At 41.6% G+C, this 70,521-nt stretch overlaps 4 protein-coding genes across 7 annotated transcripts in view; 2 read left to right on the top strand and 2 right to left on the bottom strand.

The window, feature by feature from the left end:
• Positions 1–10,093, top strand: part of C20H16orf46 (chromosome 20 C16orf46 homolog) — a 13,854-nt gene extending 3,761 nt beyond the window's left edge. Inside the window, exons 2-4 of one of the 2 annotated variants that reach the window (XM_065899513.1) lie at positions 1,390–1,536; positions 1,576–2,358; positions 10,070–10,093. In XM_065899513.1, coding sequence (XP_065755585.1) covers positions 1,390–1,536; positions 1,576–2,358; positions 10,070–10,093 — 954 coding nt within the window. Of the gene's footprint in view, positions 1–1,389; positions 1,537–1,575; positions 2,404–10,069 lie in introns of those variants that run through there. The other variant, XM_065899512.1, reaches the window with a different exon arrangement.
• A 2,318-nt stretch (positions 10,094–12,411) lies between these two features.
• ATMIN (ATM interactor) lies at positions 12,412–28,041 on the bottom strand. Its single transcript, XM_065899269.1, has 4 exons — positions 27,718–28,041; positions 17,656–17,781; positions 16,875–17,074; positions 12,412–16,182 (listed from the first exon to the last, which is right to left on the bottom strand). The coding sequence occupies exons 1-4, from the start codon at positions 27,745–27,747 to the stop codon at positions 14,364–14,366; spliced, it is 2,175 nt and encodes a 724-aa protein (XP_065755341.1). The 5' UTR covers positions 27,748–28,041; the 3' UTR covers positions 12,412–14,363.
• Positions 28,042–31,099: 3,058 nt separating this feature from the next.
• On the bottom strand, positions 31,100–51,792 carry CENPN (centromere protein N). Of its 3 annotated transcripts, XM_065898860.1 has the most exons (11): positions 51,634–51,792; positions 49,028–49,208; positions 47,696–47,741; positions 45,783–45,842; positions 45,406–45,482; positions 39,246–39,422; positions 37,119–37,220; positions 35,779–35,842; positions 34,141–34,253; positions 31,991–32,117; positions 31,100–31,726 (listed from the first exon to the last, which is right to left on the bottom strand). In XM_065898860.1, exons 2-11 carry the CDS (start codon positions 49,196–49,198, stop codon positions 31,644–31,646), a joined length of 1,020 nt encoding a protein of 339 aa, XP_065754932.1. In that variant the 5' UTR covers positions 49,199–49,208; positions 51,634–51,792; the 3' UTR covers positions 31,100–31,643. The 3 variants fall into 3 exon arrangements, with proteins under 3 accessions (XP_065754932.1, XP_065754934.1, XP_065754933.1); XM_065898862.1 differs by lacking the exons at positions 37,119–37,220; positions 51,634–51,792 and having other exon boundaries at positions 31,644–31,726; positions 49,028–49,198; XM_065898861.1 differs by lacking the exons at positions 45,783–45,842; positions 51,634–51,792 and having other exon boundaries at positions 31,644–31,726; positions 49,028–49,198.
• Positions 51,793–52,137: 345 nt separating this feature from the next.
• On the top strand, positions 52,138–66,561 carry CMC2 (C-X9-C motif containing 2). The gene is made up of 4 exons (XM_065899501.1): positions 52,138–52,267; positions 58,390–58,505; positions 62,566–62,637; positions 66,178–66,561. The coding sequence occupies exons 2-4, from the start codon at positions 58,425–58,427 to the stop codon at positions 66,262–66,264; spliced, it is 240 nt and encodes a 79-aa protein (XP_065755573.1). The 5' UTR covers positions 52,138–52,267; positions 58,390–58,424; the 3' UTR covers positions 66,265–66,561.
• The last annotated feature ends 3,960 nt before the right edge of the window (positions 66,562–70,521 follow it).

The raw sequence follows: 70,521 nt of genomic DNA, 5'->3' as shown, positions 1-70,521 counted from the left end.
GGTGGCCCAGTGGTTAAGAATCCGCCTGCCAATGCAGGGGACACAGGTTCGAGCCCTGATCCGGGAAGATCCTGCCTGCCACGGAGCAACTAAGACTGTGCGCCACAACTACTGAGCCTGCGCTCTAGACCCTATGAGCCACAACTACTGAGCCCTCGTGCCACAACTACTTAAGCCTGCGTGCCTAGAGCCCGTGCTCCGCAACAAGAGAATCCATTGCAATGAGAAACCCACCCACCGCAAGGAAGTGTAGCCCCTGCTCGCTGCAACTAAAGAAAGCTCACGCAGCAAAGAAGACCCAACGCAGCCATAAATAAAAAGTTCCCTTTAAAAAATAAAAAAAATATAAAAAGGGGTTTTTCTTGACACTTATGAATTTCTAACAGGAATTTGGGGAGCTGAACACGTGAGGTGAGAGGGTGTGGAGGGTGAAAAGGGGATGATGGGAAAGGGATGATTTTGTGCAGGAGGACCAGAGGCTGGCCCCATCTTCAGGCCCAGGAGACAATGCTGCTCCTCACAGGCTCTCCTTGTCCTCTGCTTGGGGACGCACAGACCTCCTGAATGTGCCAGCACTTGTTGGCTGTAAGGATATTTTGAGCCTCAGTTTCCTCCTCTGTAACCTGGATATCAGAATACCTAAACTGTAGCACTCCTGTGAGGATTAAATGAACGAATGCCAAGAGATCCTCAGCTCAGTGCCTGGAACATAGTAAAATCGTGGGAGCTATTTTTGCTTTTTTTTTTTTTTTTTTAACATATAAGGTTGCCAGATTTAGCAAATGAAAACACAAGGCACCCAGTTGAACTTGGCTTTCGGTAAACCTAATTAGTGTAAGTATATCCCGAATGTGGTCTTGTGTTTTTATCTAACAGCTCTGTTTACCTGTGACCTCTGTGGCAGGGTCAGCCAGGGGACTCCGGGTGTGGCCGCGGGCATCGGTGTGCCTGGGCCCTGCTGACCCTGCGTCTGCCTCTGCTCCTCTGCCTTTTCTTCAGCCTCTCCGAGCAGCAGTCTCCCGGGTGTGGTAAACAGACCCTGCAGTACAAGAAAGGCTGGCAGAGAGGACAAGAACAAACAGTTTTGATTTTATTTTAATAATTCTGAATCGACTTTAACGCGCATCTAAAAAAATGTAGAGTCAGCACATCAATGTGGCCATTTATAGATACTATCGCTTAGTATTTTCGTCTTTAAAAATACTGTTACAAATACTATTGCTTAGTATGAGGCTAAACTAGGCATGAAAAGTTAAAACTAAAACATTTAAGTCAATTTTTAGAGAAATATTGATTTAAATAGGACAGCCAAACTGGGAATGGGGCCAAAGTAGGGGCAACTGGAGTCTAGGCAGCTCAGCTGAGAGTAACACGCTGTTTTATTTGCAGGTCCGAGGCTGGGGAAGGATTTCTCCAACTGCCTGCATCTGGCCCAGGAAGAAGCTTAAAAAGGCGAAGATGGGAGAAAGTGCCAGCAGCTGCTTACTCTGTGTCAGCCTCTCCCAAGGGAGCCTGGAGGCCAGGCTTCAGTCGGAGGCCGGGAAGTTGGAGTCGGGGACTTCAGCTCTGGCTAAGGCAGGGCCGGAGAAGGATGGAGGCAGCCTCTCCCAGACTCCCGGCCCCCTGCCAGGCCCCAACACTGCCTACCGGAAAGTTAACAGGATCTGCTTTCCCACTTACAGTCAGGGAGAGAAAAAAAGCCTGCAAATGAAAGAGTTTATTTGGTGCCTGAAAGACTGGGCCACTCCCGAGTTTGTGAGGGGCAACGACCCCGGAAGCCCCAGCGGAGGCGCTGACGGAAGTGCCTCCATGGCAGACTCCTTGACTTCCAAGGCCCTTTTAGTTCTACCTGCCCTGAAGTCTTCACCCCCAAATGGCTTGGATGTGCCAGGTAAGAAGAGTCAGAACTTTTTCTTACAGCAGGAAGAGAAGGGGCCGAGCGTGGCGAAGGATGAGCAAGTGGCTTGTGCATATGGGGTGAAAACAGTTGACGGGACAGGTGAGAAGAGGCCCATTGAGCTGGCCAAGCACCACAAGGTGAAGGAAACGCAGCCTTTCCCCACCCCGGTGGCCCGGACATCCCTGCTGGCCGGTCCCGAGCCCTGCTGCCTGCCCTGGTCCCTCCTGCCTGGAAAACACCTGGTGTGCCCTCCCCACCACAACAGTGTTCGCTATCTCGCCACCCTGCAGCTTGTGCAGAAACAAGGAGCGCAGACCTACAAAGCCAAATTCAAAGCCAGGGAGCCAAGACCTCCCGTGAAAACCCCACAGTGCGTTCTCACAGCGGCCAAGCCGGAAAACAGGCCGCAAACGCTGGAGACCAAAGTGTTCCCAAGACCTCTCTTGCCGTCCCTCACGGTGAGCAGAGTTGTTATGGCCGTTCCCACTCACAGACTCCTCTGAGTTGCCATGATGTAATTCCCTGGGAATAAGCACCGTCTGAAAGTTGTTCATCTTCTCTTCCCTCTCTCCCTCCTGCCCCAACCCCAGTCTCTTCCTACTCCTCCTCGTCTTCTCGTACACATTTCTCTCCCCCTCTCCCCTGGTGCTTTTTTGTAGTATAATCAGGGGAAATTGAACCTCATTGTATGGGTTTTGATGTGCTCTCAAAGCCCCGATATTTATGTGTTACCTGCTACTATTGCTTAGCCGTTTACAAAACGCAAACTGGTAATGCCAGTCTCAGCCTCTGCCTGACTTATCTCTGCACTGGAAGACAAGTGGATGGTGGGGAATCTGAAGGGCCTCCCTCAGGGATGCCCCCATGCCAGCCCTGAGCCAACCTGCAGGGGCTCCTGCCCCCTCAACCCCAGTGCCTTAAGCCAAGCGTACTGGGCGTGTGTAGACCATATCGTTTCTTGATCTTTTGAACCCGGCAGATGTCTGTTGCCGCATTTTCTCTTGCAACAAAGATCTGCTTTAATAGAAACAATGTTATAAGAGAAAAATTCCAGCCTGTGTCCAAATGAATATCCTCTATCCAAGGTGGTGTATCCTTATCTTATATCCATGGATGTGCGGTATCCCTTTGTTTCCTATGTGCCCCAGATTTCATATAGCCTCATGCTTGTCGCACATTTCATATATTTCATATATTATAGCCTCATGCTCGTCTCTGTGTCTGGGAAGTTTTTCTTACCATTCTACAAAATTCATCTTGGGAGGCAGGTTAAGAATAATTTTTTTTTTTAAATGTCGCTGTGATTATTGTCAGCACACATGCTTTCTCCAGTCTTACCTTATAACTACTATTTGGCAACTCGACAACCCCAAACAGACAAGTATGGAATGGGGCTGTGACTTTCTTCCTTCTTCCATCTTTCCTCTCCCCTCATTTTACCCGAGTGCGTATCTCCTGAAGTTGTATATAAATTAAACTTTTGTAAATGAGTTCTATTTTAAATGTGAAGTGACAATGCTATGTAGAGAAATGCTCTGAAGAACCATTTTGTAATACGCATAACCATTTAGCCGCTCTGTAATTACATAGTTGGCATGTGCTTAAGGTAGGTTGTACTTGAACTCTAGGCTTTCCGTCTCCTAAATGATGGGCAGACAGAATATATGACTGTATTTGTAAACATCTGCTTTCCATAACTGTTTTTTGTGATGTCTTGTCTGTTTGAGTTTAGGTTTTTTGGTTTTGTTTTGTTGGTTTGTCTTTACAGGAGTAACTATAGTACAACCGTCACTGAAAGGCGTATTTTGCCTTTTGAGGTCATACACTTTATAGTCCAGAAGCAGTTAACAGGTTCTACTCATTCTTTCTTCTCTGAATGAAGAAACCATCTGGATTCATCCCCAAGAAGAGGCCCTGATTTCTCACTGTGTCTGGACAGTGGGGGTCTTGGACCCAGTACTGTTTGAGGACCCTCCAGCTCTGGCAGCCTGCCCACCTAAGTCAGTTGTTTTTCAAGCCCCTCTTTATAAGTTGCAGAATAATGAATAAGCTCACTATGTAAAGCAGTCATAAGTGTTTGATTGGGAGGGAAAAAGTATCCACCAGTATGAGGGACAAAGCCCACCTGCTCAGCCCAGATGTACTTACCTGTTGAGATCTTGAGGCAGTCTGAACTGATCCAAGTTACAACATAATGTTTTTTTTCTTAAGAAAAACTCATTTGTTGAGGTAAGGATTATAAATTCTATAGCTTTAGGGGTAAACATATAATAATTTAGAATTGAGGAGAGCCAGTTTGAACAAAGGAAGGGCCAAATTTAAAGGTTTGTAGTATCTTTTTTGAGCAAATAATTTGGTCAACAAAATGTTGACTAGAAGATCCCTCTGTGACTAGATAAGAATGCTTTGCATTTGGCATCTTTTTCTTTAGGTAATTATTCAAGTACCTGTTAAAGGCCCTCTGATATCTTATCTGTGTTAGCCGTGGTTTAAATTGTTTCTCTGTGGATAGTCACTCTAGGCCTTGTCCCAATTTCTATTCAGATTAAATCAGGACATCCGAACTGGTCTTTGATGTCCAAGTTTAGATAAAGGCTAAATGTTTACTAGAATGCAGCCCCCCTTAGGGTTCTAGGTCACTAACAAAAATCCTGCCATTTTAAGGAGTTAAGCATGTTATAATTCAGTGCCAGTGGCCCTCTTCCTACCTCCAGGTGATGATCTCAGTTAGATTTTGGTTCCTCTAGTCCTCCCCAAACCAAGCATGGAGGGCTCTGTGTTTCACCCCTCATTCTGTTATGTTTGGCTGTCTCATTAGTAAAGCTTTCCAAACCCCTATTCTTTTTTGAAATTAAAAAAATCACCGAGTGGAACTGTGGCAGCACCTGACAGAGGGCTCCTGCAGGGCTTGAGGTCAACTACTGGGTGAGGCCAGGCTGAGGTGTGGGGATGCTCCTGGGCAAGGGCAGGGCCGTAGGGGCTGGAAACCTCGGAAAGATAGAGTATAGATCTGACAGAGAGACGAGGGACAAGGCCAAAGGGAAGACTAAGACCCGGCGACATTTGGACAAGTATGTAGGGCTTTGGCTACTCAGGGAGACTTTCCCTAATTTTTAGCTATGTTCTTTTTATTCTGGACTTTGCCCCCTATTGTGAAATTTACCTGTACTTCCAGGACCATGCTATAAAATGACTTGAACCCAGAATCAAATTTGCTTTCAACCTCTCCCGAAGCACCGGAGCCCCAGCCTGTCTCCCTGCGGGCTCCCCCAGTTGGCCAAGCGGGCCGAGCTACACAGTTGGAGTTCCGCATCTGGGACTTTTTGGGTGTCTGGGCTCGGGTCCAGTGCAGCCTTAGTGCTGCAGTTTGGGGGCTACGGAAAAGTCAGATGGGGAAGAAACGGGCTCCTGTGGTTGTGACTGAGGGCAGACGAGGGTGGTCCCTGGTACCACGGGCAACACTCTCCCACTGTCTGCCAGGCTAACTGGGGCACTGGAGCCAGGAGAGATTCAGTGCTGTGCGCTTGATGCCCAGGCTAAACTCTGACCCGAGCTCTACTAGCCGGTCACATGATACAATAATTCCACTTGAATTGGCAAGGCACTGTTCTAAGAGTTCAAAGCCTCTTCTGGGTATTATCTCTTTTTATCCTGAGCAAATTCATGAGGGTCAGGGATCATTTTCTCCTGTGACCCAAGGAGAATCCAATCAACAGAGAGCTTGTGTTTAGTCAGGGCTGGTGTGCACCTTGGGCATCTGAAGGTGCCAACTTATCTCCAAGGTGAGGGAACAGCTGGAGCACTGGGTGGAAAGTATCACATAAGGCAGGAAGGAAGGCTTCAGAATGTCATTCCTTCCTGTAAGATGGGAACAATTTGACATAGGATGTGGTGAAGACGAGGAGGTAATGTATGTAAAACAAATCAAATAGAGGTTTGATCTGTGGTTTTCCTGAATGTGGTGATCAGATCAAATACAAATAGCTGGATCATTTCCCTTTAATGAATAGCTTTTCAAAATCACCTAGAAATCCTGTGGGCATGGCCAGTTGTCATTTGGAGTTTGATGGGTCTTCACTCTTTAGAAGTCCTCAGAGGGCTTCCCTGGTGGAGCAGTGGTTGAGAGTCCGCCTGCTGATGCAGGGGACGCGGGTTCGTGCCCCGGTCCGGGGAGATCCCACATGCTGCGGAGCGGCTGGGCCCGTGAGCCATGGCCGCTGAGCCTGCGTGTCCGGAGCCTGAGCTCTGCAACGGGAGAGGCCACAGCAGTGAGAGGGCCGCGTACGGCAAAAAAAAAAAAAAAAAAAAAGTCCTCAGAACTCAGCTTTCTAACTTGTTGACTCAGGGTCCTTGCTTGGGACTCCTGTTAATCCATGGGCCATCTTCATTCCCTGGCCCTTTTCCTCATCCTGTTTTGCTTGAATTTCCACTGCACCAGTCTAAACACCATTGCTCTGCAGATTTATACCATGCCTCTCATACTGATTTTGTGTCACCTTGAGGTGTTGTAGCAAAAAATTTACTTTTCAAGTTTAATCTCCCAGATCAAAACTATTGTATGTCTTCCTGAACACAGCCTCAGGGTAACTCCAGTGCAACAAGTAAAACTAGCACCATCACCCTTTTTCCCAAGAGCTGAGACTAGACTTTTTTTTTTTAATAGCCCAGCTTTCCCCCTGGACATTGTTGACTCTGCCCTATAAAATGAGGGGATTTTAATACCTAGGGTCCCTCCTAATTCTGTCATTTTAGTGCAGTTAACTTGACTGTAAACATTACCAGACACTCAAAATGTGAACAGTTCTTTTTGTTGCAGATTTGCGATCAGACTTCCTCTGGATGCTGGCTTTTGTAGTGTGAAATTTAAAAAAAAATCTAAATGAATTTCAATTTGTACATTTCAAAAGTTGCTTATAGTAAAAATCCTAAAGAGATTAAGAAAAAAAATTTTTTACATAAGACTATGAGAATTCAACTTTACTAACACATTCTTTATAAACAACGCATGTACTTTTTTTTTAAGACAATGTTTTAGAGCAGTTTAAAGTTCATAGCAAAATTGAGAGGAAGGTACAGAGATTACCCATATGCCCCCTCTCCCCCCCCACAGATGCACAGCCTCTCCCAGGATCAGCATCCCGAGAGTGTGGACATTTGTTACAAATGATGAATCTACGCCGACATGTCATAATCACTTAAAGTGTTTACATCAGCGTCATTCTGGGTATTGTACGTTCTGAACACACATACTTTTTTTTTGAATTTTATTTTTTATATAGCAGGTTATTAGTTATCTATTTTATACTTATTAGTTATCTATTATATATATTTTTTATTAGTGTATATATGTCAATCCCAATCTCCTAATTCATCCCACCACCACCCCCTGCCGCTTTGCCCCCTTGGTGTCCATACGTTTGTTCTCTACATCTGTGTCTCTATTTCTGCCCTGCAAACCGGTTCATCTGTACCATTTTTCTAGGTTCCACATATATGCGTTTATATACGATATTTGTTTTTCTCTTTCTGACTTACTTCACTCTGTATGACAGTCTCTACAAATGACCCAATTTCGTTCCTTTTTATGGCTGAGTAATATTCTATTGTATATGTGTACCACATCTTCTTTATCCATTCATCTGTTGATGGGCATTTAGGTTGCTTCCACGACCTGCCTATTGTAAATAGTGCTGCAATGAACACTGAGGTGCATGGTGTCTTTTTAAATTATGGTTTTCTCTGGGTATATGCCCAGTAGTGGGGATTGCTGGGTCATATGGTAATTCTATTTTTAGTTTTTTGAGGAACCTCCATACTGTTCTCCATAGTGGCTGTATCAATTTACATTCCCACCAACAGTGCAAGAGGGTTCCCTTTTCTCCACACCGCCTCCAGCACTTGTCGTTTGTAGATTTTCTGATGATGCCCATTCTAACTGATGTGAGGTGATACCTCATTGTAGTTTTGATTTGCATTTCTCTAATATTAGTGATGCTGAGCAGCTTTTCATGTGCTTCTTGGCCATCTGTAGATCCTCTTTGGAGAAATGTCTGTTTAGGTCTTCTGCCCATTTTTAGATTGGGTTGTTTTTTTAATATTGAGCTGCAAGCTGTTTATATATTTTGGAGATTAATCCTTTGTCCTTCGATTCATTTGCAAATATTTTCTCCCATTCTGAGGGTTGTCTTTTCATCTTGTTTATGGTTTCCTTTGCTTTGCAAAAGCTTTTAAGTTTCATTAGGTCCCATTTGTTTATTTTTGTTTTTATTTCCATTCCTCTAGGAGGTGGATCACAAAAGATCTTGCTGTGATTTATGTCAAAGAGTGTTCTTCCTATGTTTTCCTCTAAGAGTTTTATAGTGTCCGGTCTTACATTTAGGTCTCTAATCCATTATGAGTTTATTTTTGTGAACACACATACTTCTTTAATGTTCCAATGCTCAGCTGATATTGCATCCATAGCAGTGCTTACAATTCCACTCCACCAACTGGCCCTATGCCTCGGGCAGGATTTTTCAACCTTCACTGTTGGCATTTAGGAGCTGGATAATTCTTTGTGGTGGGGCTGTTTTGTGCACAGAGGGATACTGAGCAGCATCTCTGTCCTCTACCCGCTAGATGCCAATAGTCCCTGCCCAGTTGTGACAATCAAGAATGCCTTCAGACACTGCCAAGTGCCACAAGGGCAAAACCGGCCCAGGTGAGGACCAGTGCTTTAGGGAATTAGTTACCTAGAATCCTAGAATTAGTTATCTAGAATCCTAGAATTAGTTATCTAGAATGCCTCTGTTTGCTGCTTCCCTGACAACTTTACTTACAGAGCAAGCAGAAGCCCTGGCACAGAGGCAAAGGAAATGTGGGAGATGTCCTGCCTGCTTCATCCTGGAAAGCACAGGTGCTCTCAGTTTTGTCCTAGTCCTTCAGGGCCTTCTGGGGGCACCTGCCCGGTTTCCCTCCTGAAGGAAGCGACTCCGGGCCTGCTTTTCTCTGAGACAGTCTCTCTCAGAGTAACAGTAGGGCTCATTTAGCCAGCGCCAGGAAGAGCTGTTGGCATTCTCTTATCCTTGTTTTAGGAGAATGTACATTATTGTTTTGGCAAGGTTTTCAAGAAAATTCTAAGATGTTAAGTTGATTTATTTACATTTAATGGCATCATTCAGAATTCTCTACTTTTTTAACCAGTACTCTCCTCAACTTCACTGCTTGTGCTAAATCACTGTGAATATTGAGAGGCAGCCAACACTACGTATGACCCTCCTCAGTAACCGCTGGAAAATCTATACTTCATGTATGTGTGTGTGTGTGTGTGTGTATGTGTATATATACACACACACATATGAAAATGGCTTTCTTCTCCCATTTAGCTCAAACTACAAGCCTTTCTTCCCTTTGTATCTTTTAAAATGAAACAATTTCTCGCTTATTAAAACTTGAAGACTGCTAACTTGAAAACATAGCATAAAACTAGTCTTATTTCCAGCACCACAGGAGGGTTAGGACTATTCACTAAGTCTGTAAATGTGAAAGAACTCTCAGCAATTTCATTCGCTTTAAGCTCTGTATGTGAAGAAAAGTAGAAATCTAACTAATCTGAGATAAAAAACACTGGTCCTGATACTGTTCATGACTCTGTGAAGGTTTAGTTTCATGGCTATTCACCCAAATCCTCATGACTGACTTTTCTAATGTAATTCCAGGAAAATGGGCTGTCAGGGACATACCATATGGCAGCTAATGAGAGAACTTGAAATCTGAAGGCTTACTCCTTAGACACACATCTCATTAGAGAAATGGGATTTAAATGGTTTTAAAATACACCACATCTTACCAAAAGAAAAAGAAAAAAAAACTGATACCAGCTTACAATTCATTAACAAGTACTAGACTCTCAAATATAGCTAAACAAAAACTATTACCACGAACTGAACTAAGATAATATAAACAGTTCCTAAAGCATAGTTTGCCAAAGTTTGGATGGTTTCTCAAAAAGCATACTATAAAAATCTTAATTTTTGAAGGCTCACTTTTTAAATAGGGAAAAGTCTTTGAAGAGCATTTTAAGGTTAGATATCCTTTTGTGATTAAGTTAATTCAGATGCATTGACTCCTGCCAAATTTTTATTGCAGCACGAGCTACAATTTCTGAAGTCACTAAATTTCTCGTTACAGCACAGGAAAAGGAAGATAAAGTAGGAGAGGGATCAGTTTCAAATTCAGTCCTAAGCAGCAACAATGTTTGAGATGCAATCATAAAACCAAATATTTCACCTAGGACATGGAAAAAGCACTAGATCACCAGAAAGCAAAGAGTAAAAAGCTGCAAGCAAAAGCAATAAGAAGATGCCAAACTTGGAACAAGGTCTTATTGACACATAATATGCTAATCAGCTCACTCCTTTAGGCCAAAAAAAAAAAAAAAGTTTTTGTTCACATAGGTAACAGATATATTTTTGAGAATAACAAAGTCACCATGGAGATATATTTTTTTAAACAATTTTTTATTTTCTGAAATATTTGACTATTTCACTGATAAACTAAAAAAGGATATTATTAATTTTGTTGTTTCTTTTTTGTAGCCTTTATGACCTGTAATACTAACTTGCTTGATGGTAAAGAACCAAGAGTTAATGGAAGGGCCTTGACCACAAGTTTCTCCTATGACAACCTTCACTATTCCTGATTTTGTGGATTTAGAACAAAGTTACAAATGTGTTTATTTTGTTATTTATTAGTAAGGCAATATATAAATTTAGATTTTTTCTGAAGTTGAAAGAACTGAATACTAGCCCTCTTTCAGTTTCAGTATTATAGACAATGCTCTTATTCATTCACGTACTTTGACCCGTGCTCCTTTCAAACATGCATACTTTCAAATTACAGTGCCCAAATGTGTTAATTTGAGGACACCAACAACCTGAGAGGCCTTTCCATTTGCTCTTTAGCCTGCTTCTCTCGATATGTAAACTAGTGTATCAGTGTGTCTGTTAATAAATACATTTCACACAACTGAGAGAACCCTTTGGATTTAAGCATTGCAAAACAATGGTATTTAGTCGACTATCTTCTTGACTATAAGAACATTAGACTAGCTGACATCTTGCTGAAAAAACTAGATTAAATTCATGCCATTTAAGCCAACAGACTGACGTGTCCTCTCCTAGTGTCGAATCTAATCTGTGGCACTTTAACACACTTCAGGTGAGGACACACACATATATTGAGATATAAGGAAAATAAAACTGCATAATACTTGAGACTTCAAAGGCTTCATTCCTAAATGCCCCAAAGTTACATGTTCCTCCTACTCTTTATTAAAGAGCCTTCCGAAAACAAGTCTGAGAAGCATTTCTTTAAGTATACATGATAGAAAGTACTCTTCAGAGTCAATATTAATTAGATAATAAGTTTGGACTGGGAATAAGATAAGCATTCTAAAATTGAGACTATAAAGGATTACATGAAAATATCATCCTGTCATTAAACAACTCAACTTCACAACTACCCTGACACTGATACATTTTCTTCCAATCAAAAGTAGCTGCAAACTGGGACTTCCCTGGTGGCGCAGTGGTTAAGAATCCTCCTGCCAATGCAGGGGACACGGGTTCCAGCCCTGATCTGGGAAGATCCCACGTGCCGTGGAGCAGCTAAGCCCGTGCGCCACAACTATTGAGCCTGCGCTCTAGAGCCCGCAAACCACAACTAATGAAGCCCACGTGCCCAGAGCCCGTGCTCCACAACAAGAGAAGCCACCGCAATGAGAAGCCCCCGCTCTCCGCAGCTAGAGAAAGTCTGCTAGCAACAACGAAGACCCAACGCACCCAAAAAAAAAAAGTAGCTGCAAACCTTACTCTGCATCTTTCAGGTAAGTCTATAAAAATTTTCTACTTTTATTTCCCTTTATCTAAAGGGAATCAAACACACTGATTGGGCTTTCCTGCAATTAGTGACTGAGTATGAGCAAAGAACTAGTCATAGTCCTACCCTCTTATTTTTGCTCTTAAGCCAGAACCATATTACTTACAAAGATAAAAGACACCCCATTATGAAATGGTGACATTTGGATGAAAAATGAATCAGAGTAATTTCCTTTGAAATTATTTTTTCAAATTTCCTTTGAAAAAATTTTCCCAAAACTTAAATCATAGGGCAGTTTTTATCAAAATAAAAACTTTACATCAAAACAGCAGCTTTGGGAATTCCCTGGCAGTCCAGTGGTTAGGACTCTGTGCTCTCACTGCTGAGGGCCCAGGTTCAATCCCTGGTCAGGGAAGTAAGATCCCACAAGCTGCATGGCACGGCCCAAAAAAACCAGAAGTTTTGGTAATGGAATGTCTTTTCATTTTCTACTAGGAAAATTGTTAGCATATTTTCATGAACAAAGGTAAGACAGTAATGGAAATAACTAGGCACAGTCATTTCATCGTGTGACTTTCAGACGATGATGAGTTTGTGAAAAGTTAAGGCAACGAAGTCACATTATGAGTATGCTGAAGAATTCACACAAAAGGTAGAATTCTCACTTCTCTTTAATCACTGAGTTTCAGATTTTACAAATAATCTTAGAACAATTCAGGTAACTAAGGTTTTGGGGGGAAACAGTTCTTACTTGTACATGAAGAACTATTACATGCTCCATTTTTCTGCAAATAACTCTACTGGCTGGATTAACAAACACTGTCACAGAAACACAGAATTTTTTTAAAGCCATAGATCACTGCATATATATTTACAAAAAGCCATAAACAAACATGCATTTCTCCTTATTAGGAGAACTTAAATAGATGTTTGAACATTAAGGCAGTGATGATTCTAAAACATAATGAAATTCTAAGTTAAGGCTTTATGTTTGTTTTGAAACCCATATTCATAGGCAACTGTGACCAAAGCAAACTTTTATCTATCAGACTGAGTTCATCTACTCAGGATATGTTATTTATCCACTACCAATAATTCTTCTACAGGATGGGAATTAGTAGCAACACCACTGAGTTACTTTAATGAATTCTTAGTCCCCTCTTAGGTTTTATTTTGAGGATTTAGCCTTCAGCAGCATAAGCATGTGCCACAGAAAGAACAGAGCATTTTTCTGGGTAAACTCCGAAAAATTTACAGACTGCACTGATTTTTCCTTGCCTGAAAGTTGGCCAACAATCAAGAACTCAGAATCTCCTAAATACAGAAAACTCCAAAAGCATACTTAACCACACACCCATCTCAAAACACAGATGTTCTTGATTATTGAAGCACTTGGTCTTCACCTCATTTTCTTTGAAGACTGTTTGGTATTACCCTCTCTAAACAAACAAAGCAACAAAATGCAGAACACCATACTTTAGATGGATCTGTTCTATAATTGCTATCCTCAAGGCACAAATACTATCCTTGCTAGACCAATGTGTTTCCTCATTTAAGGAAAAAATGAGAGGTGGATGAAAACAAGATTCACTTTAGAATAGCTGCTGATTGCACTCTTGCCCTATCAAGCTTATGCAAACTATTGAAATTTAGGGGGGAATGTCCTTTTCTCCTTATGTTATTTTTCTTTAAACATTTAGAGAGAAAAACTCAGACTCAGCTGGTGGGTGAGCTTTGAGGAGCAGCTCTGGAGCACCGTCCTGGCCTTCTGTAGAGAGTAGGAGAGATGCTCGTAGGACACACTCCAGTCTGGGCTAACAGGCATGATTTCACAGCCCAGCGTTTCCATAGTTGGGGTGACTTACTGTCACTTAGACTGAAAGGATCACTATTTACACTAAGTGCTTGCCGCTACTTCTTTAAGCAATAATTTTACAGCAACACGTCTTGTGAGGAAAGTACTATACACTTAACGTTGGTATCAGTAAGAGTTCACGTAGAGAAGGGATGGCATTGACTATATGAAAATTGTCTCAAAAGCTAAAGACAAGTGTAGTTTCCTTTGTGTCTTCAAATCAGGGGAGAGTAAGATGTCAAAGCAGATGAAGCTGTTGGTGTTTAAATCTGATGGTACAGCGTCAGACTTCTTTAGACATTATTGGGACACAGGAATTTCTAACAAGCACTGGCAAAAGTATTTTAGGTGCAATTTAAGTAAGTCATACTTTGACTAAAGTGTTTTGAAGGTTTAAAAAGTCTGTACCCTAGTCCTGCTGAGCTTGGCTTCAGGTGAATGGCTAGATGGGTTTTAAAGATGTGAAATACATTTTTTTTTTTTTTAAGAAGGGAAGACTACACTGAAAGGGCAAATGTAGGCAACACAAAAACAATTCTTGTTAGATCAACATCTTATACTTTATAATACACTCACACATTTTTACACAAATTTCATGTTTACAGTACAAAGGGCAAAGAACCTCAGATAATCGAAGTAACTGTATCATCAAGTACATTCAATAGAGTTAACACTGTTGTCCCCGTTCTCCATCTTCTAAATCCAGAAGGGAACCAACTGTAAATGCCATCCCCCATGTGGATTCCACTTTCAGAAGTTGGAGACTGGGTGCAGTTCTGCACATGTCTGGGTTTCAACAGAGCTGAATTGAGATTCCATCGTGTTCCAGGCCAAATCGGCCAGAAGAAAGTCATCCATTGCTGTTTGAGTTTCATTGCTGGTGAAGAATAAGCTCCCCAAAGTTTCAAAGCCAGAATTCATGGTCTGTGTTTCTGCACTGTTCAACTGAACTTTGCTTTCTAGAGCAGGTAGGTTTTTAGCAGTGGAGATTCCTTCAGTTTGGGTCTCTGTGTCAGATGAATCAGTACTCATGGAAAAGCTGGAGTGTTTCAGAATACTTCCCAGAGGCAGATGAGGGCTACTGTCTAAAAAGAAGTTCAAGTCCGTCTGTGTCTGCGTGTCAAACATTTCAAGGGCTAAGAAGTTAGAATTTCCCCTACAACTGTAGGACTGGGCACAGGCATCTGAAAGTAAGAAGTCAGTTTGGGTCTCTATGTCCAGGGATTCCAAGACTGGCTCCGTGGTCATGGTGCTAAGCTCACTCTCTTCGGTTTGAGTCTGGATATTTGAGGCCGAAAAGAACTCTTCAATATCAAAATCAATTGCAGGATTCTGGGTTGGGCCAGATGGGAGCTGGGTATCAGGTCCAGTATTTGTGTCAGACAAAAGACTACGATTGTCCAGTGTCTGACCAGGCAGATTACTTGACAAGATGTTTTCTATATCACTTAATAAATCTATGGTTTGGGTCTGATTATCTGTCATATTCTGTGAAGAAAGTATACTATTATTCTGTGCACTGAAGTTTATAATTGGTGCAGATTTCTCAATATCTTGATTTAAAGTTTTAGGGTGGTTCTGAGGTCCCAACAAACCATGAGTCACAGTCTCTGCTACTAAGCTGCTGCTTATAATACTGTCTGTAGAAACACCATATGACGAATGGACACTCTCAAAAATGTCTCCACACATTACAGCTTGGTCCATCTGTACTCGATCATCGGTTGGACTTTGCATTCCACTGGTCTGAGTTTCTCTGGAGATCCCACCTGACTGGAAACTGGCATCTATAAACACATCAGTCTGAGCCGCTATAGATGAGGTTACCTTAGAACTGGGCAAAAAAGTTTGAGTATGAACACTAATGGGAAGGGAAACTTGAGAACCAAATGTCAAATCAGTTTGAGAACAAGATGACACAGAGGAATCAGGGCTAGCCCACTCTACAGACGGTATAAAGTGTGGTGTGGTATAAGACAGTTCTGTCTGTACATTGATTGAAGAAATGCTGTTCTTCTGACATGTGTTCCCTAGTTCTTGTAAAGGGTTAGATGGACTTTTACCCAAGTTCACTTGAACACCCGTGCTAACTGGCTCAACAGCAACAGGATTTAGAATTTTTGAAAGAGGGAGGCTCTCCTTGAGAGAGCAAGCCTCCGAATCTAGGCCGAGGATCAGGGTTCCGACGGACAAGGGCAGTAAGTGCACAGCACCGTGGGTAGAGCCCTGATGATCGACACCCAACACCACAGGCTGGGCTGAGGAGTCGGCTGTAGGCACAAAGACAGGCACAGGAGAAAGCTGCATAACGGGGAGTTTAACCAAAGCCACTTTGGGCTTTGGTAAAAGCAACTTCTGAGGATACCTTGGAGGTGTTGGAAGAGTCTGCTTTCTGGCATTAGAGCTGCAAGAATCTTCAAACGAAGCCACTAGCTTTATTTCTGAAGTTTCTAGTTCTTGAGCATCTGGTCTTGGGGTTGCTTGGTTGCTCAGTGATTCAACAGTCTTACTGGACAGCTTCTGGTTGTGCAGGCAGTTTTCCATTTTCCTTTTCTTACTAGGTGGATCCCTGAAAACAATGACAGTAAAAAGAGAAAAACAATTTTAAACTGCAGTTTTCTTCATCAACCCTGGCACTGTATCTTCACTTACAAATTCTATTTCCCACATCTACAGCAGAGGTCAGATTCAACCCAGCGAAGAGAAATCCCTTCTTTTGTAACTCGGCCTATTATCAATATATGGTAGGTAGAAGTTCAGAAACATGCAAACAGGGAAGCACACCTTTTTTTGAGTAAAGTGCTAAGTACCAGAACTCAACTTAGATCCGTAAGCATCAGGAAGCTAACAGATTATATAACGCAACTATTATCATTTCTAAAGTAGAAAGCTCTTAGTCCAATTATAAATATGACCTTTCAAATGAAGCACAGTTTCATGATAAAAAACTCTTCAATAATCTAGTATCCCTCTAACAGAAAACGCTGGAAGTTTTTGAAGAATTGAAAACCCAATAGATTTTCAGTTGGGAATAATTAAGCGATTCTCAAAAGGAGCTGGTGAAAGAATAAGTAACAGTTGGGTCAAGTAGATGTGGATCATTTGCTAGTACTGCTGCCATTTCCAAAAGTTCCCTTCTTCATGTCACATCTTTTCTCCACCATTCCTCCTTTCTCCCCACACTAATGGCTCTACAGGAAATTTCATTTGAAAATCTTCCCATAGCTATTGGCTTTTGGGCCACCATTTTTTCCCCTTTACCTGTGTTCTGCAGGGATCTCATGGCCAGTTCGGTAGATGTGGGACTGTAACGCAGTCCTGCTGGCATAGGGACAGCCACATGTGCACTGGAAGGTCTTACCACAATCCTCTGCATGTCTTTTCAAGTCCCACTCAGTGCCATACGAATTGCTGCACTTACTACATTTATGCTTCTTTTCAGCATGCATTTTCATAAAGTGCTAGGAAGAACACAAAAGGACTAAAATGAAAAACTTCAACTGCTCAAAACATTTCAAAAACCATCAACATACCCAAATTAACAATGATTTTACATGATACAATATAGCAGTGCAAATCAAAAGAATGTACAAGCAGGCAACTCTTCCAGTCCAGAATCATCTCTTTCCACACTGGCTGCGTCCCTCCCTCCTCTTTAAGATAGCTGCTTCTGAAATTATTCTTTTCCCTGCAGTTTCTTAATCCCTTGGGAGAACATTTCCTTTGTGCTTTTGCTCCTCTGACCTTGAAAGCATGCAGATTCACACAAGAGATCTGGAGGTATAGTTTATCATACTTTGCTGACTTGGTCTTCTTTTCTTTCCAAATCCACTTCTGGACAACTTCCCCTCCAGAACAAGCCATGTCTCCTTCACTTACACCCTACTCATTTTTTCCCCAAGTAGGAGACTTGGGTGGCTGTCCTTACAAGCAGCTTTCTGCTCAATTCTCTAGTTATGATTGGTAAGTAATTAGAATACATGAGGTTTATGACATCTGCATTTCCTCCTCAGAGAAGTATACTTAAAGACAAGTAAAATACCTGTTTTACGAGAGAAAATTGAGAAAATGGTCTGTCAGGGCCTCTAGGGCATCCTTCAATTGGACAACAGTAGAATTTTGGTACAGTTTTCAAATCTTTTCTTATTGTTGGATTCACTATGCCATCCTGCAAAAGAAAAATTACTTTAAATAATTATCTTAAAAAAACCAACAGATGGGCTTCCCTGGTGGCGCAGTGGTTGAGAGTCCGCCTGCCGATGCAGGGGACACGGGTTCGTGCCCCGGTCCGGGAAGATCCCACATGCCGCAGACTGGCTGGGCCCGTGAGCTATGGACGCTGAGCCTGCGCATCCAGAGCCTGTGCTCCGCAACGGGAGAGGCCACAACAGTGAGAGGCCCGCGTACCGCAAAAAACAAAAAACAACAACAAAAAAACCCCAACAGAACGAGCTGGGAGTGATAACAAGGAATAAGTAAAGATGTGCACAAGGGATCTTTTTAGGGTGATGAAAATGTTCTAAAATTTGGGATTGTAGTCATGGTTGCACAACTGTAAATCTACTAAAAAGTAACTGAATTATGAACTTAAAATGCGTAAATTATATCATGTGCAAACTATAGCTCAATGAATCTGTTAAAATTTTTCAAAACAAAATAAACAAAAACCAACTATATTGTTTAAAAATCTTCTATCCATTCCTTTAGCACTCCTTCTAGACTTAAAAATCTCTGCCCTTCAAGCCAGCTTCTCTAATCGTTAAGTGGTATATTTATAGTTTCTCAGGCTCAAGACCTGGTATCATCCTTAAGTCTTCCTTTCTTTTTTATCCCAACCCCACTGAATTAGTGTGAGTCTCTGAAAAAAACCTGACTATGATCTAGTCTTCCTGATAAAGAGAACTGTGACTTTCTCTGATCACCACAATGCCCCCTAAAGTAGCTAAAGCTAGTTAACACAAATTTTATACAGTAGCGTGAATATGGGCACCATGCTCTGTTTGAAATTCAGTAATCATTATAACGGCCAGTGCTAACATAGCTTTTACTACCGTGGCAGTCACTGTTCGAAGCACTTTATATATATTAACTCATCCTAGTAATCCTTTCTTATTAAGTATGTGATTGACTTTTTGGCTGGGAATTTTAAAATAATTGGTGAGTTAATTTAGCTTAAACTGCTGTCTTGTTGCCCTTGATGAGCCCACATACCTCAGGAGTGAGAAATCTATGACCTCCAGTATAATTCTTATCTGGCAACCCCCAGCTGGCCCCAGAAGAAGGTGTGTGGATGGGGGGTTGGGATGGGGAAGGACCTCCCCACTACAGATGGAAACAACTGGACACGTGCTCAGGCCTCAGCTACCGCTGTAGCACCTAGACGTTTTAGTCCTTAGGTGCTGTGATGGGAAAGGATTCACTACTTTTGGAACACGCCCACCTCCTCCGCTTCCATCAGTGTGCATCTAGAGAAGAAACAAATAACCGTGCGGCTAGGACTCCCTGTTTGCTTTCCTACTGGATCTCAAGAGGAACATGCTGATCTTGTTGAGTCTGTGTCCACTCATGTAGAGGGGAAAAGAAGCTATTCTTGTTTCATTTTTAAACAACGTAATTTATCTCTCAATGATATCAAATGTAGTCAGTTATTCCTCCATGTCTTCTACCTTGGTCCATCTTTTTATAATCCTATTGCACTATACTGTCTAGATATTCATATTCATTTGGATTATTTAAATGGTTTCCTAAATAATTTTCCTTCCTCTTCTAATGTCAGAACAAATTTGACATTCCAAAAAATTATTTGTATATATCACCAAATACTATTTTTTTAAAAAAGGCATATAAAATAAAATCCCGGGACTTCCCTAGTGGTGCAGTGGTTAGGAGTCTACCTGCCAATGCAGGGGACGTGGGCTACTGAGCCTGCATGCCACAACTACTGAAGCCTGCGTGCCTAAAGCCTGTGCTCCGCAACGAGAGAAGCCACCGCAATGAGAAGCCCGTGCACCACAATGTAGGGTGGCCCCTGCTCCCTGCAGCTAGAGAAAGCCTGCGCGCAGCAACAAAAGATCCAACGCAGCCAAAAAGAAAGAAAGAAAGAAAATTTATAAATAAATAAATAAATAAATAAATAAAATAAAATCCCATCTCCTCATTATGCCTCCAATCTACCATTATGACCATATCTTTTTCTGTTCCCTTTTCATACACTCCCCTGCTCAGCCTAAACACTCTTCCCACTTCCATTTCCACCTTCTATAGCCACTCTCGGATGACTGTCTCCGTGCAGGCAGAATGCAACGGTGGGAAGAGGGCACGGCATGGACAGGCCTGTGAGCCATTTCCACCACTGATTAGGCACATGACTTTAGACAGGTTATTTAATCTCTGAGCCAGTTTGCTCATTTCAAAAACAGAGAGAATAGTTAACTCTCAGGATTATCTAGTACTGGATTGCCATGGAGCCCGCTCACATTCTCAATAAATAGCACTTTCTTGTTCTGCTCACCACCCAGCTCTATTCCTTGTCTGAATTCCAAGGTAGCAGCTAACAACTTGTAAACTATCGTTTCCTTCTACAATTCCTGCCTCCTTAACTAAATTTTTTAAGGGCAGAAACTAATTTATACACCTCTTGGTACTGTTTTCATGCTTTAGACTGCATACTAAAGGCAGAGCACTTTTAGAAAGGCAGTCAGTCCAGTGTAGGGCAGCAGCTCTCAAATCTAGCGGCCTGTGAAAAATCACTTGAGGCGTTAAAAAAAAAAAAACCTGTGCCTGGTCCCAGTCCCAGGTAATGATATAATTAGTTTGGGGTGGGTTTGGTATTTGGTTTGGTATTTGGTTTAAAAATCTCCCCTGATGATCCCAGTGTGTAGCCTAGCTTAAGAACCATGGTGCAGTGGTTAAACCCATGGGTTCTGGAATATGGAATTCTCTACGTTGCTCCTTTCCTGTGACCTTGAAAAACTTAACTGTCTTGGTTTCCTTATTTGTGAAGTAGGCATGATAGTACGATCTACCTCAGGGTTGTTGTGAGGATTTAGTGAATAATTTAAGAGACTTAGAACAGTGCTTATCATATAATCACTCAATTAATTATTACAGCTATTAGTTATCGGCTGTGGAGATTTTTGTTGCTTCTTTTGCTTTCTGCCAACCAACTTAAGGCCAATAAGCTAATCTAAACTAGTACTTTACATTAAATACTGTCCTTGTGGCAACAGAAATAAAAGCAAAAATAAACAAATGGGACCTAATCAACCTTACAAGCTTTTGCACAGCAAAGGAAACCATAAACAAAACAAAAAGACAACCAATGGAATGGGAGAAAATATTTGCAAATGATGCAACTGACAAGGGCTTAATCTCCAAAACATACAAACAGCTCATTCAACTCAACAACAACAAAAACAATCCAATCGAAAAATGGGCAGAAGAACTAAACAGACATTTCTCCAAAGAAGACAGATGGCCAACAGGCACATGAAAATATGCTCAACATTGCTAATTATTACAGAAATACAAATCAAAACTACAATGAGGTACCACCTCACACCAGTCAGAACAGCCATCACCAAAAAGTCTACAAATAACAAATGCTGGAGAGGGTGTGGAGAAAAGGGAACCCTCCTACACTGTTGGTGGGAATGTAAGTTGGTGCAGCCACAGTGAAAAACAGTATGGAGGTTCCTCAAAAAGCTAAAAATAGCGTTGCCATATGATCCAGCAATCCCACTCATGGGCATATATCCAGACAAAACTATACTTCCAAAAGATACACGCACCCCTGTGTTCACAGCAGCACTGTTCACAATAGCCAAGACATGGAAACAATCTAAATGTCCATTGACAGATGAATGGATAAAGATGTGGGGTGTGTGTGTGTGTGTACACACACACACAGTGGACTACTACTCAGCCATAAAAAAGAACAAAATAAGGCCATTTGCAGCAACATGGATGGAACTACAGGTTATCATACTAAGTGAAGTGAGAAAGAGAAAGACAAATACCACATGATATCACTTATATGTAGAATCTAAAATATGACACAAATGAATTTATCTATGAAATAGACATGGACTCACAGACACAGAGAACAGACTTGTGGTTGCCAAGGGGAGGGTGGGTAGGGGAGGGACGAATTAGGAGTTTGGGGTTAGCAGATGCAAACTATTATATAGAGAATGGAGTGACAACAATGTCCTACTGTATAGCACAGGGAACTATATTTAATATCCTGTGATAAACCATAATGGAAAATAATATATATATAAAAAGTATATATAACTGAATCACTCTGCTGTACAGCAGAAATTAACACAACATTGTAAATCAACTATACTTCAATTAAAAAAAGAAAGAAAAATCCATGGATTCATCTCAAAAAAAAAAAAAAATACTGTCCTTGTGAAAGTCTGATTGAAATGCCGCTTTTATTGAAACACTGGCCTCTGCTAGCTTTAATGACAACCAACACTGTCTCTCAATCACCAAACTCATCCCATTTACCAGTTCATCTTTTTTTAAATGAAATACTTTTAAACTCATATTATTTTCCTTCTAGTGTTATCTGCAAGAAAAAATCAAATACGGAGAGAATATTAAGAAAGCTTTAAAATTCTTTTTTTTTTAAGGCTAGGGCAATTAAAAATTTTTTTAAATTTATTTTGGCTGCACCGGGTCTCAGTCGCGGCATGCATGTGGGATCGAACCCCGGGCCCCCTGCATTGGGAACATGGAGTCTTACCCACTGGACCACCAGGGAAGTCTCCATGCTTACTTCTAATACATCTTCAATTTGCTTAGCAATCCTTTTATTATCCCTTTTCAAACTCCCTATCATGTTCTCAATATACCTGTTCACTTCACTTTTTAAAATATTAATAAACTTTATTTTTTAAGAGAAATTTTATTAGATTCACAGCAAAATTGAGCGCAAAGTACAGAGAGTTCCCATACACTGTAGCGCCCCCGCCCCCCCCCCACCCCAATACAGCCTGTTCCACTATTAACATTCCTCACCAGAGTGGTACATTTGTTACAATTGATGAAACTACACTGACACGTCATTATCACCCAAGTCCATAGATTTTATTAGAGTTCACTATTCGTGCCGCACATTCTATGGGTTTTGCCAAATGTATAATGACAGCTATCCATCATTATAATATCATACAGAGTATATTCACTTTCCTAAAAATCCTCCGTGCTCCACCTATTCATGACACCTTTCCCCTTAAGCCCTGGTAACCACTAATCTTTTTACTGTCTCTGTAGTTTTGCTTTTTCCAGAATATCATTTAGTTGGAATCATACAGTATGTAGCCTTTTCAGATTGGCTTCTTTCACTTGGTAATATGCATGTAAGGGTCCTCCATGTCTTTTCATGGCTTGATAGCTCATTTCTTTTTAGTGCTGACTAATATTCCCCTGTCTGGATGTGCCATCGTTCATTTATCCATTCACCTGCTGAAGGACATCTTGGGTGCTTCGAAGTTTTGGCAGTTATGCTTTAAAAATGTCTCCTACCACCTCCTCGTGTTTCCTTTCTCACTGCTACCATCATTAGTTCAAGTATTCCTGACTCTCTGTTTGGACTTTGTCACTAACCTCTTAACTAATTTCTAGACCTTCAATTTCTTTTTCATTCACACTTTGCCACATTCACCTTTCTAAAATATACCTCTGATCATGACATTACCTCACTCAAACATTTTCAATGGCACCCCAACACTCCCCAAGTCCAAATTCCTCTAGCCACTGGGACGTCCAAAGTCCTGTACTATATAGCTTCAAACTATGCTTCTTTTCCGTCATTTCTCTGTTATATCTAATGGAATTACTTAAAATTCCCCAAACCTTTTCAAAAGGAGGAATATATTTATAACTTTGTTGCACTTGGGAATGTTTTAAAAAGAGTAAATGTTCAGTAAAAACTTGGGGCATTATACTGAATATGTTTAAGTGGCCATCTAAGTCAAAACTGTATCACACACCAGGATGAGACACTAAAGGCAGTCATACTGGACATCAACAACATCTCCTTGTTGCTGTCATTACAGGTGTGGAAACAACCCGACGCTGTTCGCTTTCCTGCTTTCTGAGGGCCAACTCCTCAATCCTCCCCATCACCACCTCTCTTCCCCAGTTCCTGACCTTCTTCCCATTCTTGTCCTTAGAAAATAAGCTCTGAGATGAGAATGGGGTAATAAGAAATGGTAATGGCACAATAAGACATGAACTGAAGTAAGAAAGTGATGTTTTTGTTCTGAAGTGCTATATACATTCTAGAATAAAACTTAGCAGACATATTTTTTAACTGTGCCTTTCGTGTGCATAACTGAAAAAAATACTTCATGCTTTCTGTACCTTTTGGGTACCTGTTTATAAAACATTTTAAGTAAAAGAATTTGAAAAAGAACCTATGAGAGGACATAACTGAAAAACAAGATGGACAAAAGTAAACAAAGAGAAGAAAAGCAAAGCAAGAGGAAGGACCCCGATGAAGCGAGGATAAAAGGAAAGGAGTGTAAGAACTGTGGCACAAATTGGGAAAAAAAAAAAAAAGAAGAAAAAAAGGCATTATAGCTACTCTAGCATCTCTCTGCCTTTGCAGAAAAACATCCAAGAAGAAAAGTAGTTTGCTTTGTTGTTGTCTTATTGTAAATTTAAAATCAGAAGTCTTTGTACACTATGATCTATAGAGCAACTTGGAACATTGTCTTTCCTTAAAAAAAAAAAAAAAATTCCTGGCAAATCATTAAAAGCAAACCCCTGGACTGAACATAACACAAAATCCACTAAGCCATGTTTTAAAACTATGTGTTGCTGGATAAGAGGTTCTTTAAGGGGGCCCCTGTCCCCTTCACTATTTTCAAACGTGAAGGATAAAAGAATCAAGAAATGCCCATTTACTCCTACTCTTCCCTGAATCACCAGCTTTCACTTCTCCATGGATCCCCTTGTAGGCAAGGCTGGAGTAGGATATTTCCAGATTTACTTACAGGATATGGAATATAGACATATAGCTGAAGAACCCACATAAAACCCAAAAGGTATCATGTACCTTACACCTTACAACTCTATCTCCACTTTTATTCATCATCCTTCAGAAGGATTTGTTAATCATTAAGAAGGGAGTATTTGATTGAGGGCAGGGTATCTTCTGAAGACTAGAAATAAATAAGAACCTTACAACAAATAATGGGGACGGGAATAAAATATTATCATAGGGTCTTCCCTGGTGGTGCAGTGGTTAAGAATCCGCCTGCCAATGCAGGGGACATGGGTTCGAGCCCTGGTCCAGGAAGATCCCATATGCTGTGGAGCAACTAAGCTGTGCGCCACAACTACTGAGCCTGTGCTCTAGGGCTCACGAGCCACGATTACTGAGCCCACGAGCCACAACTACTGAAGCCTGCGCGCCTAGAGCCCGTGCTCAGCAATAAGAGAAGCCACCGCAGTGATAAGCCCGCGCACTGCAATGAAGAGTAGCCCCCGCTCGCCGCAACTAGAGAAAGCCTGTGCGCAGCAACGAAGACCCAAAGCAGCCAAAAATAAATAAATAAAATAAATTAAAAAAAATATATATATTATCATAATCTAGGAGAAAAAAAAACACAACAACTAGGACAGAAACTAGAATTATGTAAGTAGCAGTAACCAAGAGAACAAAGGGAAAAATTGCCATTGAATACGACGCAGATCTGCCAAGCAGATACACTCACGCTTCAGGGCCCGCAGGAGCACACTGGACTGCTAGTGGAGCCTCTGGTCCAAACGCAGCCCATCTTCAAAGCCACAGGGAGCTCTCAGTCAGCTCTTTTCCTTATTAGGCCTCCTTCTTTCCCCTCCCTCCTCCCAATACTTTGAGAACATCAAGGGTCAAGCGTGATGTTTGAACTCAAGAGCCTACTACTTGGCTCCCAAATGTGCGGACAGATTCACTACACTGGGGCAACACTATACAGATATGGCTATTTTGTCACATAGGCTACCTTCATTAAAAAAAAAAGAACCCCCTTTCCACCAAGACAGCAGATGTTCAGGGGCTGCATGGTTAGAAAGACGGAACAAGGCAGGAAAGTGAGCCTGTTTGACATGGAAGAAACAACGATGGTTCAGAGTGAGGTTTCTTTAATTCCTGCTGAAACAGGTCTCTCTAGTGACTCAGGAAGGAAACTCAGGAGAGTCCATTTTTCGGTTGTTCAAGATTTGCCGTTCAGAAAGCAATCTTGAGCGCACTGTGCTGTCTGCAGACAAGAGAACTCTGAAAAAATGACTAAAACTGGAAGAATGGCTTCACACAGGTTCTAAGCAAGGGGGGATGCTGATACTCTGCCGTGCTAAGGTCCAAGTAAAGGTTTGACTGTTAAAATTTACAGTTGCCTCAAACGTATTCCTCCTTCTTAGGCCTATTATATGCTTCAGATTGGTAGCTTCAGAATTCCTGAACTTTACGTATTTTAAAAACATTATTAGAAATAAACCTACTGCATACTACCAAACCCACTGTATACTAGTCCTGACAAGTAAATGGTATCTTTGCGCTTAACAGATGCTTCACAAAGTCTGGACAGAGACACAGCCCCTGACAGCAATTCCATAGAAAAGAACAATGTAAACTGTTAAAAAGTGCTTGCGAGAGTGATGTTCAGGCCAACACAAAGAGAGTCGTGGTCAGACTGGCAGCTTCCTCTGTGCTCAGAGATGTAACGTCTGCCTTAGTTGTCTACCAGTGAGGAGAGGATACTGAAGGTGGATGATGGCTGTTACACATGAGCTGAAGAGAACCCAGGGATTAGGCTGAAGAATTCCTGCAAATATACAGTTCATCCACTCAAGATAAAATATGGTTAAGAAAAGGAAGTGTTTAATTAAAATTCGGGATGGAGGAGAAAACAGGAGAACGAAGACCATTCCCAGAATTACTTCACTTGTGTTGTGGAAGAAACGCAGAACTTGCAGGGAAACTGCAGCCCCACCTGCAAGGTCTTCCTCAGCGTACCTCCATGTACCTCTCCCGATCGGGCCTCCCTGATCGTCACTTCAGGACGTTGTTGCCTCGGTATCTAGCTGGTGCTAGAAGGGGGCTGCCCTTCGTGGGCATCACGTCTGCCCTACTAGAGACCATCACCTCAAACTTTCTGCTGTTAAATCCTTATCAGAAACCTGATTCTTAAAACGTTTCTGAGGAAGATTTACCTGAAGGGCAGACGGGACATGCAAGAGGCGAGGTAATTTAAACTTACTCCTGAATCAATTCAGACCACCGAAAGCTACATACTCGCAAAACTCCTTTCAGTAACGTGCTTTGGAATTATGCCCCTGTTGGCCTAGAAAGACTTGAAGAAGTGGTGCAAGTAAACTTCCTATTGTAATGACTGAGAAATCATGATTTAATAGGTCTGGGATGGGGCTGGACATCTGGATTTTCAAGAAGCTTTCCGCAGATGTGCACTGAAGGCTGAAAGTCGCCCCATTTTACGTAAGGTGGAAGGGACGTTCAGATTACTGTCCTGTTATTATATACCGTGTCCCCTCTTAAACAAGATTCACGGGAGAAACTTCCCTTAGGTCTCATCCCTGAGCAAAGGTGATGTTTACCAACACTGTGGAACATGTTGCCAAAGCTGCAGCTCCCTGCTAACAACTGGCCCGGAGGAGGAGGCAGTGTGGGTGCGGTGCAAACGGCACCGGCTTCGACCCGAGCCCGGGTTTAAAGCCCAGCACTACGCAGGTGCGTCATCGGTTTCTCTGCAGTAGAACGAAGGTGCCGTGAGAGCTCACGAGACGAACCTGAGAAATGCCCGCGACGCCAAGTGCGAGACCGGTGGTCGGGCCGGCCCGAGCCCGACAGCGCAGTGGCATGACACAGGGTTTTCCTACCGCTGCGCCTTCCTGCCTCCTAGGTCCCACTCTCCCCGCCCGGACCCCCTCCCCGGTCTGGCCCTTTAGGGCCTCGGAAGCCCCCGCCGACGCCGGCCGGACCTCGGCGCCTTCCCGTCCGCGCCTCTGGCCGCCCTCGGCCCCCAGCGCCCGCTTCAGGCGCTCGGTCGCGTCAGGCCCCGGGAGGCGCCGTCCGCGGCGGGCTCACCTGCAGGCGGTGGCTCTTGACCAGGTGCATGTTGAGCGCGGGACTGTTGGGCAGGATCTTGCCGCAGCCGCGCACCGTGCACAGGATGTTGGTCCGCACGGCCCGGGACAGCTCGCTCACCGACGGCTGGATGAGCTCCCGGGCCGGCGGCGCCGCACCCGCAGGCTGCTGCCTCGCTGCCGTGGGTCGCGGCCGGCTGCCCCTCAGCCGCCCGGGGGGATCCCACGGGCCGGAGGCGGCAGCGGCTCCCCTCGCGGCGGCCGGAACGGCCGCGGCGCCCAAGGCCAGAGCCGTGGGCCTCGCCGCCGCCGCCGCCGCCGCCGTCGCCACCGCCACAGTCGCCTCAGAGGCCGCCATGGCTCCCGCACCTCAGCCCGGACAGCTAGGACGCCCCGCCTCCCGCCGCAGCGACTTCCGGAAGGGGGCGGGGCCTCTCGGCTCATTAGCATCCGGCGGGCCCGGGCGGCCGCGGCGTCGCGTGCGGTTAGCGGAGAGCGCGTCTGCCAGGAGCCACCACCAGATGAGGCGGGCGGGTTACAAAACTTCACAGGGGTTCCTGGGGACAGGTAGGACGTATTGGTCCCGCTGATCCATTGTTCGCCTTCCTAGAAATCTTACCTCGGGCCACAATTGGATAGAAGAAAAAGCAATGCGTTCAGGAACTTTACTTCCCAAAGATTGGAAATAACCCAAGTGTTCAACAGGAGGAGAGGCGAGAGTATGTGAATTACAACTATCTCTGTTTACTAGACACTGGGAATGCACTTTTCATTATCTCATTTTGTCCTCGAAACAGACCTAGCAGGTACGTATTATAAGTTTTCCCATATTTGAAGAGAAGTAACTAGCCCGAGGTCACATTATACAAACAAAAGAATTGTTATAATTGACAGAGTTAATCATTTTAGGGAGGGTAGGTTTACTTGCCTGTATTTTAACTGCTGAAATTTGATTACTGTTTGGGAGACAGTGTAGCTCAGAGGAGGGTTCCAAATCCTAAGTCGGAAGAGGGACCACCAGATAGGTCATTTAAATGAGTGTAGGAGGCCAGGTGTAGTCAAAAGGGAGGGGTGAGGACTGCAGCGGAATGGGAGTTACATCCTTTGTTTAAAGGGGGCAGCGGCTACTACTCGTCTTTGGTATCGCCAGATTTATTTTTCAAGATTTTTATGTGAAAACTCCCAGCTTTTATATATTAGCAGCTCTATTTGTTTTCTATTGCTGCAATAACAAATTACCACAAACCTGGTGGCCTGAAACAACACAGATTTGTTATCTTACAGTTCTGGGGGTCAGAAGTCTGAATGAAATGAGCCTACTAGGTGAAGATCAAGGTGTTGGCATGGCTGCATTTCTTCGAGGCTCTGTGGAAGAATCTGTTTACTTGCCTTTTCCAGCTTCTCGAAGTCATTAATGAATGGTGAGTTGAGGCTTCTTCACATCACTCTGATTTCTTCAGTAGTCAGGTCTCCCTCTGCTCTCTTCTATTCCTCTTCCACTTTTGAGGACCCTTGTGATCACACTGGGTCCATCCAGGACATCCGGGATAACCTCCCCATCTGCAAAGTCCTTTTGTTTTGTAAAGTAACAGATTTACATATTCCAGGGATCAGGATGTGGACACCTTTGAGAAGGGTACTCTTCTGCTTCACAGTAACGAATTCTGAATTAAAAAGTACTGTGGGCCCAAAACCCCCCACATCTGTGTGAGAGATAGCATCCACAGGCTATTGTTTCTTCCAGCACAGTGTCCAAGAGGGCAGGCTCTGGAGGCCAACTGCCTGGGGTTAATGTGGGCTCAGTCACTTACTAGCTAGTACTAAGCTTTGGTATTCACGTCAATAGAGTGAGACAAGTAATGCCACCTGCCTTATAGGATTATTATGAAAATAAGATAAAGCGTATAAAATACTTGGCACAGCGCCTGCCACATAGTAAGTGCTCAGTAAACATGAGCTCTTTTTCATTTTTGGAGACCCTACCTAATGTGCATTAAATTCCTTTGGCCTAGAGATCCTTGGATCTGCATTTACTGCTCCATCTGATCCCAGGACTGCATCTGAATGGCGTATGTGTCTCTGGATCGTCAAGCACATACCAGGTAAGCATTCCCTATATCTCATTTCCTGAAGCAGAAGCCTCTGTCTGGGAGGGCTGCAGGGTGCAGGCTCAAGTGATTCCACTCTAGGCTGGGTAATACTGGGTTGGCCAGAAAGTCCCTTTGGGTTTTTCTGTAACATCTTACAGAAAAACCCAAAGGGACTTTCTGGCCAACCCAATATTAATAGTGGCTTTCTCGTTCAGGCTCTCATTGCACATCCTTGCAAAGCACCAGAAAGGGCTGTGAGCCTATGGGAAACCATCCCAGGAACCTGCAGGGCCTCTGTATAGACCTAATATGGGCATTCAGGCACTGAGTAGAAGTGCCTACCATATGTGTGCACATAGGAACAGATGCTCTAAACCATGACTGTGGTCTACAAAAAAAATTAGCATTATTAAGCCCCTACAGACTCAGTGCCTCACTCTGAGATAACTGAAGTGTCTAAGCCATTTGCTAATTAAATCTAAACTAATATATTTCACATAAATACCTATTGGTATTGGTATACACAGTACCAATACATTATATTGGTATAAAGCATTGTTTAGCCCCTTCTGATTGTGTTTATATCTGTATATTAAGCCTCTTTTTGATTTTCATCAGAAGTAACTGATATACTAGTTTTTAAATATCTCATTTAAATTGGTGTTTTTCTCCTCTGCTTTGGCCACTGGCTAACACCATCCAAATTTTCCCTTTTATTCTAGCAGTTGAGGAGGCACTTGTATGTTCTTACGTGGTAATCTTACCTCTAGTTTTATTTTGTCCTCCTATTCTTTTTCTGTCCTTCATTTGCCTAGATTTCCTCACCTTTTAATTTTTTGTTAAAAATTAATTAATTTATTTTTGGCTGTGTTTGGTCTTTGTTGTGTTGCGAGGGCTTCTCATTGTGGTGGCTTCTCTTGTTGCGGAGCACAGGGTCTAGGCACGTGGCTTCAGTAGTTGCAGCACGTGGACTCAGTTGCTGTGGCTCGCGGGCTCTAGAGCGCAGGCTCAGTAGTCGTGGCGCACGGGCTTAGTTGCTCCGCGGCATGTGGGATCTTCCTGGACCAGGGCTCGAACCTGTGTCCCCTGAATTGGCAGTTGGATTCTTAACCACTGCGCCACCAGGGAAGCCCCTCACCTTTTAATTTTATCATAATTGTAACATATGTTGTTATAACCCCAAATCCTTTGTGGATCAAGATAAGGAGTAGATTTTAAAGTGTTATTGTAAAAGGACATGCAATTTAGTGATGATCACTGAAGGATTTTCACCACAAGTGACCGATACACCCATTTTTAAATATCTTTATTCACAAACCTGTATATTATCTGTCAGTTTGAATGCCATATGTATGATAAAATAGACGAGAAGTACCATATTTACAATGAAATCATTATTTTATATAGCTGAATCAACTGATAGGCTACCTCCTGCAATAATAACTTAATGGGCCCAATTCTGCCTTTTGAATGGACCAATTTTATGGTTCTCCTGGAAAGTTTCGGGCTGGGTATAGTTTCTTGTTGCTTTTTTCTGTGATCCAAGGCTTAAGAGAAAATCCCTGGAAACCAGCAACTGGAACCAAACCTCTCCAGGATTGAGGAGAGACAGGAGTGAGAGAAATGACATCCTGTCACATCTTAAAGTCCCACAACTGCTATGCTTTGCAGGAGGAGGAAAGAATCAGTCCCAAGAATTATACTGAACATTTCTAAATCATCAACATCAAGGATTAATCTCTAAAACAAGTTTGCAGATAGAAGCTATCCAGCTAGTCATTATAAAATGCATATGCAATACAGTCAAGGATGCTGTGCTTACAAAACCACATACATCTTATTTATCTCTAATTTTAAAGTAATTCATTCCCTTATTGGGTATGCAAGTGAGCAATGGAGAAAGTGGTGCATCTGCAATACCTGAAATTAAAAAAAAAAAAAAAAAGAAAAGAAAAGAAAATGAAAATAATCACAGGGACAACGATTTGAGTCAGTTTAAAAATGACCAAGATTAGAGGGTGGATCATGGACCCCCATTAAGTGAAGCAGAATATGCAAAACAGGGCATGATGGGATAGCAGCCTAGAGCCATGAGAAAGCTCAGGGGCAATTAGTCAGCAAAGAGAGGGTCGAATGTAGTATGTTGTTAATTCTTCTGGCTGATGAAGTGTCCTGACTACTTACCGGCTGGTGCTAAGGATTTCAGTGCTTCCAGAAGATGGGGGCTAGAGAACTTAACCAGGCACCGGAGGGGTTCTTCTCTCTCAGCCAGGATGCCCCCATTTAGGTCACTTTTGAATTTTGTTTCAAGCTGTCAACAGATATATTTTTAAGTGACGATTAAATATATCAGTTGCAATGGCAAAATATAAAGAAATAGGATTATGTATTTCACTAATTCTTGTTATCAAGAAACACAGGGACTAATGGGGGTGGGAACCATTTAATTTGCTAATTGCAAACATTGAGGGCAACCAGTATATCCAACAATATCGCATGCAAAAGGCCAAGCGTGCACAGTGCCTGACACACAGGAGACCTTGCGTGTCGGTTCCGCCCTCAGATGCCCTTTACCTGAGCATTAGGTTTGCATTCTTAATGGAAAATGAGCAGTTTTTTGTAACCTGTCATTTCGATGTAAAAATGTCTTGTGTTTTGAGTCACTACCGCAGTTTAACTTCTTATTATAGAAGATTTAGAAAACATACAAAAGCGAGGAGCACAGTGTAATGAGTCCCCATGTGCATATCACCCAGCTGAAACAATGACTTGTCTTGTTCCATCTATTACCCTATCTTCCGTTCCCTACTGCCCACCCGCACTGGATTATTTCCAAGCAAATCCAAGACACCATAGTATCCCACCTGCAAATATTTCAATGTATCTAAAAGAGTCCTAAAAATGACTCTTTCTCAAAACTTCACCCCCATAACATTACCACACCTAAAAAAATTAATAACAGTTCCTTCATATCATCAAATATATAAGTACTGTTACTTCAGTAGGTACTTGGCTCTTAGATTCTAACTTCATTTTTTTTTAACTTAAAATGATTCTTAAAATTTAGAGACAGAATGCTGAAATATTTAGAGGGTGAGTAATGTCTGCAGTTAATTCAAATGGTTCAGAATAAAGAAAGAGAAAGAAAGCAGATGTGGCAAAATGTTAACCATTAGTAAATTTTGAAACAAAGGGGAAATGAATGCTCATTGTAATATTCTTGCATGTTTTCTGAAGGTTTGACATTTTTCAAAATAGAAAACGTAGGGAAAAATTAGTAGCAGGTATGAAAAAATGTATGCCTTGACTTATAGAATAGACCCATTCTAAGATGCATATAAAGAGAAGTTTTGTGGACTAAATCTTATGTATCCTAGATCAGTGGTTCTCTGTGCAGAATCGGCTAGAGGGCTTGTGAAGACAGCTGTCTGGGACCCACCTCCAGAGTCCGCAATCCAGTAGGACTAGAATGGGGCCAAGAACCTGCCTTTCTTACCCGTATTCCCAGCTGAGGCTGATTCTGCTAGTCCAGGGACCACACTTTGAGAATGACCTTCTTAAGAGTATGAGCTGTTTAAAAGAAATGGGTTGAAACCTGCCATTCAGGGAGCATCACTTGAAAGGTGTCAGTCAACTTTTCCCACTAGAAACAAATCAAACCAAACAGGCACTGGGCCTGAGTGAGCAGATCAATGGTAGACTTAAAGTGTGGTCCGTAGCTGCAGAAGGTTACTTCAGAAAGAACTTTATTGGAAGGTCTGAGGGGAGGAGGGTGTTACGAGTATGAGCATGAGTATTAGATTAGCGTGATCATGATATAAGCCTTGAATTCTTCTAATGGTGGCCATGGGCTTGCTCCCCCACCTGGCTTTCCTGGTGGGCAAGCTTCTGTAATGAGCCACGTTTGCAGGCTGCTGGGTTTTCTCCAACTGCTTGCCAACTGGGCTTTGTAATGACTTATTTATTCACTCTTTTATTTAATAAGTATTTATGAGCACTGACCATGTGCAAGCATTGTTCTAGGTGTGGGTGGGCTAGAAAGGTATAACCTACCTTTTTTTTTTTCTCTCAAAAATACAGATCACAGCTGGTTATACATAACTGAATTAATATGAAAGGTGAAATGAAAAGGCAAATTCAAAATTTCCAAAGGTCTCCTTTGCAACAGAGGAACTTACTAAATACGATAAAGTCTATTTTAACTCATAAACTTCTTATACAACATTAAAGTGACAAATGAATAAGAGACAGTTTCTTAGATCTGTTTTCCACTTAGTTTTAGTTCTTTTTAAAAAATCTTGATAAGTTGTAGTTAGTTTATAGCAGTGTCCTACCTTATATTGTGCAAATTCTAGTCTTGGTTGTGGATAGTCTCCAAAAATTTCTTGAGTCACTCTCTGGACCCTCTCTTTTTCTGTTTTGTTTTCATGAATGATCCTTGAATCCACTATAGATGGAAGATTTCAAGAGAAACAGCTGTTATATATTTAATATTATTATAATAATATATATTTCATTCATAAAGTATCATCCTTTCATTCCTAACCTTTCAACTTGCTTGCATAACTTAAAAATAATGTTTACTGTTTCTTCTTGATTGTAATAATTTCTTATTGTTGAAAAGCTGGAAAGTATAGGCTGGTAAGAGAAAATAAAAATCACCCATAATTCTACCACACAGAGATAAGTACTGTTAACATTTTAATCTATTTGTCTAACCCTTTTTTCAGTGAATAAAAAGATATGTATTTTTTAAACTGGGATTATAAAATACACACAATTTTGTATCCTGCTTTCTTTACTTAACATGACATCAATAGCAGTTCCTATGCCATTGGAAAGTCATAAATATGTTTAGTTCATAATGGCTGTACCATTTCATTTTATTGCCAAATCACTGCCAAGAGAGAGGAACATTTTCATTTTTATAAATCTATATTGTACCCCATCCCTTTTCTGAACTTTCTGATCTACATTAGTAGTTTCATACTATATTCTCCTGGGTTTTCTAGGAAAGGACTCATGTCACCTGTGAGTAGCAACAGGGTAACAATTCTGATTACAGGCACACCTCAGAGATAAACGGGTGCAGTTCTATACCACTGCAATAAAGTGAGTCACATGAATTTTTTGGTTTCCCAGTGCATATAAAAGTTATGTTTATATTGTACTGCAGTCTATTAAGTGTGCAACACTATTATGTCTAGAAGGACAATGTACATACCTTATTTAAAAAGTACTTTATTGCTAAAAAATGCTAACCATCATCTGAGCCCTCAGGGAGTTGTAATCTTTTTGCAGTAGTAACATCAAAGATCACTGATCACAGATCACCATAACAAATATAATAATAATGAAAAAGTTTGAAATATTGTGAGAATTATGGAAATGTGACACGGAGACGTGAAATGAGCAAATGCTGTTGGAAAAATGGCGCTGAGAGATTTGCTCAACGCAGGGTTGCCACAGACCTTCAATTTGTAAATAACGCAATACCTGTAAGATGCAATAAAGTACTCAGGAAGCATTAAGAGCCTGGGCTCCAGACTCAGATTCGGATTTCACTCCTGGCTTTGCCGATTCCTAGCTATGTGATTTTGCCTCACAAGTTACTAAACCTCTCTGAAACCCAGTTTCCTGATGAAAAGAGCTTGTTCATGGGACTGCTGTGAAGAAATAGGAAATGACTCATATAAACACCTTAGTATGGTGCCTGGCGCAGAAGAAATGCTCAACAACTGTTAGTTAAGTTTTGTTTTTGTTCTGATTATTATTAGATGCCAGTCTAGTAAATTCTAAAAGAGATTATGGTAGCTTAGCTTCCCCACTTCAACAGAAATGTAATTTTCAATTTTCTGAAAACAGTAAATACTTTTGAATCACATCCTGGTACATAAATGTTTTCCTGGGTGACAGAAATCTGAAAAGGAATGTCCTTCCAAATTTCAGTTTTTATCTTAAAACACACATACTATTTATGTCTAGCCCAAGGCTTCTTTCTTGTAGAGGTGTAGTAGAGTTGTGAGTTTCAAAGGTCTAGGAAAAAGAAAAAAGAAAAAAGTGAATGTTTTCCTAATTTTATCACCTTGAAGTATAGATATTAATTGCTTTTAATGCACAAAAATATGGCAAATCTTATCTTTAGTTTTTCCCAACACAAAGATTTGAGGCCATTTGCAGACTGAGTTGAGCATTTCTCCTACAGCGATGTTGGCAGAGAATGCCAGCAACATGGCTGCTTTATTTGAGGAGCTCTGTACCTTGTTAACATAAAAAATGGATCTGGAAGAAGTATAGCTGGTGAATGCAAAAGCTAGAGGAATCAGAGGCAGCATTTACAATGTGATGTTTCAGCTTTATATATATGTCTTTATAACTGTAAAAAATTTGCTGAGATTCCTTATCGAAAAATAACTTTCCTATTGTAAGTCTGAACCTCTCAGACCCCTTCGCTTACTTTCCCCACTGAAGCCATTGTTTTTATAATTAAGTGTTTGACAATATGAATTTTCCTAGAAATGCAACTGTCATAGGAGAACCATTGATAGCAATTTGGTAGGAGGGTGGTAGGTAAGAGGGAGGGGCTGCTGTGGGAGAAAATCATTATCTAACTTCTTAATGTTAGATTTTTTCCTTAAAGAGTAGCTTGCAGAGAGCCATCACTTCTTTCTACTTAGAACAGATGAAAATACATAAGTATAACATACCTAAGGGCTCAAAGATATACACAGAGCCTTAACAATCCTATAGGAATGTGAACATCTGAGCACACATATGCCATGCAGAGGAAAAAAAAAACAAAAAAAACCCCCCTGAGCCTGGGAGCAAGGCCAGATCCGTTCTTATCATTAAAGGGGAACTTTAAATAATTTTGACAAATAAATTGTGGGACTTAATAAACCAATGCCTTCTCCTTTACTTCCAACTCCTGTATCACCTGCTTGACTGATGGGACAAAAAATTCTGCTTCTCTCTTGCAGAACAGAATAATATAATCAGCTTCAAAAGACAGTGTCGAGTTACTCTGAAGAGAAAAATAAATTCTGATTGGAATAGATGATTTGGAAACAGGGACCTATAACATAGACCCCAATGACTAATGGGCAGTATAAAATACAATGCAACTATAAAAAGATGAGAGAGAGAAATTATATTGTTTCCTTTCATATTAACTGAAAACTTTCTGCACTTCAGGGATATCTGACGTGATCTCCTATGCTGGAGGTAGACTTTCCCACCTGCTCAGCTTCTAAATTATGTGTGAAAGAGAAAATGGAGACTTCACTTTAAATAGAGTCACTGATGGGCTCACCTGATTATACTGTTTAAAAACAATAGCCTTAAGAGAGTCCAGATACCGGCTTCTGAGGTCCATTTTCACAATCTGATGGTGTTTGCTAGCAATTGTCAGTGCCTTGAAGTGAAAATTAGCAAGACTATTAGCATTACTGTGTCTATCTCTGTATTTACAATACTTGTTCAGGAAAAAATCTAGAACAATTAAATCTCATGGCCTGTTACTCAGCTTGAAATACAAAAACAGGGGCTAATGCCATTAAGATTCTCACAAATGTAAGGTCTTTTGTAATACCATTTTTAGAAAAGTGATCCTGTTTATTTTTTTTATTAAAAAAATTTTTTTTTTTAATTCTTGGCCGCACCGAGCAGCATGTGGGATCTTAGTTCCCCAGCCAGGGATCGAATCCGTGCCCCCTGCAGTGGAAGCAAGACTCTTAACCACTGGACTGCCAGGGAAGTCCCAAAGTGATCCTGTTTAAAGTTAGGAATTACAATAAATGAAATTCAGAGTTAAGAATAAACAGTGAATACTCAAATGTTACTATTTTTGATTACTAGTCATTAATACTACGATACTGCCATACAAAAATGCAAATATGTATGTACGCTTTAGGACAAATTTTGAAGGAAAAAGTGCAAATTAAATGCAACTTATAAAAGCTTCCCATCGTCTGGGGAAACAAGTTGGAAGACTGAAACAGAATTAATAGAATAAGGTATTTACCTGAAACTAGAGGGTAGAAATAAGTTTGCCTTAAGATACACATTAGAAAAGAACATTAGCTTTAGGGGTGATGTTTAAACTAGGTGGGACAGGGTGGACTCACCTGGCTGTCAGTGGATGGAAAACCACCATTTATTATGGAGGAAGAGACTCCAAATGTAAAGGAGAGTTAAGTGTTAGAAAGAAATAGAAGTGAGCAGCAGTAGCAATCTTTCTGCCATTTCAGTAAACACCTAAGGAATTTAAATGACAAGTCCGCCTGCCTGGAGGACTTGGTGTTCTACTTGGCACTAGAGATGATGCAGCCAGGATGGCAGAGCTGCTTATCTACAATCAGCTCTGGAACCAACTGAAGCACCATTGTAGTTGTGAATGTTAAGACGGTGGAAGCAGCAGCAGTTGCCAGGCTAATTTAGGGATGGCTTATTTGGGGGAAGATGCTAGGAAGCCTGTGACACCAAAGGCAGAACCATAAACAGAAGCAGGCTCTGACCAGAGGACCATCTTCTGTTAAAGCATGCTTCTTGTGTACGCAATGTGGGGAAAATGGTTACAAATGAAAATAATGTTCATTAATAGGTAAATGATGAGGTCATGAAAAAGTAGTGAGGTACATTCATATGTAACCTCATTGAAATGTTCTGTTAAGTTAGAAAAAGCGAAATACAGACCCTATGTACCCGTGTGGTTTTTGTAATAAAACATCTTCTGAGGGCTTCCCTGGTGGCGCAGTGGTTGAGAGTCCGCCTGCCGATGCAGGGGACGCGGGTTCATGCCCCGGTCCGGGAAGATCCTACGTGCCACGGAGCGGCTGGGCCCGTGAGCCATGGCCGCTGAGCCTGCGCGTCCGGAGCCTGTGCTCCACAACGGGAGAGGCCACAGCAGTGAGAGCCCCGCGTACCGCAAAAAAAAAAAAAAAAAAAAAAAAAAAAAAACATCTTCTGAAAGGAAATAGCAGAACTGTTAAAAGCAGTTATTTTGGGTGAATGGGATTGCGCAGAAGGGTATGGAGTCTTAAAAGACTGTTCAGAGACTTCTGTGTTGGTTGGATTTTTGCCTTGATTTTGTGCTACTTCTCACTTACAGGACAGTAATGAAGAGTTCTAAACCAATGCTTATGCTGTCCTCCCACTTGTAGAATAATAACGCTTTCTGCTTCTTAGTTTAGGAGATAAAGAATTACAGGTGGTATTTTCTTTCTTGGCTGAGCCGTGCAGTGTACTGGATCTTAGTTCCCTGACCACGGACTGAACCTGTGCCCCCTGCAGTGGAAGCGCGGAGACTTAACCACTGGACCGCCAGGGAAGTCCCCCTACAGGTCGCATTTTATATCAAATGATACTGAGCAGTTTAAACCTACACGGACCTGAGATAAGGATAATACAGCATTATAGCTTATAGTAATTGGTTCCATACCTGACCCAGAAGGGGTAGATTGCTTTTCAGTTGGGAGGAAGAAGTGAAGGCATATGGTGTTTGGGAATAATACACCACGTAAGCAGGTTTGTACTGGTTTGGCTTTCTATACTGTGTTCCCCAGGCAATTCGAATCCATACTGCATTCTCCTCAGCATCTCTGAAGCTGACTGTCACCTTATTTAAAAAAAAAAAAAAAAGATGTAAGTTTCCTAATTAAAATCTCATGTGGCACCAACAACAGGTGCTTTTTAGGGATGAAGGATGTTATTATAATCTTGCACACCGGCTGAGGTCTGGCAGTCTTTTCTCCTACGTTTTTTTATTTTTTGGCCGTGCCGTGAGGCATGCAGGATCTTAGTTCCCCAGCCAGGGATTGAAGCCATGCCCCCTGCAGTGGAAGCATGGAGTTTTAACCACTGGACCACCAGGGAAGTCCCTCTCCTACTCTTCATTACAGTGTTTTGGGAAATCTTTGGGAAAGTATTTTGTGGTCGTTTTGTAAAGATACATTCGTGCCTTGCAAAGTCTTTTGGAAGGAAAAAATTTTAAATCCTACAAGCAGGATATGACATCAGAAATTTTCAATAATTTCTTGGGCTTTGTCCTGAAAAACTGTAAGAGTTTATGAAGTAAAGCAGCCTCACAAATGAGATATCTTATAAGGAAGCATTTTTAGCATTGAACACAGACCTAGCATGCACTGTAAAGTTTAATAGTAAGATTTCTATGTAGCAATGGGCTCAAAAAAATACTAATCCTAATGCTTTTATGCATTTAGCTCAGGTGCTAAAAATTACCCCAAAGCAAAGTTACATAGCGAGAATATAAGAAATTCTACATGGTTTCCATTTCATGGATAAAATATAGACCTTTCTAAACTTTTAAATATGATTGCCAGTTTCTATGGAATTAATAGCTCACTCCTAGATTATTAGCCCCCCTTGCAGCTCAGACCCTGGAGATACTTGAGACAGGCACACTTGGCTTGCCCACATCCCTGGTTTTTTTTTTTTTTTTTCCTGGCTGTGCTGTGCAGCTTGTGGGATCTTAGTTCCCTGACCAGGGATTGAACGCGGGCCCTCGGCAGTGAGAGCGTGGAATTCTAACCACTGGACCACCAGGGAATCCCCTGCCCACATCTCTGTATTTCCTCCCTCTTGTATCTTATTCCTGGTGATCACGTGGCTGCTGACATTAGCAAAGAAGGCAGTCACAGTTGTCCCTAAGGATTCTGGATGATTGGTTCCAGGACCCCTCTCAGATACCCCTCTCAGGATACCAAAATCCGAGGATGCTCAAGTCTCATATAAAATGGTGTAGTAATTGCAAATAACCTGTGAGATTCTCCCACATACTTTAAATCATTTCCATGTTACTTATAATACCTAATAGAGAGTAAATGCTATGTAAATAATCATAAGTACAACATGAATGCTATGTAAACAGTTGCTGACCCAAAGCAAATTCAAGTTTTGCTTTTTGGAACTTTCTAGAATTTTTTTTCCCGAATATTTTCAATTTGTGGTTGGTTGAATCCATGGATGTTGAACCCATGTATATGGAGGGCCGACTGTATTTTGACTCTGCGCACTCTTTATCTGGTTGCTTCCCCAAATTTCCTCAGTGTATCAGACAAGGAACCCAAGACAAGGGGCATGGAGGGTACAGAGCAGTCTGACCTTCCCCTAGATGAACAGCACAGCCCTCGGCCCCAACAGGCATGCAGTGGACCTCTGCCAGCTCGAATGGAAGAGGACAGGATCTTATTCTGAATAGCCTCTTTGCATCACATTACAAAAGAAAATAAGTGTGTAAAGTCAACATTGAGCGTAGTGTACGGAGGGCACATTTTCGCTAGGAGAAAATTGGTAGCATTCAACGGAGTCAGGTAGTCTCTAGTCTAGAATGAGGATAACTTAAGTGAGGGCTCATGAAGGGACTTAAAGAGGTCTGTGACCTCCTGAATTGGATGCACCGTTGGATGGACATGTCTAAAGGTGTGCTTTTCTAGAGAGGTGCTGTGCCACTTATCAAAATGTTCATAAGGGTCTATAGTCCAAAAGAAGGTTAAAAATCAGTAGGCTAAGAGGAAAGGGCGTCCACAGAGTCAGTGTAATCCTGGCCCGGCTGGCCGATGCTCCATCTCACATTCTTAAAGTAAAGAAGATACTCAGATACTTGTAGAGGCAGGGCCCAAATATAGATATTTATTATTTTCCCAAGAAACTACCTCAATGGATATCCTCCTGCAATGCCTGGGATAAAGCGTTTCGCAGAGGAGAGCTCAGATTAATATTGCTCAAGCTTAAACGAGTGCAGCCAAGGGACTTCCCTGGCGGTCCAGTGGTTAAAACTCCGTGCTTCCAATGTGGGGGGCGCGGGTGTGATCCCTGGTCAGGGAACTAAGATCCTACATGCCATGTGGAACAGGCAAAAAATTAAAAAAAAAAAATTTAAGATGACATAAACAAGTGTGGCCAAGGGTCCTAAGTGGTTTGGCGAAACTGGGACTGTTCTCTTGGCCAGGGTATCCTCCAGTAGCCATCAACTGTCAGTAACTGGCCAAGGCCCACAAGCTACTGAACATACGTATGTTTGGCGTGAGAATCAAATGAAGCTTACAGTACAAAGAATCACCACATATTTAACACATTAACATACTTAACACAGACCATCATTATTATACTACATGATACAGGCATAGAAAGGGACAAAAAATGTGCTACCTTACGATTGAAGCAGTTTTTAGTTTGTCTCTTCTTTGTAAGTTTTTCCAAGAACTTTGTATTTTGAAGAGTTTTACCTGGTATGATGTGCAGTTAATCTCTCTCTCTCTCTCTCTCTCTCTCACACACACACACACACACACACACACATGCACACACACACACACTCACTCAGTCACTCACTCTCCACCCATCACTCCGCAGATAGGCTCCCTGTGTCCTTTCATATCAGCTTCTCTCCCCCATTGGTGCAGGGCAGGAGTTCTTTACCTGAAGTCCATGGTTAGAATTCAGGGCATCTGTGGACTTGATGGGGGGAAAATTTCGTCTTTATTTGTACTAATTTCTAACTGAAATTTAGCATCTCCTTCAACTGGAAAGTAGGCATCAAAACAGTGGAATTTTAAGACCCGTTACTTTGTTGTCCATAGAAATCCCAAATACTCTTATCATATTATAATTGTTGCACATGCCTCAAAAATATCATTTACACCTATTAGTACTTTGAAACTAGTTGCTTTTAGACCCATCATGAGATTATTTATTGTGTTAATAAAGAAGCACATGCATTACTTATCACAATTCGCCATTTTAATACCTTAACTGTATTTTTAATACCATTTGTTTCCCCTGTGAGTCTATGGATTTTATTTTATAGCATTTAAATACACTCTTCTGAGAAGTGGTCCATAAGCTTCACTAATAGCCAAAGGGTCCTTGGCACAAAAAGGTTAAGGTGCCTGTCCTAGAGCAGCAGGTGAGTCACTCTTCACTCCTGGGCACCAGGAGGTGCTATTTGTCATGACGTCACCATCATCAGCCTTTCGGAAAGTGGAGTTATCCAGCCACTAGTTAAGTTATGTGGAGGAAGGTGAAGATAAGCCGGGAGTCCTCAGTCAGTTGAGGAAAGGGCTGAGGACACGTGGGCCAGCTCGGAGTAGAGGGATGGGGAGACAGAGAAGACACAAGGCCTTTACCTGCTCATCCTCATCTAAAACCTGCAGTATACAAAGCACGTCACTCTCTAGCTGGCCTTTCAAGCAGGACAGATATGATCAGTAAAAAAGCTCCTTTGTCCCCCCAGCCTCCCCCGCTAGTGTGCCTGAAATTCATTCAGGAGGCAAAAGCTTTTGGTAGTGATAAGAAAAGAGAAATCTAATGACTGAAATACATGGGCATCAAAGTGGGAGGAAATGTAAGTGTTTCAGACTCTTTTCTCCATGCCTGGTGAGGGCAGTGGCCTGGGGTTAAAAGAACAGAAGTTCCTGGTGCCTAAAACAGGGACAGGAAAGACCATCAAGTGGGAAGGTGCTGGGAGGGAAGATGCAGATAAACTCTGAACTGGACCGGAGAGAGAGAGAGAGAGACGAGTGTTTCTCAAGATGAGTTAGCCAGTCATGTTCAGCTTCATAAGAAGGCTGCTTCCAGAAGGGTCCAAACCACATATCCACAACACTTGTGGAGGGCTGGCCAGGGATCATGTGGTAATGAGGCTCTTTGTTTAAAAAAATAAAGCAGGTGCATGTGCCACAGCCACAGTCCAGACAGGACTCTCCTGTAATGTCTGCAAAGTTCATAATTTCATGGTAAGAAGAGTTTTCAAATAATATAATCCAAAATAAGAACTTAGGAGCAAGGTAAAAAAAAGTGCTTGCTTATTCACAAAATTAAAAAAGAAAAGGAGACATACCTTCTCTTGGTTCACAATTTTCTTTGAATTAATTTATAAATTAAATGCAGGGAATTCCCTGGTGGTCCAGTGGTTAGGACTCTGCGCTCTCACTGCTGAGGTCCTGGGTTCAGTCGCTGGTCAGGCAGCTAAGATTCTATAAGCCGTGTGGCACAGTCAAAAAATAAATAAATGCACCCCTACTCAAACGGCTGAAGATTTTGTTTTGTTCTGTAAACCTGAGAAAATGTTTCTAAGATTCATCTGGAGAAACAGGACATTTTTGACAAAGGAGAGTAATTGGGGGTAGGGGCCGGGTTGACTTGTCTTAAGGGTTATTGAAATGTTTTAAAAAATATAGCGATTAAAGGAATGGGGAGTTTGCTCCAGGCAAGTGGCCCTCCTGATACCAAATCCAGAAGCAGGCAGAGCAGCCTACATGGTAACTGGCAGGACTGCTCTGAGTGGTCTCCCTGCAGGGGCAGAGCTGGCCCTGGAGGAACAGACCAGAGTAGGTGCTGCCTGCAGGCAGCTGCTCTCACTCAGGCTAAGGCCCTGCTCCTGCTGGAGGAAAGTGAAGGGGGCGGTGAGGAGGGGCCAGTGGGATTGCTTCCACGTGTGGGACACATCCGGAGCAAGAAAAAATATTTCCCTCCAAGAGTCTTGTGGCAGAAAGAACAGAGCTTGAGGATGAGCCTGGGGAAAGGATGTACTTTTACTGAGACCTGAGCACACTTATAAGCAGTAGAGGAGGAATCAGAAGAGGCAAGAGATTAAGGATGCAAGAGAACAGAGGAAAATAAAGCAGGTATGTTGGATGAGGACATAGGAGATGGATTCACAGCACACACAGAGGGTCATTATAAGAAAGGAGATGAGGGAATATGTTCAGTGACAGGTGGGTAAGTAGAAAGCAGGACCAGTTAGAGACAGGATGAGGGGATGGAGAGGCAGGTCAAGGAGTTTATCAGAGAAGAGGGAACACCGCTATGCCAGAGAGGACGGGCAGTGCACAGCGAATGGGACAGGGTTGGCATGTCTTTATATGCAAGGACTAAGGCAGAGTAAGGTGGAAAGGGAATGAGAGGCTGTTAAAAAGTGACCACCTCAGGACCTACTGCATATCACAGGGAACTTGGCTCAACATTCTGTAATAACCTAAATGGGAAAAGAATTTGAAAAAGAATGGATACGTGTATGGGTATAACTGAATCACTTTCCTGTATGCCTGTAACACATCACTGTTAATCAACTATACTCCAATATAAAAAAAAAAAAAAAAAGCAATCACCTCAACCTAGGATAAGATGTTGAGGTGGTACCTGTGGAAGCAGACTGGCAGCTGAGGACTCTTCTGTGCTCTCGAGCTACCCTAACGTTGTGACCACGAGCCACCTAGGGCCATTTAACTAAAATTCATTACAGTTAAACACGACGAACATTTTAGTTTCTCAGTCACACCAGCCACATGTGGCTACTAGCTGGGTCCTGGACGGTGCTGATCTAGAACAGTTCCATCGTTGTACAGTCCTACCGGGCAGTGCTGCTCTTGAGAAAGAAGCAGTGCCCCTGAATTGAGAGGTAAGGGGAGAGGAAAGTTTTTACACCGAGTAGAGTTTGTCTTTGATATGGAATAGAACAGTATGGAATATTACTAACTGAAATTCTTACAAATTGAAAAAAGGAATGTAGTAGCGAATTTTAAGTGCACAGATGCCATGAAATTGAATTTTATGGAAATTCAGATAAATTTTATTCTTACATTTTTTAATGCTCTCTTAAGAATTTTCTTGAATGAACTTTTGAATTGTTCCATATCAAAAAGGTCAGTGTCTTCACCTGTCAAAATGAAAAGAAAAATCAAGAAGAATCAAGGGAGCTACAGTGTCTTCAATACATTTACAAAGATCCTGAAGATAAGCATTTGGTGTAACGTCAAAGAGCAGTAATGATCAAATCACACAAACGCTGCTGGTACCCCTGACAGAGTGTCACCAGATATATTTCTCATTTTTCTATACATGAGTAATAATCACCACATTTGGAAAGAAAAGAGACTTAAGAGGAACAAACTGCTACTCATTTTTAAATTGCCAAAACATCAAATACAAGTGTTCAGTTAAAAATAGAAAACATTACCTGGTCCTTTACTCATCTGAAAAACATCCCAAACTTTCTGATGCCGATGAAATTGAGTATCTGAGACAGGGAGGAAGAGCTTATTACTATCATATCAAGAGAACTTTCGAGTAACTATCATATCAGAGAACTTTCAACTTACAAATACATATTTTTAATAATGTGAAAGTGGAGAAAATTAACAGTAATTTACGAATTAAGTTATACAGATCTTTATTCAAAATATAAATTTTAAATGGACTAAATTTACTCCAGACAAATAAAACAAGTCATAAAGAATTACTCAACATAGTAGAGATTTAGCATTTATTCTTAGACCATTTATTCTGTCCACACAGGTCTACTCCACAGACTGCTGCATCTATGCGGCAAGCCAGGGATGATGTGCTCCTGGAACTGGTGTTTCTGTCGGCTTTCCTTAGTCTGGAGCACTCTTCTTCTAGCTCGTTGCACATCTCATTCTGGTCTCTACTAAAATGCCACAGTGCAGAATGGCCTACCCTGAACACCCTACCAAAATCGACCCCCCCATCCCACCCTGCTTTAGTTTCCTTCATAGTACTTACCACTACCTGACATTACAGCATACATTTAGATGTTCATTTTTACACTGCTTGTACCTGTGGGATATTGGACTGAGTCTTGTTCACCGCTGTAGTCCCAGCATCTAGCCACTGGCTGGCATTAAACATATATATTTGAGGAATGAATGAATGAATGTATGATATAGAAGACACCCTCTAGGAGTTACAAACTTAAGAGTATCTTGGAGTAAAAATGGGCCTAGGAAGTTACTGAGTTCAGTCCCAACACACTGTCATCCTGGCTTTACTCTATCCCTGCGCTGACCTCGGTCTGCATCCCTGTGTCTTTGGACCTAGGACCAAGGTGCTCTGCACCCCATAAGAGGAGCTGTTGGCCCCAATACTCAAGGGCACCAACCTGCTGTGCCTTTGTCTTATTACTTTTCTTGTCCTATGTCTTTTTTTTTTTTCTTTTTTTTGGTGCCTTGGCATCCTTGTCTCCCCATCCCACCCCATTTATGGCGATGGCCTGACAGTTCTTGATTATCCAGTTCTGTCCAAAACAGGTGTAATCAGGTATAATGTGATGCCTGCCCTGAAAGATAGCATCCAAAGGGTTTTGTTTCTTTCCGGTATTTTCTTCCTTGGTTCTCTGTTTCAGAGTTCAGATGGCCTGCTAAATGATCTTTGAATAAGGTTGCTGTCGTAATAATGGAGATTAAAAACTTTTTGTCGTTAATGATTCTTTTAAACACCGTGTAGAAGTTCATGATAAATGGCAAGGACTTAAATACAAATGCAGACATTTCCTCAAATAGAACACATGCTAGACTAATCCATGATATTTGTGACAAGCTTGGGCCACCTCTAGTGTCTCCTATCTTAGCCGGGGGCCCAATTTCCTTCTAGTTGCACATGCAGACCCCAGAGCCATGTGTGCCTCTCCCACTTAGTGCCGCCATGACCACTCTACGTGCAAGTACGGTCACTGTTAATCCTTACGTTCCTTACAGGCTGCGCTGTAATTAGAACACAGTCGCAGACATCTGCTTTCAAATTCTGTTAATAATAATGCAAAGCCTAACAAACACTAACTATGTGCTTATTGTATGCCAGTTACTGTGCTAAGGGCTTTTCAAGTCTTGTCTTATTTAACCCTCATAACAATCCTGTGAAGTAGAAGCTGTTATTATGTCCAGTTTACTTAGGAAAAGTCTGAGGCTTAAAAAAAGGTCGTGTGACTTGGCAAAGGACACAAGACTGGTAAGTGACAGAGCTGAAATATGAAACCAGGTCAACTTGACTCTAGAATCTGAGCCGTTACATACAAAACTGCCTCTCTGATGAAACTGGACTGGTTAAGCGTAAATACAAATCACCAAAACTTACAAATGATGTCCAAAAGGGCTGCATCATTGAGACTTGCACGATTCTCCTGAAAGAGAATATACCATTTTTAGTAATTGTGGTGATAGGTGTGGTTCTACCCCATCTACAGCACATTTTAGGATTGCTTAGAGCAGATGAGGGCCCTCTCAGTACTTTACTGACAACCTGTCTCCCATCTATGCTCTTCTGTTAAGTAACACATACACTTTCTGATTCGTGTCTCATTACAGGTTCTCACAACTGTTCTCCCCCGATCTAATCCTCATTTATCACTTTTAACTTTTTTTTTTTTTTTTTTTTAATCTATGGTATCCGTCTAGATTTCCTCTATCCCAGGTTTTCTCAACCAGGTGCTAGTGACATTTTGAGTCAGATAAATCTGTGTTGTAGAAGCTGTCCTAGGATGTAAAGGAACATTCCTGGCCTCTACCCACTGGAAGCCAGCAGCACCCCAATCCCATAGTTTTGACACCCAAAAACGTCTCCAGACATTGTGTCCTCTGGGAGACAAAATCATCCCAGCTGAGAACCACTGCGGTATACACACACATTTATATGTTTACATATTATATAGTTTCTTTCAGTGTTATACAGAAAGATCTAGTTTATTCTTTTTAATGGTTAAGGAATATTTTATGTGGACATATTATTTATCTAATCTCCTAAGTATAGTTGTTTCCAAGTTTTTTGTGTGTAAACAATGCTAGTTAACATCTTTATATATAGATATTTACATATCTATAACTAGGTATATAAATGTTTATCAATTATGATATTACATATACCTCCTTTTTTTTATTATGTTTTCCATATATGTAAATTTCAAAGTGGAATTGCTGGGTCTAAATTTCAAAGTGGAATTGCTGGGTCATAAAGTATATTTATTTAAAAATGAATGAGGAGGAGCTTTCCTGGTGGCGCAGTGGTTAAGAATCCACCTGCCAATGCAGGGGACACGGGTTCGAGCCCTAGTCCGGGAGGATCCCACATGCCGTGGAGCAACTAAGCCCTTGCGCCACAACCACTGAGCCTGCGTTCTAGAGCCCGTGCTCCGCAACAAGAGAAGCCACTGCACTGAGAAGCCTGTGCACTGCAATGAAGAGTAGCCCTCGCTCGCCGTAACTAGAGAAAGCCTGCGCGCAGCAACGAAGACCCAACGCAGCCAAAAGTAAATTAAAAAAAAAATTAGTTCCTTTTCCGCTATCGTGGTACGTAGCCCTCCTAACTTCACAGCCTAGCAGCTACCTTACATCTCTTTCGGACTAAAGAAAGGAAAGAAGAAAACCAAAGGGTAGCATCATGTTCAAGGTTAATCATTTTGAACACTGTTACCTCACAAAGCAGAACCAAGTCCTGAACAAGAGATTCCTTTCTTTGCCGGAAGTTTACAGTCTGCAGTTGATTTTCAGACAAAAAATTCCAGGTTTTTAGTATTGTCATCATTTCAGTCAATGGGATTTTCAAGATGGTCCTCCTGAAAAACTCGGAAACAGTTTCATCCATCTCTTTGGCACTTTCGTAAAGACAAAACCAAAAACAGCACGATAAAGTATTAACCAAACACAAAAGTGTAACTTAGTGAATTTTCAGCATGATATTTTTAGCCAGAATTTTGATTTGTAGGTCAAGCACCCAAACGTTTACCATTTTTCAGGCGCTCTGCAAACAGTGTTCCAACAGGAGGATTAAACTATTTTCTCCTTAAGCGTACATTTAAATATGTTTTAGAGTTTTTAAAAATTAGTGCTCTCCCTCCTTTCCTGGCTAGAGTGTTTTGATCTTTTGATGGCAATGACATGTGAATCATTCACTCATTTACTGATTCATGTATCAAATTATTGAGCACCTGTGTGTGCCAGGCACTTTTCTAGGCACTGGGGATAGATACAGCTTTAACCAAAAAGACAAAAATCCCTGCCAATATGGAGCGTCCTTTCTAGTTGGGAGAGACAGGCAACAGCAAAATCACAAAAAATCTTAAAAGTGGTAAGTGCTGAGGAGAAAACGGAGCGGTGTTAGGAAGCAGTGAAAGTGGAGCAGGCTGGCAATGGGTGGTGGGGATGGAGAGCAGGCCTCAGAGAGAAGGTGACATTTGAGCCAACCCTTGGGGGAGGGAGAGTGAGCCATGGGGCTAGCTGGTGGAGAAGCTTTCCAGGCAGATGGAACAGCAAGTGCACAAGCCTCGGGGTTTTCAAGGGACAGGGAGAAGGAGGCCTCCAGAGAGGTCAGAGTGGTGAGTGAAAAGGCACAGAGGGGGAGGTGAGGTCAGAGATCATGAAGGGCTGCGTTTATGACTAGAGGCAGAAGTCAGTCTGTCAATCTCACCTGCTTCCACCACGACTATGGGATTTCCAAGGGCAAATAGAGGAGATTCCCCTAAAAGAATCCTGGCTGCGACGTATTTCTACCATTTAAGTGTTGAACACGGCATATAATTTATTACCATCACCCACTTCTGAAAATATATGGGTAGTTGAATATATTGCGTTGCCCAAAAAGTTCGTGCAGGTTTTTCTGTAACATCTTATGGCAAAACCCACACGAACTTTTTGGCCAACCCAATACTTTGAAAAGATACTAAAAACAATAGTTAAAAATAAAGAGGAATGATTAGTTCTTTAGAGAGAAAAATAACTGAATTAAGAATGTGGGAGCAGCATGAGGATCATGAAAATTGAGCCTGACTCATTTCCTTGTCCAGATGCAGGACCCACCTGCCTTAATGTCAGGACTGAAATCCTCACCATGGTCCACAAGGCCCTGCGTTGTCTGGTTCCTGCCTCCCTGTCATCTACCACTCTCTCCTTGGCTTTCTGAGCTCCAGCTACACTGCCCTTCTAGTTTCTCTATTACAAGAGGATCCCTTCAGCTAAGGGCCATTGCATCTGCGGTGACCCCTGCTTAGAAGGTTCTTCTGCACATATTCACATGGCTCTTGTAATTCAGGTCTCAGCCATGCTTCTTCACAGAGAGACTTACCCTGACCACCCAATCTAGTTATTTCCCCACCTTGTCTTTACAGAACTATCTGAAATTATCTTGCTTTATTGCATTAAATATTTGATTAAGCTTCACTAGGGCAGGAACTATGTTTGTCTTATTCATAGCTGCATTCCTAGAATCTAGAACAGTGTCAGCCCAAGAACTGTCTAGTGGAAATACTTGTGGAATGAAGTCTTAGAGACTCTCCAGAAGCAGACGTGCCTGAGGAGGTAAACAACCTGGGAAGGATTAGGGTCCAACAGTTGGTGACAATATCAAGCCAACGTCTCCCATCAAAAACACTGGAGATGGTGGTTGTTAAAATGCAGATTCCTGGGTTCCAACGATTTAAACTGGGGGTGGGGTGGGGGACCGTGAAGGGCTTGAGATTTTTGCATTTTAAGACTAAGAGTCTTAATTCCCGCTAAACTTTGGGAATGCCATTCTAAAGAATTCTGGTAGAAAGAGTCCACAGAATCTCATCAATAAAGTTGGAAAACCCTTGAATAAACTCTTCTGATTCCCTGTGATTAGCTAACTTCTTTCTACATCTGAGCGCTTAGCACAGTGCTTGGCTTGGTGCTCGAGATATAACAGCTGAATGAACGCATGACAAAAAAGGTCCCTTTTAAGTAACTTTCCTGGAAATCTGCACAGCCTAAGAGCTGCCACAAGGAGCAGCAGGAGTACTGCGAGAGGCTGCAAAGACTAAAAAGGACGGACGCCAAGGTTAACCAAAACCAAGAACACTCAACTCTGGGGAAAGCAGAAACCCAGGGCTGGGATAGTTTAGCCGGTGACAGCTCGGCGCGGCTCCAGCGTGACGCAGGCCCTACGTGAGGCCCCGCCCCACCACGGGCGGATGTGACGTCACGGCCCAGCGTCATCGCCCTCCTCACCTCAGCCTCAACTGTAGTCCCCAGCCTCCGGCCCGAGAGCAAGGACCAATCCCACACCTTGACACTTGCGGCAGTCGCGAAAGAGTCGCCTCAGAGGCTTGGGACGTGGCTTCTTCAAGGCTTCCGCCACGCTCGGGGGCCCGATGCCGTGCCGTCAGGGGTACTCTTACCGTACCACATCGCCGGTCGTCTCTCTCCTCATCAGCTGTTCCCGCCTGCTGCACCTTCAAAGCCACCAATTGCAGTTCCCGCCGCCCTGGAGCCCCGCCCGGCGGAGCCAAAACTTTGGACTGTACCCTCGGCACAGGGGACCGTGTGGGGAGAGCGACGGAAGTGAAACTCTCCGAGTCCCCGCCTCACTCTTCTTAGCAGAGAATATTGTTTGAATGCTTTAATCCCAGCCACGAAGTCTGGCTCGTCGGTTCGACTTAAAGTTCAGGCTCTGCCGCGCCTTCGCGGACTCGCTCTCTCTACCCCTACAGCGCCAGAAAATGGGCCTGTCCAGGCCGGATGGCGCATGCGCATCGGGCGGCGAGCGGTGGGGGCTGGCCGCGCGGGGTCAGGCGTGGAGGGCGCGGAGCCTCCGCCACCCGGAGCTGTTGGGGTTCCGGCGCCCTGGCCGCCGGCTTTTGGGCGCAGAGTCTTCGCCGGTGAATACCGCTTCCGCTCTTCGGGTGTGGCCGCCAGTCGGGTGAGTCTCGGGGGTCCGGGCCGTTCCGAGGAGCGCTCTCTTCGTGGCCGAGGTGTGAGGGGAGGCCGCGGGACACTCACCTGTCCCCCCTCAGGTCCCAAACTCGCGCGCCCCGCTGTGTGCCATCCTGCCGGGACTTCGCGCCCGCCTGGGGGGTTGGGACCACTGCGCTGGGTGTTGCCGGGGCGTTGGAGTCGTCCTGAGCTCCCCGCCCTCGGGCATTCTCTGGGACGCGCGTGTAGACCTTCACTGCCTGCGGGAATCGGCCCCGCCGCCGCTCTGGAGCCTGTGACCTTGGGCGAGCTCCTCCTCACCCCGAGCGTCAGCCTCCTCGCCTGTGAAGTGGGTATAACCCAGCGCCTCGGTTGTGAGAAGGGAAGCCCTGAACACCGTGTCTGACGCGGTGAGCGCTCAGTACGTTGTGTGATGATTACTGTTACTGGGTATCCAGGCGTTTAGGATTTGCTTGTGGTAGGTGAGAGCCTGTTAGGGCGCATCTCAGCTTCAGAGAAAGTTCCCACCAATCCGTCTTGCGATGCGAGAATCCAGTGAGATCACCCTCAGTACGCTTTTCAAGGAAAGTGACATTCAAATCTCGTTTATTGGCTTTCAAGATTACTGAGCTTGTCGTTTCACAGTAAGTGGTTTATGAAGAGTTTTCAGTAAATCCGAGTTCTGGAAGCCTTCATCTGAAGACTTAAATGCATAAAAGAAGTTTGCGCTGGCAAAGGAATTCTGTTGTGACACCCCTTGTGTCTCCTTTTCTATCTCCTTTTCAGGCTTCTGCACTTGTGTGGTTGATTTAAAGTGACCGTCATTTCCCACCTTTTTAAAAAAAATAACTATGTCGATGTCTGAATCAATTCTCAAATCCATGGTAATCCTATATTCAACGTTCAGTAAACATTTATTGGGCATTTACTATGTGCGTTTAGGGGAATGTCCCTTCCCTCACTAGCCTGTGTGTTCGTTGAAGTTCATGGACTAATTTTTTTTCCTCTGAAATTCAAGTGATCTGACAGAGTTCTCAGCAGCAAGTAAGTGCTGGTAAATATTAGTTCAGGGAAAGCTGCACCTGGGCCCATTCCTTAAGAAATTATGTGGGTTGCTCTCAGTAGCAGTGGGGCATGGTCTATACTCTGGGAGCACTTGTCACTCAAAAGCATCTGTTTAGATTTGGTGACTTTGCAGCTGTGATAAGTAAAAGTGGGTAGGGTAGGGAGTCCCCTGCTATGTCTGCTACCTCTACTGAATATGGTGCAGTTTGAAGTAGAGAAACACTCACTTAACTAATTCCGGTGCTTTCTGAAATTAGACTCTAAAAAAATATCTTTTAGAAAGCATTAACTCTTATTTCATCATTTTTCCTGGAGAACAGATTCTTCAGACTCTGAACAAGAGCTTTTCTGGGCTTGTTTTAAAATGACATTAGAAATTATAACTGGAGTGTAAATTTCTTTCTGGTGGGGCCACACAATAGCAAAATCTTTCTAAAGAAAGCCTAAGTGGCATTAAAATATAGGGTTTCCCCCTTGTGATCATAGTTCTGCTGAAATGTGTTATTAGAATGCTTCCTCCCTTTTCTTCACTAGTTAATGTATTTCTTACTCTCGGTTTTTTTATTTTCTAAAGTTGTGCCACCTGGTGGTTGAAGTCTTCTGACTATCATAGAATACTCATTAGAAAAATTTTACCTCAGGGTCTTGGTAGAATAAGGTGAAGCAGTGAATAAAATAAGACTATAGTTTTTATATCTTTAGTGAGGGCACCCTACTGCTTAAACCCTCCCAGCTTACCTCCAAGTAAAAGTTACAGTTGCTTTGCAGGGGCCTATTAGCCAGTTATCAAAATATCAAATTGTCACAGATGAACATTTTTAAGAGTTTAAGTGGACTGTTGTGGTATCAGTGTGTGCATACCTGAGGAAGTGGATGGGATTGGCATGGGGAAGGAAGAGTTGTAGCTGTGACAAGTAAACCGTTCTGATGGTTTCAAAATGCCAGTGTAAAAGTGGGACTGAAGTTTTGTGTTTAACTAAGTACTAACAGTTTGAATGGAATTTATCCCTGTCTTTCTCACTGCAAATACCCATACACAAAGTCTTGTCACCAGTGAACACTCCCTTCACCTTTGCTTCAATAGTGCGGCTGATGTTCATAATTACCTTGGTGCTGCCTTTTGAGATTGTTTTCTGTGTTATCAGTAGTAACAAGCGTTTATCCCTTGGGGGCAAATTTTATTTTTGGCAATGGCTTAAATTTAATTGTGAACTTAGATTTGAGAAGAAAGGTAAGGATGCAACGTAAGAATATACTCTGTAACATCCTTAATTAACTTAGCCAGTCTCTTGGGCACATTAGGACAGATAAATGAGAAGTTCACACAGCAGCCTGTTTCATTGTTGGACAGCTCCAGGAAGGTGACAACTGCCTCTGTAACTGCCACACTTTGGTTTCCAGTCCTGTCCTCGGATACATCTCAGAGTCAGTTCAGTTCAGCCTTTCCCATCAGGTGACAGGGCATTTCAGATATACTAATAATACTTTACCTTTGTCGCACTCACTCTTCACTATTTCAGATACTCTCACATATGTTATTTTAAACCTCATGATATAGGTCAAGAGCTAATTCCATTTTATGGAAGAAGAGACTTAGGTCTCAGATTAAGTTAGCCAAAGTGATATAACTTGTGAATAGCTGTGTCCACAGCCTTTGCCTTCAGACCCACATCTTCTCTCTTCAAATCCATTACTTGTCATACTTAACCAGGCTGTTCTTTTTATCTGTCTCCTCTGTTGTGGGTTTCCCTAAGTTAGTAAATATTCCCAATTTCATGAATGGCTTCCTGTTTAAACCTAGTGTCAGAGCCATCTCCATCCTGAGCATTCCCCCCAGGGGTACTCAAATTGTCAGTATTCTGGACATGGCTGATCAGGACAAACACAATACTTTTTTTTTTCTTGATGTAGACAGATCCTCTATTTCTAATAATATACGATAATATTACATTGACTTCTTTGAACCTAGGCCTAGAATTAGTCCCTGTTGAAGTTGTAGCTAACCAGAGGTTCTTTGGGAAATAGTTTTTTACTATCTGAGTTTATTTCATTCACAAACTGCTGGGAAGGCATGTCTTTCCTATTTTGAATGCGGGAAAAACCTGTCACGGTGGGAGATTACGTTGGGTAGTAACTCTGTCACTTACTGTGTGACCCGGGGCTTAGTTTTGCTATGAAAATATGAATAATGCGTATTTTGACCTACAAAAAAGCTCTTTCTTATGGCTCAACTGAACTTAAAAAGGTACCTACTTCCTCCGGTTATTGGGAGGATTATAAGACTTGCGCCTGCAGGTGGTTAAGTGTTCAAGAAATTATTTTCTATTCTAATAATGTGGATATATTCTTATGGCTTTGATGAAATTTTAAAAATAAGCATGTGCAATATATATTTAGCTTTTATTCAGTTCATAAAACGTTACTTTGAGTTACAATAGTGTTAATAGAATAAGCTTTTAAAGATGACTACTGGAGGGTGTCAGCACTCATTTAAATGTGCTCTAAGAACAATGCCATTGTTTTAGAGTTATGTTTTGTATATTACACCCAAGAGTACAGCAGTGCATCTGCATATACACCAACAGTTAGCCACAGCCAGTAGATGGAAGGAAAGGGGAAGAAGAGAATATCTAACTAAAAAGATAGGGTGGAGGCAAGAGGGGAATGATTGCTAAAGCAAGGAATTTGTTAGATAAGGGATAGGTAAGTGTTTAGAGCTTTAGGTTAAGTCACAGCTTTCACCAAGAAGACTAGGAAAAGGAAACTATATGAAACCATTTTCTTGTTTGACACAATCACCTAGGATAAGTAGGTAGACAGGAAGACGTTCCATTGGCACCATGACTGGGTCTACAGTAACGTACATGTTTGAAGTAAACTTTTGTGGAGGGAGGAAAAATATGTATCATGATATACATTTATGCTTATATACAAGGTGCATGTGTATATTTATCTCAGCAGCCAAGTGTGTTCTTAAGTTTTACCTTACCAATGAGAGAGGTCATTTCAGTACATCAGAAGCTTGTTTCTGAACTGTAAAAGCACACATTTGAGGGCTGGGTGATAGAAATATGCAAGAATATTTTGTCAAATATATTTACAGAATAAAATGTTAACGGCATTTTCTAGGTGACTAAACCAGTGTACATCTCCCTTCAGAAAAAATAAGCAAGGCAGAAGTAGGATAACTAATATATACATAAGTGTAGGTATATAATACTGGTATAATATTAGATGGCTTAAATTGCTGGACTGTATGAGACCTCATTTTTCTGAGGCAAAATTTTTATATCATTGAAAAGACTTTGTCATCAGTGACAGGCAAACAGAACTTGAACTTGGCTGCATTTCCAGTTTCCATTTCAAATACTCAAATACTTACTTGGCACAGCGGCCTGATTTGTGATCTTTAGCTGTGGTGTGTGTGTGTGTGTGTGTGTGTATGTGTGTGTGTTTAGTAGTTACTCAGTGGAACAGTGATCTTCTGATATTTTTATCACTTGAAATCTGAAATAGGTATATTATAATTCTCTGCAATTATTTGTTTAGTCATTTTTAAGGATTTTATTTGTCGGGAGTGGGACGTTGATGGGCAGTTTGAATTTCTTGGAACTTTTTTTAACAGCTTTATTAAGGTATAATGTACATACCATAGAATTCGCTCACTCTAAGTGAATTCAGTGATTTTAGTAAGCTTCTACAGTTGTGCAGCCATTACCACAATCCTATTTTAGAACATTTTAGTCCCCCAAAGTTTTCTTTGTGCCATTTGCATATTAATCCCCACTCTCACCTTTGGGCCTAGGCATTGATCAGCTTTTTGTTTCTACAAATTTGCCTTTCTTAGACATTGTATATAAATGGACTCACACATTCCAGTGTTTTGAATATGGCTTATTTCATTTAATTTAGTGCTTTTGAGGTTCCTCCGTGTTGGCACATGTATAAGTTCATTCTTTTTAATTGCTAGGTAGTAGTATCCCATTGTATAGATATACTGATTTGTTTATCCATTACTTGGTTATTAGACATTTGGATTGTTTCCAATATTGACTATTATGAATAATGCTATGAACATTCACATATAAGTCTTTGTGGGGATATATGTTTTCATTTCTCTTGGATGTGGTCTTAGGAGTGCAGTTTCCAGGTCATATGTTAAGTTTGTGTTTAACTTCTTTAGAAACTGCCGAATTGTTTTCCAAAGTGTCTGTACTATTTAGCGTTCCCAGGTGCAATGAGTAAGGTCCCTTTCCTCTACATCCTAACCGGTGCTTGGTATCGTCTGATTTTGTGATTATAGCTCTTCTGGTGGATGTGTAGTAATCTTTTCTGAGTTAAAAAGAATAGGTTTAAGAAAAGAATAGGTGAATAGTGCTGCATAAATATAGCAAAACCTGAAAATGATGTTTTATCTTAGACCTTAGCTGCTAATTTTCTTCTTTGTGAAATGAAGCAATTAAACTTAATTTCAGGGATTTTAGGTTCTTGTTTTCATGGTAATAATTGCATTTTATGAGTATATATGCTAAATTTGAGAAAAAAATTTCCACATCTGCTTCTTGTTTCTCTTCATGGTTTAGTTAGATTTTCTCAGCCAGATGTTAGTTAGGAAGAAAGCAGTCTACATTAATTCACACTGATGTGAGACTGACTAATGGCCCTTTAACCCTTTTACATGTAAAAAGGATTAATAGGCCAGTTCTCATCATTGGTAGAATTTCATCGGAACAAAATAAGTTGTAATCAATTTCAGGAATGTGGGAAAAGTAATTGAAGGCACACATTAATATAGGCAAGCTCTTTCTGCTTGAGCACCTATTTCCAGGATTGGGTCTCTTGAGGAGTCTGCTTTTTTCTGAACCTGCATATTCTCTAAACACTCCTGATAACCTGCCAAATCTGTTAAGTCATTGGATAAGGAAGCTGAGGCTCAAGTTTAATAATTTGCCTAAGGTCAGCATTCTTTTCTGATAAAAGTCACTGCAGGTTCTTACTGAAAATACTTTTAGGTCGCATTAACAAGTACAGTCACACATATTCAAGACACTCTTGTATCCACAGGTTGCTCTGCTGTGCTCCATCTCCTTCTCCTAAAGATGCATCCTGACTTATCTCCACACTTGCATACTGAAGAATGCAACGTCTTGATTAACTTGCTTAAGGAATGTCACAAAAATGTAAGAGTTCAGAAAATGACCATAAAGCAAAAATGAAACCTAGGTACAGCACACTGATGTAAAACGTTATCTCCATTAATGGAAGGAAATGATAATGTCTTAGTTATGGGTCTTAGCTTAGTAAAGATTGATGCTTGTGATCTTTTTAGAAAACATTTCCCTTTATGATGAGTAGAAATCAAGCATGGTAGTTTATTAGGGAGCTTCTGAAATGATATATAGTAATTAGAATCCCTGTTCCTTGTTCCTTGACTTCTACAGTTCTGTGTTTAAAGGAAGTTGAAACATTTTTTATAATTATATGTTAACTAGATTTAAATTATGACTGGCCTAATTTGACAGGTTTACTTAGTTGTTAGTGGAATGGAAATAAAATTCCATGGTTAAAACCAAAATAGAAAATAAGCCCATTTTTGGAATGCGTTAAATCAATCTGATATTTTTCCCAATGTCAACTATTTAGCTTTTTTCATGTATTTGGTGTATGAGACAGTTATAAGGAGCGTTTGTGTTTTTCTTTAACTTTGCATGATGTATTATTTCCTTCATGTTATTCATAAACTGTAGGTATATTAGATTCCAATAATAGTCTTATTTAAATGAGTAAAATTTTAAGACTAAAAGTAAGGTAGTAAGGAATGCCGATGACCTGTGAAGTCAGGTATTTATACTGGTTCAAAGAATGTTGTTGATGACAGTATGCTTTTCGGTAAACTATTTCTGCCATACATCTAGATTAAGAATTGATACTGTGGGATTGACATATATTCACTAATATGTATAAAATAGATAACTAATAAGAATTGATATTGTAAGTTTTTTTAACTTTAGCCATTCTATGGATGTGTCATAGTATATTATTTGGTTTTAAATTGTGTTTCCCTGGGGGCTGATGACTTTAAGCATATTTTCATGTACTTATTGGCCATTCATATAACGTCTTTTGCCCATATTTTAAAATTGGGTTGTTTTGTCTTGTTATTGAGTTGTAAGAATTCTTTTTATCATTTGGCATACAAGTCCTGTGTCTCATAAGTGTATTGTGAATATTTTCTCCCAGTCTGTGGCATCCTTTTTTATTTTCTTAAAGATACGTTACAAAGAGCCGTTTGTAAGTTTGATAAAGTCTAATTTACCAGTTTTTTCTTTTATTGTTTATGTTTTTTGTGTTCTAAGGATCTTTGTGTATTTCCTGGTCACAAAGATTTTCTCCTATTTTTTCTTCTAGAAGTTTTATAGTTTTAGCTTTTAAAATTTAGGTCTGTGATTCAAGTTAATTTTTGTGTATGGTGTGAGGTATGAGTCAAGGTTTATTTCTCTCCCTGCGGATACCCAGTTATTCCAGCACCATTTGTTGAAAAGACTGTCCTTTCCCCACTAAATTACCTTGGTGCCTTTGTCAAAAATCAGCTGACCATATGTGAATGGGTCTACTTCTGGGCTCGCTAGTCTGTTCCACTGATTTATATGTCTGTTCTTAACACCAGTTGATTCCAGCATTATCTTACTGGGGCCACCTGGTCCCATGACTGTTTTGTCCTCTTTTCTGTCCCAGTTCACTTTCCATGCTCTATCTGGAGTGCTCTCTCAGACGTAAGTTTAATCACTGTTCCCCTTAATGGCTCCCTTTGCCTGTAGAATAAACTCTAAAATTTCTTTGTGTTTCGAGGCCTTCATGTACTGGCCCCTACTTACTCTTGGGCTTGACTACACGCCCCCCCTGCCCCCGCGCCCCTCATCCTTCCTGCGTGTTCTTGTCTGCAGTTGTACTGGAGCATGTTTTTGTCTTCTAAGCCTTTGTACTTGCTTTTTTCCTATGCTTAACTTAGAGCCTTCCTCACTGTCTCAACTTCTCATTTGCTTGATCAGGTTTTATCATCCTCCAGGCTTTATTCTGCTTAATTTGTCATTTCCTCTTCCTTTTCTTTCCTGACCCGGATTCTCTGTACTCCAGTAATACTGTACATAATAGATTTCCGACGTTATGGCAGTTACTCTTACACTTTTTGGTCTCAGGACTCCTGCACACTCTTAAAAGTTATTGAGGACCCCAAAGAACTTTTGTTTATGTGGACTATATCTACCAATATTTAGTGAATTAGAAATTAAAACTGAGAAATTGAAAAATACTCATTTATTTAAAAATTATAAACCCATTATATGTTAATAGTTATTTTTCATAAAAAAGACCTTATTTTCCAAAACAAAAAAACGGTGGGAAGGGTGACATTGCTTTTGCATTTTTGCAGTTCTCTTTAATGTTTAGTTTAATAGAATACAGCTGGATTCTCATATCTGTCTCTGCACTCAATCTGTGGTGATATTACACTTCATGTAGCCTCTGGAAAAATCCACTGTACCCTTGTGAGAGAATGAAAGTGAGCAAAGCAAATAAGATCTTCAATTATTAGGAAGATAGATTTTACCTTCCCCTGGAAAGGTCTTGGGTAGCCCTGGGGACTACACTTTGAGAACCGCTGCTTTATAGCAATCACTTTATGATTTGTCTCTTTCATCTGACTCTGAGCTATGAGAGTAGGGCCCAGGTCCACCTTGCTCACTGTTGTGTCCCTAGTGCCTGGGACACTGTCTTCCAGACACTGACTAATTGATTAACTTATTCAATCAGTTGCTCTACCAGTTTGTTCTCTATAAACAGACACCAGGCACTGGAGGCTTATGCACGTGTATACAAGAGAAGTGCAGTCCATGGACATTTCTTTTACCAACTCCACTGGGGCGTTTTGGGTTTGTTTTTCACATAATGTCCACAAGAGTATAATTCTCATTTGGGCTAATGTTGAGGTGAAAGTGAAAATATAAATTAGTTTTTGTCTTGAATTTTTAAAATAAGATGTATGTGTATGGGATGATATGAATAAATATAAACTAAACTATGAAATATTGCCTTACATTCTAAAATGTTAACCCTTTCTGGTATTTCTCTTTGGCCAGAAGGTGTGTGAAAAAGCATTGTCCCTGTTTGTTGTCAAGGAGGTAGTTTATACACAGGAAATATTTATCCTGAAAAGGTAATTAGGTAATCAGTAGGAGATCTTAAATGCTTGCCAGAAAAACTCTGACCATTAATTCAATGTGGACCAGAAAAGTACATTTAAAGTGGTGAAGAAACAGGGAAAAAAGAAGTAGCATGACTATTACTAATTATGTGTTGTCTGGTTTCCATGAAAGCCTTAATTAGAAAGAAAAGGAAAAGATGTGCTTATTGTTACAAGTTCAGCATTTATGGCATGTCATTATAGGAGATCACCATACTGTCCGACCTACCCATAAAAATCGTGACGTGCAAACACAGTAATTATGGCCCTACTAAAATTCAGTTTCTTGATGTCAGTCTTTATCTGCTTTGGAGCATATATACTTTTTGCCATGATAATAGTCACAGGACTTGAAACCACTAGAAGATTTTTATTTTTGCTTTTCAAACAAAGCAGACTTTGAATTCAGACATTGATTTTCTTATATTGTGAATTACTGGCTTGGTTATGTGGCCCTTACAGGCCATCTAATAATAGTGTTATGTGTTTCTAATTTATTTTGATGACATTTTGAATGGAGGCAAATGAGAGAATGGCTTTGGCACCAAGCGTTCCATAAGTAACTCTTCTATGGGACAGGAGTGTTTGCTGGTGAAGGAAGTTACTGGTCGTGTCAATATGGCTACACTGACGTCACTCTATAATAGAGGATGGATAACATGCCCTTAAAGAAAGGGTATTAGGTAATAAAATGCTTTTCACTCGGTCATTATGAGGTTTTGGCAGGTTAATAGTCTTCTCTTTTATCAAAGAAAAGTCTTTTTATTTTTCATTTCTACCTATAGAGCATTTATTCCTCTTTTGTAGGAATGCCAGAATAAGCCTGTTTATTTGTATATTTTATAGTTGTGACTTAACTATTTGCTTAACTATTAACTGTTTGCTTATTGACAAGGTGACCCATTAAACCCATTTCTGTAGGAATAAGTGTTTCAATTCTGTGTGCCAGAGACCTTAGCATATTATGGGATGAAATATTTTACACGTTTTCTTCCTTTTAGCACAGCATTCTGAAATTTTTTGGTCATTGCAATGATCTTGATCGGGAGATGAGAAAATGCTTGAAGAACGAGGTAAGGAAAATGTTAAGGATGGAAATGGTTGAACAATAGAAAAGAACATCTTGGAACAATATTAAGTATTTTGCAAATTTTTGTATAACACCAAAAGTTGACTTTATATGTATGTCTTCCCCTAAAACCAAGAGGAGAAATGAAAGTGTCTTCTGGGGACAGTTTGGGGACATTGCTGATTTTCTTTTGCATGTACATAAATGAAAACAACTATCTTATAATAGTCACTGTAACTCCTTTGGATGGATTTTTAAGGTTTAGGACATTGAAGCTGTTCAGCAGAAAGACTTGTCAGTAAGTGTTTAGCTATAGCAGGTAACTAAAACTCTCTGGGCCTCAGTTTCCTTGTATAACATGAGGAGGCTAGACTTAGGCTCTTTCCAGCTTTAAAATTTTGAATTTCTTTATAATTATAGTATGTACAACCCGTAGGGATTTAGTTTGACTTGTTTAGAAAGACTCGTTTCCTGAATAGAGTTTTAGGCTATGACTTGGACTTGGGCAAACAGCCAAAGTTTATTGTCTTTTTGCAGGTACTGCAAACTGAACAGAGTACATTTTAAATCTTTGAAAAGAAATTTAATTCCATTTCTGTTTTGTTCATCAGATATTTTAGGTCCAGAACCTTTAAAAATATATAACTACTAAAAATCTGCCCTCCAATTTGCGTTTTCTGTACTTCTGAACGTTTTTTCCTCTATGAGCCTCATATTGAAAGGTATTAGATATATTTGAAGCCATTCAGCATCTATGAATCATTTTTTGTGTTTTCCACTTTGGGGCTCTCCCCCCGCCACCCCGCCCTTCCTGGAATCCCTATACAGCATCTTTCCTGTTTGAAAAACTTCCTGGAGTTCTGATAATTTTCTTTGTGTGAACAAATGGGTATAAGTGTTTTAAACTGGTTTTTGCAAAGAGTTTTTTCATCATATGTGAATGGTAGTTTATATGGAAACTAAACCTAGAGCTGTGTTCCTGTTTTAGTAAGATTATGGAAAAATAAAACCCATAGTGTTTTATTTGGTATAGCTGTTTGTTTCTTACATGCTTTCAGTTGTATAAGATAGCTTTTTTCCTAACTTTAGATTTTTTTTTTTCCCTTACATTTCAGTGATTTTGCCATTTGTTTGGTGATTAGATCCTCATATGAAATTTTTTTTTTCCTATTTGGTAGAAGAATATGTAGATATTTTTCTTATTTTGTCTGAGTCTGTTTTCGTATAAATGTCAGGTTTTCTCCTTGACTGCTTTCTAAGTCCTCTATGTAGTTTTTTATATTGCTTCATTACCTGATGTATAGATGTTTTTCTGTCTGTTCTTTCATCCTTCAATTCTCCGAACCTGTGCTCATTTATTTCCTCTCTGCTTTTAATGCTTCCCAGTTTCCCATTTACTGCTTCTAATGCTCTCCTCCTACCATTTCCTTCATGTGTCATTTAAGTACTTCATTCTTTGAAGATTTAACTAGAAAAAAGGTCCAGCCAGTTCTTTCTGATGCTCTCTTTGCTGCTTTGTTGCTGCTTTTGTTCTTTTTATTGAAATAATCGCTAATACTACTTTTGCAGCATCCTGTTTTGTCTCTCTTACTTGTTTTGTTTGGTTCGGTTTTTGGCTAATTGACCTTCCATGCTATCTGCGTTGTTTGGTGGTGTTTTGTGAATAACATTATAGTTATCCTTTTTTTTTCTTCTTTTATTCAGGGGCCACGTTGACTCCCTTTGGAGATACCGTAACATGTATTTTAATATAGACTCTGTTTTAATTTGCTTTATGACTTATTTTATTGGCCTGCTACAGAGTATTGTCTTCTGAAGACTTACCCATTAGACCCTCCTTTGAACCTGATTGTTGGAGGCTTCATATGATTAAAGAGGGATATCAAATATTTTTCTTAGAGCAGGTATCCCTCCATGTTCTACAACTTTTTTTTTTTTAACCTTTAGAGCAATGAAACGCCCTTCCCCTCTCCCCACCGACAGTCTTATGAAGAAAATTAATGTATGACGGATAAAAGGAATGTTTTGGTTAAAGGGACCTGGTGTTTCATCTGTTATTTGAAATGGCCCTTTGATGAGGAAAAAAAAAGTTTGAAAACTGCTCCTATTCCAGAAGATATGTTAGAACTCTTCAGTCAAAACTTTAGACCTAGAAAACTTCTTAAAGATTATCTAGCCCAACTCCTTACATTTGAGCTTACTGGCCCAGAAGATGAAGTAACTCAAAGGTGTTAATCTCAGGACTCAGGGGAGGGCAGCCAGAGTCCCTGGTTAGTGCTCTGTCACTAATCTTTTGCTTCTGTGGCTTCTTTCCATATCTCTGACAGCTGAAAGATTTTGATGTCCAATTATTCACATATACTCAGTTTTTTCAACTTGAATTTGCTTTTCCTTTTTTTCCACTCTGCCTAAGAACCCCTCTTGCACCTTTAAAATATATCTTTATTGCTGTATATATTATAAGCATGTAAATATACACGTATGAAACCACTTACATTCAAGTTTCTTTGCTTTAAACAAGTACTTTTTCTCAGTGCCAGGCTCTGGGTTTCCTGTTAGTTATAACCTGCTGGCCAGATCAGAATACTAGGCTAAAATCCTCCAAGGTGAAAACTACATTTAGATCCAACCAATTACAGAAACATAAGATTTGGGGAGAATTGGGTTTGCTGACTATTCATGATGAAAAAAATCCTAGGAAGTTCAGCTGACTAAGTTTCCATATGAACCATTAGGATAATATGGTTACTAACAGCCAGTTACTCTTTTGGCAATATTTATAGAAATATGGTGTGTTTAGGTCATAAGAACTAGAAGGCCCACTGTAGTCCATATCTGCCGGACTTTGTTTAGAGCACTAGAGTATTTAATTCTGGTGTGGTATTTTTTTTATAAGGGGTTATTCATATTAAAGTGTTGTATAAAAGGCACTTTACAGATAAGACTTTAGAAGGCAGAAGCTATGTTCTGTGGAACAGTTGTAGAAGCCAGCAGCGTTCAGCCTGTAAAAGAGATAGTGAGTAGGTTACCTGTAATCAGATATTTGGAAGATTGTAGCAGGCAAGGAGAAATAGAGGGAAGTAGGAGAATTTACAGGGAAACACTTGGTTCAACACGAGAAGCTCTGGAACAAGTAGAAGTGTCCAACAGTTAAACAGGCTGCCTCTCAGGGTAGGGAGCCTCCTGATTAAGAAGTGTTCAAGTAGAGGTTAGATGACACGCTAGATTGTGAGCTTCTGGAGAACAGGGACAGGACTCATCCATCCTAAATATTTATTGAATTCACATTTTGGGAGGAAATTAACTCAGCAAATATTTCTGCACCTATTAGCAGTTAGGTGTTGTACTGTATCGAATGAAATTTTACTAGATGGCCTCTAAGGTCACTGTTTCCAATCTCAGGTTCAGTGAAATAAGAGCCGTGTAGAAATTTTGTCAGTAAAAATGTTATTTTTATTTTGCAAACGTATCTAAATATTTAACGTATGTAAATGATGACATAATCTATTGTCTCTCTTCTCCCCCCCTTCCTTTTATTTTCTAGTACATTGAAAAGAGGAACAAGAGCAGGGAGCGTGGCAATGCAATGCGAAAGAGACTTTTTAATCCTCCAGAGGAATCTGAAAAATAGATCATACTTTCATTGGATGCCTTGGCTGAGAGAAGACCCAAAGACTCTTGGGTGGTAGTTGAAGGAATCCCGTTGCATTTGGTCTTCAGAATCCTTTGAATGGAAAGTGACCCATGAGAAATCGAGCCTTGGAGAAGTATGGAAGCCCTGGATCCTGAATGTTGGTTGGGCAGAGCTGTTAGTACTCTCTCTCCTCTTCCACCACACCTGAGACTTCTAACGTGTTTGTTCCCTTTGCCTACAGCCCGTTGACATTTGAGTAACTTATCTCCCTCAATAAAATCATTGATTCTAATCATATTTTCTCTGTTCTCTTAGACTCTCTTGGAATTAGGGCAAAATGGTGCCGTTAGACTTCTCTTTTTGCAGTGTGGCAGTTCTGGAGCCTAAACGTTGAAGGCACAGCTAGGGCAGACAGAGCTTGGGGAAATCCCAGCTGTGTTAACTCTATGAAAGTCTTCCAACTTTATTGTTTTTAAAGAGCTCTTTTCCAAAAGGTTAAATGTTTAGCATTGGTAAAATTGTGTCTGGCTAGGATTTAAGTCTGAGCAGACTTAGCTTCTCCGTTTGGTTGAAGGTGCCCACCCTGGGTGCCAGTTGTCTCGTGGGTATCAACCTTAGGCACGCGTGCCTCCTCTTTGCTGGGCACAGGGCCCTTCTTCCCAGTCTCATTTCTAGCAGCCATCCTGCCAGTGTTCCTTTCGCCGGGTGTTTCTGAGACCTGTGACAGTCTGGAAGCCAGCTTCCAGCCATGGCCACAGCAGGGCCTTGAACTTCCTGTTGGATGAGGTGTCAGCAGACTGTGAGCCATGAGCTCTTTGTAGTGAACTCTGCCTTCATGTGCAGCAGGAGGCCTTGTTGGGCATCAGTGTTTGGTAGTGATTTCCCCATCACAAGAGGTGTTCAAGAGACTGGACATTCATTTAGCAAGGGGGTTACCCAGGGTAACAGACATTCGATAAAGGCATGGAGGAAGAAGCAGAATTAATTCTGAGGTCCCTTTCAAGACTGAGATTTATGAATATTTGTTCAGTCAGCCCTCCCCCAAGTGTCAGGCAGAACAGGTGCAGAAGTGAGACATTTTGTCTTCAGAAGCTTGTAGTAAACTGACAAGTTGACTATTACAGTAGTGTAGTTAAGTACCATGATTAGGTAGGTGTCATGGAAAACATCAGGCGTCCATGCCCAGCCTTCAGGAGTAAGGAGCCATTCCAAGAAGGCTCCTTAGCAAAGGTGACCTTTGGCAAACAGTGAAAATGGAACATTCTCAGGAACTTAAGGTTGTTTAGCCTGACTGGAATATGAGAACTACTGGTGGAAGAAGATCCCAAACAGCTTTGAATTCTGTTGCAATTTTATCTTCAGTGCTATGATAACCAGTTGGGGAAGTAGAAATGGTGACTAGGGATTTGTGGAGGGGCCTTAGTTGGAAGGATGATGTGTTTCAATTTGTATTTTAATAATATTTTTCTGGTTATGGTTTGGGGGATAAATTGGAAGAGATGGGAGATTACACCCAGGGAGACCAATTTGGTTTTTGCCCCAACGTAAATGAGAAATTAGGGCCTGAGTTAAAGAAGTGGCTTGGGGATCAAGAAGAGGGACTAGAGGGCTTCTCTGGTGGCGCAGTGGTTGAGAATCTGCCTGCTAATGCAGGGGACACGGGTTCAAGCCCTGATCTGGGAGGATCCCACATGCTGCCGAGCAACTGGGCCCGTGAGCCACAACTACTGAGCCTGTGCATCTGGAGCCTGTGCTCTGCAACAAGAGAGGCCGCCATAGTGAGAGGCCCGCGCACTGCGATGAAGAGTGGACCTCGCTTGCCACAACTCGAGAAAGCCCTCGCACAGAAACGAAGACCCAACACAGCAAAAATAAATAAATTAATTAATAAACTCCTACCCCCAACATCTTCTAAAAAAAGCATGACTGACTAGGTGGAGGGTTTAAGAAGAGTACAGGGGGTCGCAGGCTTTTTTTTTTTTTTTTTGCAGTACGCGGGCCTCTCACTGTTGTGGCCTCTCCCATTGCGGAGCACAGGCTCCGGACGCGCAGGCTCAGCGGCCATGGCTCACGGGCCCAGCCGCTCCGCGGCATGTGGGATCTTCCCGGACTGGGGCACGAACCCGTGTCCCCTGCATCGGCAGGCAGACTCTCAACCACTGCACCACCAGGGAAGGCCAGTTGCAGGCTTTTGATTTGTGTTTTCATGCTGATGGTCCCTGCCTGCCCTGAGCTGGAGGGAGTACAGCAGAGGTGTGGTGAAGTGTTGAGTTTGCAGTGTGTGGGGAAGATCCGGATGGAGCTGGCTTTTAGACTTTTGAGTGTTCAAACCTGGAGCTTGTTAGAGTCACCGGGACTAGAGCAGATTTGAGAGAGGGCAGCATGCAGGTGGCAGCTAATGCCCATGGGCCCTTGTTGACAGTGAACTGTGAGTGGTGTTTTATAGACCAGAATGAAACTTTGGGGTCACTTAACTTAAAAAACAATTGTATAAGTTCATTTTTTATGGAACATTCAAACAATTTATGTCTTACAGAGTAAAAATTTGAAACCCTTTATACCCCTATATTACCTGACTCCTGAGAGGAATCTGTAGTTGACAGTTGGTGGGTCTTATGCACTTACATGGATATTTCAGGACAGGAGAAGGAGCCCTGTGTACAGAGAAGGAGCAGGCATAGAGGTAGAAGGCAAACCACAGGGAAGGGTGCCTCAGATTGCCAGGTAGTTACGGAGGAGGGAGTTACACTGGGTCAGAGTAAGGGCTGAGGTACCAGTTGATTTGGTTCCTCTGTCATGTGTGACCTTAGAATGGTGTGGTGTCGGGTGTGGAGAAATGGGTGAAAGTCCGGGTGGAGCTGGAGGATTCAAGCACCTTTGAAAAGGCTTGGCTCTGAAGGGAAGGGCAGTGGAGAGTTGAGAGACAGTCATCTTCTTTTTTTTTTTTTTTAAATTTAATTAATTAATTAATTTATTTTTGGCTGCGTTGGGTCTTCGTTGCTGTGCATGGCTTTTCTCTAGTTGTGGTGAGCGGGGGCTACGCTTCGTTGCGGTGCGTGGGCTTCTTATTGCAGTGGCTTCTCGTTGCAGAGCAGGGCTCTAGAGGCGTGGGCTTCAGTAGTTGTGGCACGCGGGCTCAGTAGTTGTGACACGTGGGCTCAGTAGTTGTAGCGCACGGGCTTAGTTGCTCTGCGGCACTTGGGATCCTCCTGGACCAGGGTTCGAACCCATGTCCCTTGCATTGGCAGGCAGATTCTTAACCACTGAGCCACCAGGGAAGCCCGAGACAGTCTTTTACAAAATCAAAAGAAGTGGTGAGTGACACTTGGGAATGGGTAAGTGTTGAAAGAATGACAGAAAAGAGAGAGGGATACATTTATGGAGTCAAGTCTTTGAGGATGCAAAAATGGATGAGATTCAGGGTTCATGCTGACAGTGATATGTTTTTTTTCCAGAAGGCAAATTAGAAACTCTGAAAACTTGAAGCACTGTAGGAAATGTTAAGTATTCCTTTCAGAGAGCAATAAATACCTATTTGTGCAGGATGCAGTGCTGTTTCTTCTCCAAAGAATTAGGAGGTTTTGTTTCTGCTTTCTGAGCACCAAAAGCTCAGACACACTAACATGGTCATCAGTTACCAATGATAAGCTGGTAAATGTTTAATAACTGGCTCTCAGAAATAAAAACAAAAAACAGAACGGAACACCTCCTTTGCAGCATTTTCCATTTCCCATAGTGTAAATACTCCTGCCATGGCAGATTTTAAGGTACCAAGCTGACCTCACTGAAGGTGGTGTTGGGAAGAGGTGCACACAGGGGTCTCTCCTGAGCTGGTATCAGCTGGCACCCGCCCCGTAGGGCACTCCACTGATGCACAGAAGGGACTGCAAGTCATTTGATTGCCCCCTGATTGTCACCTTTCTCACTTCCAGCTTTTGGTCAGTTGAAAGTTCCTGTAACTGAGGTGAACGCTAAAGCGAGAGTGTTGTGATGTGACTTTTGTGACAGGGCACCTGTGGTCCAGGACTCCTGGAGTTCAGAGAGTCTCCAGGGCGTGTCATTTTGTAGAGGAGCGAATAACCATATGCCAGGTGGTTTAGGAAGGAAATGAGACCTGCCTCTGCCCTGAGGGCCCCAGCAGCAGAATTCAGGAGCTGAGATGCCTCCTGTCCTCAACCCTCCTCTCCATAATCACATTGCCTTGGTAGCCGTCTCAAGGACTTTGGGGACCTTCAAAAATGGGCACAGGCTGTC

This window comes from Phocoena phocoena, chromosome 20 (assembly GCF_963924675.1).
Source record: "Phocoena phocoena chromosome 20, mPhoPho1.1, whole genome shotgun sequence".
Classification (NCBI taxonomy): domain Eukaryota; kingdom Metazoa; phylum Chordata; class Mammalia; order Artiodactyla; family Phocoenidae; genus Phocoena; species Phocoena phocoena.
The sequence above is the reverse complement of the archived record's forward strand: the minus strand, read 5'-3'. Positions and strand labels throughout refer to the sequence as shown.

What these genes read in the sequence shown, in the direction of transcription:
- ATMIN (XM_065899269.1), bottom strand. Translation starts at nt 27,747, where the DNA reads ATGCACCTGGTCAAGAGCCACCGCCTGCAG. An exon ending in TCAAGAGCCACCGCCTGCAG is followed by an intron (nt 17,782 to 27,717) that starts GTGAGCCCGCCG and finishes TTTCTTTTGCAG; the next exon opens with GATGGCATAGTGAATCCAAC. An exon ending in GAGATCCCTGCAGAACACAG is followed by an intron (nt 16,183 to 16,874) that starts GTAAAGGGGAAA and finishes CATTGTTTTCAG; the next exon opens with GGATCCACCTAGTAAGAAAA.
- CENPN (XM_065898860.1), bottom strand. Translation starts at nt 49,198, where the DNA reads ATGGATGAAACTGTTTCCGAGTTTTTCAGGAGGACCATCTTGAAAATC. An exon ending in ACTTGGTTCTGCTTTGTGAG is followed by an intron (nt 47,742 to 49,027) that starts GTAACAGTGTTC and finishes ATTCTCTTTCAG; the next exon opens with GAGAATCGTGCAAGTCTCAA. An exon ending in TTTTTAAACAGTATAATCAG is followed by an intron (nt 35,843 to 37,118) that starts GTGAGCCCATCA and finishes TCTTTTTCCTAG; the next exon opens with ACCTTTGAAACTCACAACTC.
- CMC2 (XM_065899501.1), top strand. Translation starts at nt 58,425, where the DNA reads ATGCATCCTGACTTATCTCCACACTTGCATACTGAAGAATGCAACGTC. An exon ending in TTAAGGAATGTCACAAAAAT is followed by an intron (nt 58,506 to 62,565) that starts GTAAGAGTTCAG and finishes TCTTCCTTTTAG; the next exon opens with CACAGCATTCTGAAATTTTT. An exon ending in GAAAATGCTTGAAGAACGAG is followed by an intron (nt 62,638 to 66,177) that starts GTAAGGAAAATG and finishes TTTATTTTCTAG; the next exon opens with TACATTGAAAAGAGGAACAA.